General features: G+C 43.2%; 1 protein-coding gene across 4 annotated transcripts; it reads left to right on the top strand.

Annotated features, from left to right (window-relative positions):
- The first annotated feature begins 34,768 nt into the window (after positions 1-34,768).
- LOC129326071 (acetylserotonin O-methyltransferase-like) lies at positions 34,769-63,540 on the top strand. 4 transcript variants are annotated; one of them, XM_054974167.1, is made up of 9 exons: positions 34,769-34,827; positions 36,450-36,557; positions 42,775-42,949; positions 44,534-44,663; positions 47,202-47,267; positions 49,665-49,783; positions 53,301-53,375; positions 61,646-61,768; positions 63,049-63,540. In XM_054974167.1, exons 2-9 carry the CDS (start codon positions 36,486-36,488, stop codon positions 63,258-63,260), a joined length of 972 nt encoding a protein of 323 aa, XP_054830142.1. In that variant the 5' UTR covers positions 34,769-34,827; positions 36,450-36,485; the 3' UTR covers positions 63,261-63,540. The 4 variants fall into 4 exon arrangements, with proteins under 4 accessions (XP_054830142.1, XP_054830143.1, XP_054830141.1 ...); XM_054974168.1 differs by having other exon boundaries at positions 53,235-53,375; positions 63,148-63,540; XM_054974166.1 differs by having other exon boundaries at positions 53,235-53,375.
- The last annotated feature ends 8,549 nt before the right edge of the window (positions 63,541-72,089 follow it).

Genomic DNA, 72,089 nt, shown 5'->3' with positions numbered 1-72,089 from the left:
AAAGGAAAAAGTTAATGGAGCAGAAACCAATAAAAAAAATTTCAACTAACATTAACGGATTAAATTCACCAGGGAAAAGAAAGAAAACTTTCAAACAATTAAAAACACTAAATGCAGATATTACATGTGTACAAGAAACCCATATTAGAAAGAAAGACCTGCATTATCTACAATGTAAAAAATGTGGAGATGTCTTCTCTACTGCAGACTCAACTAAGAAAAGAGGTATAGTAGTATATGTTAAAAGAGAACTGAAACCCTCTTTGATATACTCAGCAGAAGAAGGTAGAATATTACTGGTTGAAATCTTCTTGGGGGGAAAGAAGACTCTATTGGCAATGATTTATGCATCAAATGATCATTAGGAAAAGTTTTATGAGAATTTGACAGAAACCTTGGCAAGATTTGATTATATAGAGATATGTCTAATTGGAGACTTTAATGCTGTATTTGATTATGACCTAGACAGAAAGACAATAAAGAAATCCCAAAACCCTAAAGGACTTCTTCCAAGATCCTTTCTTAGATTGGCAGAAGAATATAAGTTGATTGATGTGTGGAGAGCTAAGACCCCAACAGGGAAAGATTATACGTTCTATTCAGATCATCACAAATCCTGGTCCAGAATTGACATGTGTTGGATACCTACAGGTTTGATACAAGAAGTTAGAGATGTGGATATACTTCCAAGGACCTATGCTGATCATAAGCCCTTACTATTGAAAATAGCAGAAACAACAAGGAAATTTAGATGGAAATTGAACGTACAGCTTTTAAAAAATAAAAAAATTCTGAATGATGTTAAAGAAGTAATGACAAATTATTTTCAGCAAAACAAAAACTCGGAAGTGCATATGAATATTGTCTGGGATGCAAGTAAAGCATACTTTAGAGGACTGGCCATAAGATATGCAGCAAGATGAATAAGAGAGAAATAATGAGAAATTTGGAAAGAAAAGAGCAAGACTAAAAAAAGATCCTTCAAATGTAAGGTTGAGAAACACTATTAAAGCCTTACAGAACCAAATTATTTTTATTTCAATTATTAACAAAACTGTTTACAATATGAAATACAACATGGGTAATTGACTTTGTTATTGATGGCCTTTCATGTTGCTTTTCTGCAGTCAGGGACATTTGTAGACTTTTAAATTTTTTGTGGCACTTAAAGCAGTTAGATGATAACAAGTTGTCACAAAAAGCTAGTCATTTTCAGCTGCGATACCAAAGTAACATTTTAAGTGACATTCAGAGCGAAGTACTTCTTAAAAGAATTTTTAATGTGAATTTCAAACTCAATGTTGTGTCACTGAAAAAAAATTTTGGTCATATATTGAACTTGAGATTGGGCAATATTTTTTCCAAATATCATAATCACATTGCACATTTTTCTGTCATTACCAGCAACCGTGGCCTCTAATGAGAGGAACTTTAGTGTTCTAAAACCAATTAAGTCATACTTTCAGTCCACAATGGTGCAAGACAGATTGAATGGTTTAGCTATTTTGAACAATAACAGTGACAAGGCAAACTGGCTTGATTTTTCTGATGTTATTCATGAATTTTCCCAAAGAAAAGCACGTAAAACATTTCTAAATGTGAAGAAGTGATGCCCATTTCTGATCTGAAATTCCCAATACAGAATGTATTTGGTGCTTCCCATTACAGTACTGTACTTTTAGTATCGTCTTAGCATTACATACATCTTGAATAAAATTGCTTACCGTTACTTTTTTATAAATTGTTTTGTAGAAATCATTCATTTTGTCATTAATGTGACGTAGTTAAGGAGTGTTTTATCATATAGTTCTAAGAATAAATTGTTTAATTTCTTGTAAGATGTTGTATTCCTGTATAGTGAAGCCAGCCTATTTTCTATAATCCTGAACTCCATTTTTAAGTATGGAAAGTACCAGAATATTATTTTTCACTGTTTTACTGGAACCATTCCAAATGACATGTTCTCTGAACAGGGAAGAACAAGTACTGTTTGCTTTTGCCAATGTTTGCATTAGCTTCTGTTGTGGACATAGACGAAAATCAATAATTGGAAGAGAGCCAAATTCGGTCAAATATGTCATAGAGCCTAGGAGAAGAGAAGGGGGGCTGATGAATAACAAACGCAGAGGCTTATTTCAAACGGACAATCTTTCTTTTCTGACTTTTAAGATTCAAAGTCGTTAAAACACAGTAACTTTCACATCTACTCTTACGTCTGAAGAAGGAAAACACTGTGCACACACTAGCAATCATGAGAACACAATTAAAGAGAGGAAAATGAGGAAAATCCACAGCAAGAGAGATTCTTTTAAGAGTTTTTGGTTTCAAGAGGAAACTCTAACAGTCCAATACTAGTTCAAGTCACTTAGAAACACTGCCTTGACTATAACATCACGCTGACACTAACCACATGATTGTTTTGCTGGAAACACATATACATGCATACATATATCCATATATTCACAGCTCAATCAATCTCATTATCTCTCTATATGAAATAACTCAGCAATCACTATACATATATCAATCACATAGGCCTTAATCATAAGGAACTAAGGATATACTGAACCAAACAAAATGGAGTCTAAATGAACCTTTGAATGGAAACGTGGCAATAAGCTAAGATCTAGGGGATTTTTGCTGATACATGATATTCATATGAGTAATGATAACAAATATTGAGGGATCAGAATGACCTGACCGTTTTACAGATGTCACGATCTCAGCGCAAATTCTGCAAATGTTACAATTTTTAGGTGATTTCCAGTGCCAGGAATGACTGAGAAATCTCATTGGTGAATTTGAATGGGATGATGTAGGCCAAACTGTATAAAAATGAGCAAGAAAACCATGGAGTCTAAGAAGCTAGGAGGAGAGAAAGGAAGGAATACCTCCTTGCTATCTCTCTCCTTTCCCTTTCAGATTGGCAAAGCGCTCTCCCATTCTTTCCATCAACGAGAATCTCTGGGACATCTCCAGGATTGTAAGATGATTTACTATGCCTTATTCTTGTTGTATTGTTAATTAAGCTATTGTATTGCTAAGACCATGCTGTACCACGATACTTAAAGTCTATGTAACCTATGCAAAATGATTTGAATAAAACTTACTGAAATTCATGTCCAGGCCTGTGTTGTATCCTTGCTCTCTCTTCATTTGGGAAAATCTGACTCAGTTGAAGATATATTAAAGATCCCACCCCTTTCGCATAGTAAACTGTTGGCTAAAAGGCAAAGCTAACAAAGTGGTCGTGATTTTGTGCCAAACAGGCGGCTCCTTAGCTGTTACAATTCTATTTCTTTTAATCTGTTCTGTTACTTGTAAATATATCATATATACCACATATATATACCCATACATAAATCATATGTATATAGCACTGATTACAAAAGTACTTGAAAAGTACAATTTGAAATGGGGCCTATATTTCCCATCTGGCAGGGGCCTATATCCAGCTCTACACGGCCCTTCTCCCACCCACTAACACCCTCTTGTATTTGAGATTCATTGATGACGTTTTTATCATCTGAACACATGGGAAAGACGCACTGGAGAAATTTCACCAGGCTTTCCGCCACTTCCACCCCACCATCAACCTGACCCTAAATCAATCCCACAAGAAGTGCATTTTCTAGACACCACTGTACAAATTCATGATGGAAGCATAAAAACCACCTTATACCAAAAACCAACTGATTGTTAAACATGTCTACATGCCCCCAGTCATCATTTGAAATACACCAAATAATACCTTGTCTACAGCCAAGCTCTACGCTACAGCTGCATCCAATCCCTCTGACAGAGATTCTCACCTGTGTGATCTATAACAAAGATTTTTGAAATTTCAATACCCACCAGATGTAGAAAGAAAACTGATCAACCAAGCCAGAATGATCTCCAGGGATGACTTGCTATGAGATAAGCCCAAATGGAGCAATAGAACACCACTGGTAGTCACATACAGCTCCCAACTCAAACCAGTTCAACATGTCATTAATGACCTGCAACTTATGCTGAACAATGATACTGCTCTCTTATAGGAATTGGGAGGCAAACCTTTTCCTGCCTGCAGACAGCCCCCTAATCTTAAACAATTGCTCACTTACAACAATGCATTTCCCAACATGGACATGAACTCTGGGACCAGGGCCTGAAATAAACCAAGACACCAACTAGGGCTGCCAGATCTCCGACCCCCATCCTCCACCTCTCGCCACCACATACCTGGCTAGCAGGGGGGAAAGGTGGGGAAAACAGGCCTCCCAGGTGCACTCCTGGGGCGGTGTGACGTCACTCTCAGGAATGATGTCATTGCACCACCCCAGAAGTATTCCCATGCTTCACAGCAGCTCAATTTGGGCTGCCTCAGAAGCGTGCACATGCTTTGTGCATGAGCAAAGACACCAGGAAAGGAGTGCTGGGTTCCTCATCCTGCTGGGAGGATAAAGGGACCTGGTAACCCTAATGCCAACTTGGTCCCCATATTCACTCCAAAAACACAGTCACTGGACCTAGCAACGTTTGTGGGATTGTTGCCTTCATAGATTAGTATGTCTTATATTGTAATCCTTAAAACTGACTTTTTATTTTTTTAATTTTTTTTAAATAGGCCCCATAGGCTATGAGCTAGTTAATACTGAAAGAATCAGTGTTTATATTTGTTTGTTTGTTTATTTAATACCCCACCTTTCTCTTCCAATGGGCACCCAAGGTGACTTACATAATTTTCCTCTCCTTTTTTTATCCTCATAAAAACTCTGTGAGGTAGGTTAGGTTGAGGGTGTGTGATTGGTCTAAAGTCACCCAGTGGGCTTCCATGGCAGAGGATTCAAACCTGATCTCTCAGGTTTCCAACATGTTAACCATTATACCACACTGACTCTCTTTTCATTATATTTCAGTACAACTGATTGTGTTCCAGGTTTGTTAGAAAAAAGAACCATAGTAATAGCGAACAATGTCTCTAAGAAACTGATAGATTTCCAAAGATTATGAAGATCCTAATGAATCAGGTCTCTCTCTCTCTCTCTCTCTCTCTCTCTCTCTCTCTCTCTGTGTGTGTGTGTGCGAGTGCATGTGCATGTGGTGGGCCCAGCTGGTCTTGCTGGGCATAGCTCTTTTATGGATAACTAACTAGAATAACTATGTGGCAGACTCAAGGATGTTGTTAACTTCCTTCTCTGGTTTGAGGTATTGAGGAATTGATCTGTTTAGGCTTTTGAGGCTCTCCAAGTTTGCCTATCAAAGGTCTAGTAGGACTCAACCAGGCCCAGAAGTGATGGGCTGAATAGGAAGTGGAACATTTGGCAAAGGCATTACTTTTCTGTTCTCACTGAAGCATGTACTTGTCAAACCTGAGTCTCTTCATTTTACGCGGTTTTGCCTTTCTTAAAATCATTTCCCCTTAAATTCCTTCACTGCCATCAAATCTATCAAATAGCAATGCTGCCAATTAGGTTATCAGTTAATGCTTTGGTAGTGTATATCAATTTCTTTCCATTAGCAATGATATGCTAAAGGAGAGTGGCTCCCCGGAATTCTTGCAGTGGTAAAGAGAGAAAGGTCTAATGAGTCAGTTTTGCTGAGAAAAATGCTAATTATTTCAATATTAACTATTTTAGGCTTTGTATAAAGTGGTTTAAAAACACTTTAAAACTAATTATATGAATTACAGTTTCTGAAGGAGTATAAATTACTGAGAGGCTTCTAGTATGAAAAATAATTATAGGAAACTTCCAAGAATTCCAACAAACTTGTAATGCTACATGTTTCATTTCAAGGAAAACATCTGCAGGTTACTTAATAACTGTAAATAAATTACTGCCTGGTCTTCATGCTGGTTTGAAGAAGATGCCAGTTGAATCCATGGAACCTGAGATATTACATTATACATGCAAGTATAGCAATCAGCCATCATCTTTTTTTTTTTACACAATATTAAAGTCAACTATAATACAAGAAAAAACAGATAGCTTATAATATACTACCAGTTTTCAAATATAATATTAACAAAGGAAAAAGAAAATTTGCTTAGAGAATTGCAGTATACCTAAGCAGAGAAGGAGGTTCTTTACAGTTTGTATGAAACCTAACATATTGCTCAGAAACACCATGAGACAAACAATAAATGCTTTGGAGGGTGTATATCATTGGTTAATAAGTAGTCAAAGAAAGGGAGCCATTTTGTCATAAAATCAGTTTCTTTTGGAAAATGCTGAGATATATAAATAGAATCATAAACTTTCTCCTGGATATAATAATCCCAGACTCTGGAAAACCAACTGTTGATAGATGGGATCTTGGGGGACTTCCAGTTAGCTGCCAAAAGGGATTTTCCGGCCATTAGGAGGTCATTAATTAATTCTTTCCTAATGCTTGGGATATCCATGTTGTCCCATTGATTTAGAAAAATTAGCTTAATATCAAAGGGTATTTCATAACCTGTTATTTCTTTTATATTCTTTAAAATCTCTATCCAATAGTTTTTAACTAGGGGACAATTCCACCAGCAATGATTGAAAGAACCTATCAAATTACATCTTTTCCAACAATAAGGTGACTGAGTTTGTGAAAATAATGAGAGTCTCTTTGGTGTTAAATAACATCTGTGGATAATTTTATAAGCTTGAATTCTGTTGTTTATTATGCGAGAATCTCTTATATTAGAAGACCAAATTTTTTCCCATTGGTCTGGGGGAATTACAGATCCACAATCGGTTTGCCAGTCTAGCTGATATTTCTGAGGTTTTAATTCAAAGGTATTAAGAAGCAAATTATAAAGGTTGGATATCAAACCTTTTTGCGTCCAATCTGTTTGATTTAAGAGCTGTTCAAATTCTGTCATAGGGTTACTAAGGATTTGTTTAATTCCAATTTGATACATCATGTGAGAAAGTTGAAGATAAGTAAACCATTGCATTTTTTGTTGTAATTTAAGTTCTAAGTCTTGTTTACTTAAAAAACCTGTACTTGTGGATATATCAATTAAACGAGTTAAATTCTGTTGTTGCCAGAAAGACATAAAAGAATTAGATTGGCCTGGGGGAAGCCATGTTTGTCCTAAAAAGGATGAAAACCGGGATAATTTTGGCAAAATCTTTTTTTTGTATTGAGACCATATGCTCAGTATATCCACTAAAAAAGGATTATTTATCAATTTGCATAAATGATCATTTTTAACATTCCATATTAAATTCTGTATTACAAGAGGTGCATAATTAGGATGTATCGTTGTAACCCAATTCAAAGAAGTTGGGGTTCCTAAAATCTGGACTACATTTAATAACCTGGTAGCTACTTGGTATGTGTTAAGGTCTGGGTAATTAAAAACCCCTTTCCCATATTTCAGTTGGAGTGTGGTAAAAGCAATTCTCTGTTTTTTATAGTTCCATAAAAATTTATTTAACAAACTTTGCCAATTTTTTATCATTTTCTGCGGGATCTTGAGTGGAATTGCTCTCATAAGAAATAAAAGTTTTGGCAGAATAAATGTTTTAATTATATGATACCTTTCAAACCAAGAGAGGTTTAATTTGTTCCATTTGCCTAAGTTCAATTTTATTTGTTCTATAACTGCATTATGATTTAGTTTAAATAGTTGCTTCAAATCTGTAGAGATATTGATGCCCAAATATTTTATGTATTTAGAAACCCAGCGATAATTGCAGATTTTTTTTAGATGGGCAATTGAGTCTTTTTGAATATAGACCGGGAGCAATTGAGATTTCATTTGGTTAACTGTTAGCCCTGAAATATTACTGAATTTTGTTAGTGTCTCTTGTAGGGGAATAATCGATTTAATTGGATTTACCAAATAGAGCAATAGGTCATCAGCAAAGAGGCTTAATTTAAAGTTGTAAATTTTGGTGGTAATCCCTTGTATTTGGGCATCATTCCTAACAGTCTCTGCTAAGGGTTCCATAGCCAAAATAAATAAAATGGGGGAAAGTGGGCAACCTTGTCTCGTACCTCTCTGAATGGCAATTTTATTTGAAAAGAAACCATTGATTTTAATTTGAGCTGTATTTTGTGAGTAAATCGTGTCTATCATTCTTAGAAATTTATCACCAAAACACATATGTTTTAACACTGATTTAAGATATTGGATCTCAATGGAATCGAAAGCTTTTTCAATGTCGAGAGAAATAAAAGCAGACTCTATATTATTTGTTTGGCAGTATGAGATTAAGTTTAAACTTTTGTAAATATTGTTAGTCAGATCTCTAGATGGAATAAAACCAGATTGGTCCTGGTGAATATAGTGGGAAATGAATGAATTTATCCTTTTGGTTAGAACCATAGTGAAGATTTTATAATCTTGGTTTAAAAGGGATATGGGTCTATAAGACCCCGGGTTGGTGACATCTCTGTCCTGTTTTGGTATTACAGTAATTGAAGCATTTGTCCAAGAAGGAGGCATCTTACCACATTCTAAGACTTCATTACAAACTTCAGTTAAAGGTTTGCTTATAAGCATGATAAATTTTTTGTAATATTCTGACGGAAATCCATCAGGACCCGGCATTTTATTATTTGGCAATGATTTTATTGCGTCTGATATTTCCTGTTGAGTAATTGGGCTATCTAAAAGAGATTGATGCTTAGTGTCCAGTTTTTAAAAATTTGCTAGTGACTGTAAAAATTGCAAAATAGACTTCTGATTTGGTTTTTTGGATGTATATAACTGAGTATAGTAATCCTCAAAAACATTCAAAATCTCTTTTGTTGCGGTGTGAGCTACTCCCTTAGTGTCGATTATTTTCTTAATGCATCTTTGTGTCTCTTTGTCTTTGATCTTGTGGGACAAAAGTCTAGAAAATTTGGGTGAATTGAACCAGTAATTTAGTTTAACGTATTGTAGCTTTTTTTGGATTTTATTGATATCTAATGATTCAAGTAATTTACGTTGAGATAGTAATTTTTTATAATTTTTTTTACTGCATGTTCTTTTATGGGTAGCTTCTAACATTTTTATATTCTCTTGGAGTTCCTGTTTAAGGATATTTCTTTGTTTATTAATATATGCTGAAAGAGATATTAAATGTCCCCTTGTAACAACTTTCACTGTATCCCAAAGTATGCTTGGTGAAATGTTTTCTGTTTTATTATCAATGATAGCTAATTCTATAATCTTGTTAATTTCTGTGACTGTTGTTTGATTGGTAATTAAGGACTTATTGAATGACCAGAATTTTGGTTTGAAAAAATTTGGATTGATTTGTAATGAACATTTGACCCATGCATGATCTGACAAGGTAATATTACCTAATTCAGAGCTGACTATATTGTCTGTAATTGAATCAGAAACTAATAAATAATCAATTCTAGTGTAAATGTTGTACTTTGAAGAAAAATAGGTAAAATCTTTTTCATTTTTGTGTTGATACCTCCAAATATCAACCAGGTTATTGTTCTCTAAAAGGCGTGCTAGACCGGAGTAGTCATTCTTATATTTAGATACCTTCTGTTTGGGTCTAGATCTATCTAGTTTATAATTTATTATATAATTTAAATCTCCCCCTAAAATATGAATGCCTTCACTAAATTGTGTAAATTTGTCTAAAGAATTTTTTATAAATGTTAGTTGGTCCTGGTTAGGTGCATATATAGAACCAAAGGTGTATAGCTGGTTTTCAATTGTACCCTTAATGAACAGAAACCTGCCCTTAGAGTCTCTAATTAAGTCATTAAGTTGAAATGGTAAAGTTTTTGAAATAAGGATGGACACCCCTCTTGCTTCGGAAGTCCCAACTGCATGGTATTGTAAATGATAACGATTAGACTTCAAGTTTTTTGTATGTTTAGAATCAAAATGAGTTTCTTGTAGTAAAATAATGTCTGAACCTGTTTTAGATAATTCAGAAATAATTCGTTTTCTCTTAATCCGATTTCCAAGGCCACGTACATTAAAGGAAATAACTTTGAGATGGTCTGCCATATCTATTTTTGTTTGTTATAAGACAAAATAGTTCTCAAATAACTTATCAGATACTTATTAACAACTAAAAATTAAACACTTCTTCAACTTAGAAATAGCTAATCCTCTCTTTTTTCCTCCTCTTTTCTTCCCCCCCTCCTTTTTATGTTTCTTTGCCAAAATTAAAATTAAAGCAGTACTAAAAATACTAAGCTAGTAAGTTTAGATACAAAGATTGCAGTAAGCAATATTTTAATTTGTGACAGTAGAATTAAGTATTTTTGCTCTAATACATTTTATCTCAAAAAACAAACAAACAACTAAGCTCCATCAAGCGTTGTAGAAAGGAATCTATAAAAACACTATTTAAACTAATTAACTTTTATAAAAAACAAAAATCACTTTTATATAATCCGTTAATACTATTTCCCTTTTCCCTCCCCCAGTTCTTATTAGTAACAGAGCAGCAAAAAATACAAAAATATGAAGCTATAAAAACTTTAGTAAGAAAAAATAAAAAGACAATTATAAATCACGTGGACTAGTGCGTTACTTCACGCACTAGCTATTTGTTAAGAGAGGGGGGAAAAAACCCAACCCTTAAAAACTAACTCAACAGAAGCCAAAGAACACTAAGCAAGCAGCTTAGATATACAATAAGCAATATTTTAATTTGCAGCTATAAAATGAAATATTTTTACACTGGTGCACTTTAGAGGCTGGATTCTAGCAAATGTAAAAAAATAATAATTAAAAATCACTACTTAAACTAATTAACTTTTATAGTAACAAGACCCTCCACAATACAATTCCCCTTAACCCTATAACACTATACCCCTCTTCCCTCCCCCAAATCTTATTAGTAACAGCTCAAAGCTATAAAACTGTAGAAATTTTTATAAGGAAAAAAAAACAGTTATAGTTCACTTGGACTAGTGTGTTACTGCACACACTAGCTATTTGGTAAAAAACCAACCCTTTGGAACTATCAACCCAACAGGAGCCACACTGAAGAAGCCACCCTAGGCTCCCCCCACCTGGAAAAATAAGATGAACATTAACGTGCAGAGAATTTCCACCTCAACTGTTGACTAAACTCAAAAACACATTCCCACATTAAGCTTAATTCTTTTTTTGTTGTTCTTAATTAGTTGTCCAGAATAGGGATTTTACTCCCTTTTTGAGGAGAAGGTGTTGGAAATTTTCTTTTTTGACTATACTTGCTGACATCCATCGGAGTCTCCACATGCAAGTTCTGCAGCAATTGTTCAGCCTCATCTAAATTTGAAGCAATCGGTTGTTTTCCATTATGCATGACAGAGAGTTTAATAAAGTTGCTCCATCTGTAACGAATGTTAGCTCTTTGCAAGGCTAAAGTGACTGATTTTAAGTCCTTCCTTTTGGACAGCACTTCACCAGGTAAATCAGGAAAGATGTAAGTTGGCTTTTCATTGAAAAGAAGTGGGCTTTTGACTCTGGTCACATCCATTAGTTGCTTGCGTATTTTGTGGTCTGCAATTTCCACAATGATATCTCTTGGAAGATTTCTCTTTTTGGCAGCCTGTTCAGATCCCAATTGAAAAGCCTTAGTGATGGTTAGCTCTGCATCGTTAGGTAAATTGAGCAGTTCGGAGAACCATTTAGTTAGCATTGTGATTAAGTTATCATTAATAGAGTGCAACTCTTCTACGCCTCTTATCTTCAAATTGTTTCTTCGTGCAGCCACTTCAAGGTTAATTAGCCTCATTTGATGAGAGTCAGAGGTGTCTTGGAGCTCACAAATATCCCTCTGCGACATAAGTGCCAAATCCAGGGCATTTTCAACCTTTGCATTTGTTTTAGTGAGCTCTAGCTTAATGTCTGCCAACTGCATTGAAAGGGGCTGTATTAAAGCCGACATTTGTTTTAAGAGTGACTGTTCAAGCTGTGCTATTTGTTTAGGTAAGAGCAAAAGCTGTTTATTTACCTCTGCACTAGCTTCCAGCATTCCCTCGGCCATGTTTGTTTTGCTTTCCAGGCCTTGGCTTTTCTGCACTTCAAAGTCAGCTCCTTCAAAGATGTTTTGCAAGCACTTAACTGCTTTTGTTGGCGATTTTTTCTTCATCAGCCCCTGCTTTTTCATAGCCTCCTCAAACTTTAAGCTTTAAAAAGCTTTATTTACATGTTTCCAGGCGGGGGAGAGCTGGAGCTCCTTCAATATGCATCCATCTTGCACAGATGCCACGCCCCCCTCAGCCATCATCTTGAATTCTGAGAATGTTAGGTATGCTTCTTGCCCAATGCACAATTCAACTCTTACCTTGGATGCTGTACTATATGAAGATTGAGATTTTTTTTAAAAGTCAGCTGTGCTCATTTAAAACACCTGACAATTGCAAGATTCAAGGTCTCTGCACTAAGGAAGCCTTGGGCAAGGTCTTTCTAAGATACAATTGTGAACTTTTAGGCAATCTTTCTTGCAAAATTAACTTACTTTTTCAGTAATTAAATGGTGGGTTAGTGTTATACTTTTTGATAGGAAAATGTAGGTGAAACATGGACTTGCTTCAATTTTTCATTAAAGATTTCTTATTAGCATAAGTGGTGCTGTGAAGCCATGAAAGGAGAAAGCTATACAGAATAAAAGTGTTGCAAGCTTTCTGGCACGGGTGAGCCTGGTTTGAAATCCCACAGATTTCTGTTTAGAAATATGCCCTAATGCAAGTAACTAGATAATGTGAACCCTGAAGAATCTACATAAATAAATTAATTTTTCCTGTAGGACCTGTCAATAAGGTTCTGGTGAAGAAAGAAATGGTATATCTGACGGAGACAACTGGGGGATCTTCTACAAGTTTGCTGGCTTCCTTTAGGGCCATCATCAAAATGAGTGTGTGTGTGTCATCTCAACAAGTAATTATTTACATAATTATTCTTTATATAATATTCTTGGAGGATTTGTAACTTAATCCTTCCATGTTCCAACAAGCTAGTTTGTAATCCAATACACATGACTCTGTTCTGCCTTTCTCTTTGGACAGAAGAATGTTCAATTAATACCACACTAGTATCGTATCACACACTGATAATATCATGACTAAAAGAAAAATTACTTACAACTCCACTGCCAGAAGAAGAGGTCAGGTTAGTTCAACTGCAATGATACCTGCTAGTGCTTTGAATCAGTGCTGTAGCGAGGATTGCCGGCACCCGGGGGTAGCTCCAGGGCTGTTTGCGCCCCTGCGACCACTCATGCATCCAGACTGTGCAATGACATCACATTCTAAAAGTGACATCATCACGAAGGGCACGCTCCCCCTGGGAATGCACCCACAATTCTGTGCGCTCCCAGACAGCAGCTGCGAGCTGGCCACCCCATCAGCGCAGCAGGCAGCCGGGGTGGCGTGTGGGTGGCCAGCTCTTGCAGTGCTCTTGCTCAGTTGCCCTGTGCTGCTGCCACTAGCATATGCTCCCAGCCAGGCGCAGCAGCTCTGGGGCAGGCACAGCCGCAGCAGCACACGGGCAGCCTCCCAGCCATCCTGCTCAGTTGCCCCATGCTGCCATCACCAGTGCATGCTTCCAGCTAGGCGCAGCAGCTGCGGGCCAGGCGCAGCTATCGGCACAGCTGGTGACTGAGACAGCATGTGGGTGGTTTCCCAGCTCTCCTGCTCAGCTGCCAGTGCTGCCACTGCCAGCTCTGTGGCATGTGCTCCCAGCCGGCAGCTGCGCCTGGCATCCCCTCTTTGTCAGCGTCAGGGGCAAGTGACCCCTCCTGCCCCCCTAGATCCGGCCCTGCTTTGAATATTGATCAAGTAGGACCTTGGGTTTTTAAAAAATCTGAGAGTGTAGTGGAAAATGCCGGAAGACCATGGTGATAATGAGGAGATAGGTGGTGGGACACACAGCCCTTCTCCATGGGAATAGCACCCTCAGGGCAGCAGGGAGTTAACCTCTACACAACACGGTAAATTGCAAGCACCTGGTGATGGGAAGGGTGGCTAGATAAGGGTAAAAACTTCTGTGAGAGACGCCCCGGCTTTTCAGAAGATTAGCCCAGCTGCTTATTGGCCTGGCTTCTTGGAAGGACTGGTGTGGCTGCCTGGAAGACTGCCAGGCTTTTGAAGCGCACACCCTCACCCTGCTTGGAAGGACTGCTTGCTGAGACTCCTGATAAAGGTTACTGGGTGGGTGGAGGATTGTTATTATTATTTCTGCTGTACGGTTGCTGAATAAAGCTGCATCCTTTTGTTCACGAATATTGCTTGTTGGAATCCTTTTGAACTATGAATAATACAGAGAGAGACTACAATGAGTACTAAAATACAGATACCCTTCAAGTGCAATCTTAATGTCTTATTTCGCCTTTGTAATTTTTAAAAAACGTCCTGCTTGAGGAAGAATGCTAGTATAACTCCAAAATTCACAGAGCACATGGTAAATCTTCTAACAGTTTTAACTGTCTGTATTTGGTCACTATTGTCTTTTATTGGGTAGAATCTTTTCAACTTTTCCACTAAATCTCTCCTGATCCCACACCTCATTGCAGCCCCTGTCTCATTTGGTCATTGTCCATACAGCAACTACTAGTGTTGCCAGGCCAAGATGGAGGAAGTTGTTGCAAGTGTGATGACATCACTTTTGGGGGAAATCTGGAAGTGATTGCAGGTAGTGGTAGGAAACATTGAAAACTCTTTGGTAAAACCATAGAGTATCTGGTGATTCCTAGAGTTACGCACCATCACTTCTGGGTTTTCCCTGGGCATCATGCTTGCAACACCATTAGTACTTGCTCACAGAGGCCCAGGTGTCCTCTGTGGCACAGAGTACTGTTCCACACAACTTGTGGTCAGAATGTCCCTCAGCCAATCGTAAGAGACAGACGCGGAGTCCTCCAGATGAAGCAATCTATAACCATTTATTAAAAGATGGAGGAACGATGGTTACACTGAGAGTAAAAGGTCTCCTCGTGCCCAATGCTCATCAAAGCTACAATAGCGGTACAAAGCAATTAATACCTTTTGGTTAATTATAATATTTGTTATTCTATTTGCTCAGAAAATACAGTGGCCCCCATTGGCTCAAGTGGGCAACCACCTCTCATGATACAAGTGTCCAGGGTATTCTTATTGGAAGAAACAACTTAGGTCAACAGCACAATTACAATATTACCCAATTGCCATTGCTTATCTTATCTGTCCTTGTTCTGTCTCTAGAAGGAACATCTCCCTTCCTTTCCCACACATCTCTTTCATAGGCTTTTCATTCATGCTCATTCCTCTGGTCGATGTAACTTTTAATAAAGGCGCCCCACTGTCGCTTTTGGCAACCTTGTGGGTTTCAAGCGGAGAATAGTTCTCTGGGTTCCGTGGGAGGGGACCGCTCGCCCATTCCTAGGAATGTGCTCAAAGTTACATTCAGCACCCATTCCTCTGCTTTGTGATTTCCTCCCAGCCTTGAAAGGTTCTGCTAATTCAATTAGCCTGCAACTAGCTTTCTTCTCTCAGTAACACATTTTCTTTTCCCATCCTTTTCTGTATTAAGTCATAAACAGCTGCCTGGCAAGTGCAATCTTCCTGGTGGCAAGCTTCACAGTGTCTAATCTCACTTCTCACAGTGATTCACATGTATAACATACATTCTGCTTTGGTCTTTTGTTTCAAGTCTCATTTTCTTGCAAGTTGCATTACAAATACTACATAAGCTCCTGAGAATAATAAAAGTGCATAATAGTAAAAGGCACATAGAGGTACATAAAATCTCTTTCATTAAATCTACTTCCCATAGTACTTTATGTAAGCTGATGCTGATACAGCAGCTACAGCGTTCATTGAACAGCACGATCTGACCACAGTGTTCCATGCTCTGATTACCTCCATGTTCGATTATGTAAGGATCTGCCAAGCAACTCTCAAAAAACTTTACCGTAGGCAATAAAAGAACTTTATTGAAAAGCTGCTAGTATCAGGAGCTTACTCCATCTTTGCCCGGAATGACGTTCACATGCAAGTATCAAACATATATAGGTTTCCAGAGTGCGGGCAAATTCTAAAATCCTGCTCCCCCCAGCTTAATGGTCAGCTAAGCCCAGAGGGAAAACATCTAAGTAGGAAAACAACAGAATTGATGTATGGGATTTTCAAGGTCATGGCTAGACATGGGCACGAATAGCATTACGAATGGAAAAAACCAATGAACAGGCCACTCGGCTGCTTGTGAACGGGCCATTTGTGAGGCGCCACTCCAGCCGAACAGGTGGTCACTGCAAGCCTCATTTGTTGTGCTCGGCCGCTGTTTGGGAAGCCAGACACTCAGTCTCCTTCAATCAATTGCCTTGGCAATGGAGGGAGGGACTGCCTGAACTCTGTCTGCACTCCCTCTGTCGCCCTGGACACCCCAATCAAAGCCCAACTTAGCTTGATGGGCAGGTCTTCCTTCCAAGTGTGGAGCTGCAAATCGGTTACAATTGGTAACGTGGGACACCAGGGGGGAGGGAGGGAGGAGGGGGTGTTCTGTAGCCATGGGAGCTCCAATCTCATCCCTGCAAACCCTGTTAGGCAATTCTGACTGGCAACCAAAGACCTCCTGTGTTTCTCAATGAGACCTCTGCTTATAAAAGGGCTCTGCGCTCCCAGTTCTGTTTTCACTTTCAGCAAGCAGTGGAGTGGGACAGAGCTGTTGATAGCCTTTTGTGGGAGAGACAGGGAGAGTGCATTGGAGCTGGCCTTTTTTGTGTGTGTGGTGGATGGGATAGGGAGCTATCCCCTCTGGTTCCAGGGTTGCTTTTTTTTTTTAATTGTATATTTTTGTGCATTTCCTTCGAAACATCCTTATTCCCGTACATATATACCCATTGCCCAACCCCTCCCCATAAGTTCATATACAGTTTCTATATCTTCGGCAGAAGTCCCTTGTAAGAATCATTCTTCTATTTATCTTGTTTCTTCACATCCGGATAAGAGGAGTAAGTCTCTGAGTCCTCTCCTTCTTCTATTCCTCCTTGATTCTCCTTCCTCTTCCTCCTCACTTAATTCATCGCCGAAGATATTGTATCCTATAGCTGGGGAGGGTTGAGAGTTTTAGTGTATTTTGGATGACTATTTCCCATTCAAGTTATTCATCTGTATTTCCATACCCTTATCCCTCCCGCCCTCCCTTTAGCTACTCATCCTTTCTAGCCAGGGGCACAAGCTTAGGAGCTTCCACCGAACGTCCCGTTGTTGACCCTCCATGACCCATTTTAAATATAAATGCCATTTTTCCTTAATCTTTCCTATTCTTAATTCCCATGACTCATCCTGATTAATTATGGCTATAATGTCTGATTGAATGTATTCAAATAAATAATCCTGCCAGTTTAGTTCCGTCCACTTAGTTTTGTCTTTCCAACCAAATGCTATTACTGCTTTACCGGCTAGCACCATTGCTTTAAATAAGTCCTGTCCTTCTTTTCTGATATCTTTATGACCTAAGGTACTACCTAACATCAATTCTGGGTCTATCTTTGGTCTTATTGCGAAGAACTTATAAAGTTGCTCTGTTACCTTCTCCCAAAAAGCTTTAACTTCTGCACACTCCCACCACATATGGGAGTACCATCCTTTCCCGTTTCTGCAGTGCCAACAGTTTGAACTTAGTCTTGAGAACATATTAGCTAATATAGCCGGGGTTCTATACCACTTCGTGTAGAATTTCAATTCCAGCTCTCTGAATTTATGCACTTTTATCTCCTGTATACCTTTTATAATTCTGTCAACCCTTCTATCCGCTAGACTGATTTCTACGCTCCACTTCCCCTGAAGGAGGGTTCTTGTCCGATCTTTATCAGACATCATCCTTCTATATATCTTGCCTGCTAATCCTCTTTTTGTGTTTATCATCACCTTTAATAACTCCTCCATTGGTTCCCCCGCCGTCAGAGTCCTATTTTCGATTATCTTTTTAAGTCTATTATGTAAACCTATTAGCTTCAACCAATATTGCCTTCCTATTTCATCATGTAATGTTTGTAATGGTTTAAGTGACTGCCCACATAGTATATCTTGCAATCTAGTGTACCCTTTCTGTTTAAGTAATCTCCACCACTTCTCATCTTCCTCCTCCTCATCCAATGCCTCTAATAATACTTGTTTAGATACTCCCTTTAACCATTTCGGTTGCCATTTCCTCCAAATCATTAATGCTGTTTTTCTCGGTCCCGGTTCTAACATACTGTATTTAAACTTTCCTCCTGTAAATACTCCAAATCTTCCAACCCCTTTATTTGCCTCATTCTCGATTCTAACCCATTTTTGTTCACTTCTCTCCCCTATTTCCATTAATGTTTTTATTTGAAATGCTTCATAATAATTTCCCAGTTCTGGGACACCCCATCCCATGTCAGATCTATGAGCATATATGAAATATCTAGAAACCCTACTTTTTTTACTGCCAAAGACCCATTCTTTTATTCTCGCATTCCAACTGTTAATTTTTTGTCTATTGATTTCTAAAGGTATCGTTTGAAACAAATATAATAACTTTGGGGTCCAGAACATTTTCACTATATTAATCCTAGCTGTTATGCTTAATGTCTTCTTGCCCCACCTCCTCATTTCTTTCAATATTGTGTTCCACGTCCGATTATAATTCCTCTCTACCATCTTATTAACATTTTTAACTATATCTATCCCTAAATATCTGAATTTCTTGACCCCTAAACCTATTCCTGTCCATTTATGTATCGCTTTCCTTTCTTCCATCCTCACATTAATATACATTATCTCTGATTTTGCCATATTAACTTTTAATCCTGAGTTTAACTCAAAGTCTTCTAATATAATTTTTGTCTCTTTGACTCCTTCTTTCGGATTAGATATAACTATGATCAGGTCATCTGCAAATAAGTTTAATTTAATTTCTTCCTTGCCTATTTGACATCCCTCTATCCTCCCAGAGTTCCTAATGCGTTGAGCTAGTTGTTCTATAGCCATTATGAAGAGGAACGGGGAAAGCGGACATCCTTGCCTAACTCCTCTCTGAATTGAGAATTGTGAGGTATGTTCCCCATTGAGTCTAACTACCGCTGTGCCTTCTCTATATATTTCCTGGAATACTTGTATAATTGATTGACTAATTCCATATTTGGCCATAACTGTCCATAAAAATTGATATGACAGTGTATCAAAAGCTTTATAAACATCTAATTTTAATAAAGCCAGTTTCCTAAATTTACTATGACACAAGACATTGATTAAATTTCTTATTGGGTGTGCAATGTTTCTACCCTCCATAAAACCGTATTGATCCTCTTTTATCACTTTCCGAATAATATTCTTAAGTCTATTTGCCAATATTTTGGCAAAGAGTTTATAATCCTGATTCAGCAGGCTAATCGGTCTATATGAACCCACTTCTTGGGGGTCTCTCTTAGGTTTCAAAATCACCGTTATTTCTGCTTTCCTCCAGGTATCCGGGGCCTTTCCTCCTTTTAGTATATTATTAAATACTTCTTGTAATTCAGGGATCAATACCTCTTTCATTTCCTTATAAAATTCAGCTGAAAAACCATCTAACCCTGGAGATCTACCTGTCTTTAAGCTACCTATCGCCTGCTCAATCTCTTGACACTTTACATCCTCCTCAAGCCTCCTTCGTTCAGTTTCCGTTAACACTGTCCCTATCTCTTCCTCAAATTCCTTCACCTCTTTTTCCTCATATAAACTTTTATAAAATTTCTCAAATGCTCCTTTTATCTCCTCTGGATTCTGTGTCACCTTTTTATTTATCTTAATACTCCTCACCCTTTGTCTCTCCTTTTCCCTTCTCAGGTAATTTGCTAATCTCTTGGCTGAATTAAGTGTATTTCTCTGGTATTCGTTTTTTACCATAACCTGCTTTTTCCATAATGCCATGGAGTCAAGAACATCCAGTTTTTTCCGCAGTTCCCTAATTAATTTATGTCTATTGGGGCAAAATTTCTTTATTTGGTCCTCTTGCAACTTACTTAATTCCTGTAGTTTCCCTTCCCTATCGGCATGCCATTTTTTCCTTATCTCCTTTTCTTTCATAATACATTGCCCTCTAATTACCGCCTTAGCCGCATCCCATAGTGTATTTGTCTCCACTGTTCCTCTGTTCTCTTTGAAGTATAGCTTTATTTGATCCGTAATATATCGCTTGTCCTCCTCCCTAGCCATAATCATGTTGTTGTATCTCCATGGTCTTCTAACTTGTTTATGCATTAGTATTATTTCTACACTTACCGGGGCGTGGTCTGAAATCCATGTTGGATGGGTGGTTACTCTTTTTACCTCCCAGGTACTCATTCTATTTATAAGTACATAGTCTAAACATGAGGTGGTTTTATGTCTACTTGAAAAATATGTGGGTTTGGGCACTAGGTTAAGAACTTTGTGTACTTCAGTCAGATCCCATTGTTTCCAATTAATTATGTTATCTTTATTAAAATCCTTATTTAAATCTCCTGCCAAAATTACCTCTCCTTCAGAGAAGCTACGCGCTTTTTTTAATACCTTTAATAAAAAGGTTTTCTGTCCCATATTTGGAGCATATATGTTTATCAATGTTGTTAATCTATTTTCAACCAGGCATTTAACCATTATGAACCTCCCTTCAGCATCTCTTATCACTTCTATTACTCTTATATCATTCCTCTTGTGAGCCAGAATTGCCACACCTCTTGATTTTGATGATCCACGTGCCTCTGCCAAGATCCCCCAATTAGGGTCTCTGAATAAAGGTCTTTTATCTTTCTTTGATTTATGTGTTTCCTGGAGCCATGCTATATCTATATTCTGTTGTTTAAGAAATCTAAGAAGTTTATACCTTTTTAAATCCGAACCCAGACCATTGACGTTCAGTGTCAGCACCTGTAGCGTTTTATCCATTTTCAAACTCAGATTTACCTTCCCTTTGTTCCCCTGGCCCAATATTTAGTTTGATATTCCCCTTTGTATACCCAACTTCCCTTCCCTTCCCCCTCCCTCCCCCTCCCCTTCCCTTGTGTAGAGCCATGAGCTGGGGATGAGTACTCATCCCTTCTCTACACATCTGGGGTAAGCGCACCCTCCACTCCCCGAGTTATATTAATAACCATTTTAATACTATTTTAATTTTGTTTGTATACTTCCCTTAATATGGCTCAGTCTCGAGACAGTCTTGGCCTCTTGTCCTGACGGTTAGATGGACCTTCCTCAGAGTCCGGTTGCTGTGGCCGAGGTTGATGCGTTTCATCCATCGGGATTGACTCAGTATTCCTCACATTTACTCCCAAAGTTTCTAATAGGTCCCGTGCCTCTTCAGGGTTCCTCGCACAAAGCCTCCTCCCCTCTTGGTAAATAACCAGGGATGCTGGGTACGCCCAGCTGAATTTAATGTTGCTTTGGTTAAGTTTCTGTGCAAAAGGTTTCATTTGAGTCCTTTGATAAAGTGTTTCTTTGCAAAAATCTTCCTTCACATAAACCCTTCTGCCTTTAAATGTCAGCTCTTTATTTTTCTTGAGTGTTTTGAATATCCTCTGCTGTAACTTCTCCCTCACAAGCTTCATTATCACCGGGCGCGGTTCCCCCCCCCCATTCTTCTTGTTTGGAGTCTGTGGGCACGTTCAATATCTTCTTCTTCTATTTCCAGCTCCTGTTGTGATAACCATCCCACCAGGGTCCGCTCTAAATCACATGCTTTAACTTCTTCAGAAATACCAAAGAAAATAATGTTCCCCCTCCTATTACGGTCGGATAAGTCTACGTATTGTTTTTTCAATGAATCAATCTCCACTTTGTTCTGTTGCGCAAGAGCCTTGGCTTCCGATGCAATGCCTGCCACCAATTTAACCTCTGAGCCCAAATTTCTCATTTCTGCTGTTAGCTCAGTTAAAGAAGTTTGTATTTTGGTCTGGGAGTCAAGCATTAGTGCTTGAAATTGTGCCAGTTGTTCTGATAAGCCTTTCACAGTAGCCGCCATGTTATCTGTCTCGGCTCGTCCTCCCTTCCCTTTTAAAACTAAACAAGTTCTGTTATCCTCTCACCTATTCTTTTCACCAAGCTTCTTCTTGTTGTGCCAGACGTCTCATAAATCAGTTTCAGCAGTTTCAATCAGCAGTTTACATTCTTTTAAAGCTGTTAACTTGGATGTCCTCGGGAGAGTGGAGACAAGGCGTCCAAACGCTAGCGCGTGCGCATTGCCCTCCTGGTTCCAGGGTTGCTGCCAGGCGCTGGGGCCAAGCTCAGTGGGCACCTCGGCTGAGGGCTACCCTGATTATTAGTGCCTGATCTGATCAGGTATCTGGGAGTGCTGGGCTAGGGCTCTAGCCCCAGCCTCTGTTTCCAGGCCTGCTGCCAGGCCCTGGGGCCAAGCTCAGTGAGCATCTCGGCTGAGGGCTCACCCTGATTATTACTGCCTGATATGATCAGGTATCTGGGAGTGCTGGGCTAGGGCTCTAGCCCCAGCCTCTGGTTTCAGGGCTGCTGCCAGGCTCTGGGGCCAAGCTCTGTGGGCACCTTGGCTGAGGGCTCACATTGATGGTGGTGGTGATGATGATGATGATGATTATCAGTGCCTGATCTGGTGATCTGCCTTCTGGGTGTGCTGGGCTAGGGCTCTAGCCTCAGCCTCTGGTTCCAGGGCTGCTGCCAGGCTCTGGGGCTAAGCTCTATGGGCACCTTGGCTGAGGGCTCACCGTGACTATTACTATTAATATTATCAGTGCCTGATCTGGTGGTCAAGCTTCTGGGTGTGCTGGGCTAGGGCTCTAGCCCCAGGCTCTGGTTCCAGGGCTGCTGCCAGGCTCTGGGGCCAAGCTCTATGGGCACCTCGGCTGAGGGCTCACCGTGACTATTACTATTAATATTATCAGTGCCTGATCTGGTGGTCAAGCTTCTGGGTGTGCTGGGCTAGGGCTCTAGCCCCAGGCTCTGGTCCCAGGGCTGCTGCCAGGCTCTGGGGCCAAGCTCTATGGGCACCTCGGCTGAGGGCTCACCGTGACTATTACTATTAATATTATCAGTGCCTGATCTGGTGGTCAAGCTTCTGGGTGTGCTGGGCTAGGGCTCTAGCCCCAGGCTCTGGTTCCAGGGCTGCTGCCAGGCTCTGGGGCCAAGCTCTTTGGGCACCTTGGCTGAGGGCTCACAGTGTTCTCTCCTTTTCTATCCTCCTTAATTCTAGTTTGGTGGCACAATGAGCCTTCATGTTGTGGTGGCCACCATGGGTGGTCGTGGGGGGAAGTGCAAAGGCAGTCTTCCTAGTTTTCTCATGGCAAGCAGGCTCGGGGGCAGCAGAGAGTACTCCCGCTCCCCCAGATTCACCTGTGGGGGCTGTGGAGGAGGCCAAAGAGGTCTTTCTGCTGGGGGGAGAGGATCTCTCTCAACATTTTGAGGAGGAGGTGGGTGATGGATCCCTGGAGGAATAGTTTGTGTTTTATGAAACATCCCTCCCATCCCCATCCCAAACTCTTGATGATGTCCCTGCCTGCAGTCCACCCCTCACTCCATTGTCTGTGGCCAGATCTGCAGCGCAGCCTTTAACCGTTCATCCTTCTTCCCCTGGGACAGTTAGTGCTCCGCATTTCAAAGACTCTGTATGGAGGCACTTTCAGGCCCTTCCTAATGACCCCTGTTTGGTACGGTGCCGTGCCTGTGATGTCCTGGTGTGCAGAGGCAAAAATCCAAAGCACCTGGTGTGCAGAGGCAAAAATCCAAAGCACCTGACTAGGCACCTGAAGAGGCACCACCCATGCCTGTGGTCTCCATGCTCACCCAGCGAAACATCCGTTGGGGGGAGAAAGGGGGCGACCAGCTCTTCTGAGCGGGGATCAGTGGGAGCGTCACCAGAATCCACCCCAAGCAAGAATCCTTGCTCTGAGGGTGACGCTAGTGGGAGCGGAGCTCTCAGGCAGGCCGTGCTCGCAGAGGTTGTTCCCTCAGGGTCTGGGACAACGCCACTTAGAACGGCGAGGTTAAGGCCTCAGGAGGTGGGCCTTCGCATCTTGGCAAAGACAATTGCCCTACATGGCTTGCCCATATCCATCATGGAGTGAATGGGCTTCCTCAGGCTACTAAAACATCTTGCCCCTTGGTTCTCCATGCCATCGTCGTGCACCCTTGCCCGTCGAGTCTGGCGGGTATCTCGAATGAGGGCTGGCTTGTTTGGATCAGGTTTAGGCAGGCCTACTCCCACAGCTAACAGGCTTCTGAGGCCTTGCCAGGCCTTCCTAGCACAGCCAGATCATCATGACACCTCCTTTCTGCAAAGGCAGGGAAGTGGGTGATGCTGGCAGCAGCCTCCTTTGGGCACTTGTGCAACAGCTCAGGACAGGAGCTGTTTCACATTTGGTTGAGCCGTGTGGTGCCCCTATCCATTGCAAATGCTGTGCCCTCTGAGCAGTGGGGAATGTGTCCCTGAACTCCTGTCCTTTCTGCACAGGCAGGAAGGTGGCCGATGTCAGCTGCTGCCCCGTTTCTTCCTCTCCCTCTCTGGAACCACTCTGACCCGTCCAAGTGACCTCCCCTGTCCCGTCCATCCCCTCCTTTCTGCGAAGGCAGGAAGATGGGTGAGGCTGGTGGCAGCATCCTTTGGGCACTTGTGCAACAGCTCCTGAGCTGTTGTGCTGCACTGTGACCCTATGCATTGTAAATGCTGTGCCCTCTGAGCAGATGTGAATGGGTCCCTCGACTCCTGTCCTTTCCGCAAAAGCAGGAAAGGCTTTCAGTAGTGAGTAGTGCCCACTCAGGTTAGGTGTCTGAGTGGTGGGTAACTGCATTAGCCCCCCTCAGTTCTCGGGGCTGCTTCCACTCTGACCCTTCCTAGTGACCTCTCCTGTCCTTTCTCTCCCGTCCTTTCTGCGAAGGCAGGAAGGTGGTTCGTGTCTGCACATTTCATCACTCACATGGTCCCCATTTCTCCTTCTACGAACCCTTGGGAGACCTCTGCTGTCCATCCCATCCCATCCTTTCCATGAAGGCAGGAAGGTGGCTGTTGGCTGGCGGTGCCACCCAAACTGTTACGAGTAGTACCCGTACTGCCTGCTCAGGGGAGGTGTCTTGGAGCTGTGTGGAACTGCTCTGCCCCCCCCTCATTTCTTGGGGCTGCTGGTCCCTCTTTCTACCTCTCCCTCTGTGAGACCCCTCTGACCCTTCCAAACGACCTCTCCTCTCCTGTCCTGCCCATCCCCTTCTTTCTGCGAAGGCAGGACAGCAGGTCATGTCAGCTGCCGTTTCACGATGGACTATCATGTTACTGCTGCCTCCTTGGTCATGAGGGACAGCTCGGCTGCGATTGCACATCTGATTGTACAGTATAGCACGGTTGCACAGCATGGTGGCTCCCTTGTCAATGGGACTGACTGGACTACTTGCAGCAGGGGGGGCATGTGTCCCACAACTCCCATCCTTTTCGCAAAGACAGGAAGGTGGGCGATGGCAGCTGCCACCGCTGCCCTGTTTCTTCCTCTCCCTCTCTGGGACCACTCTGAACCATCCCAACTACCTCTCCTGTCCCGTCCATCCCCTCCTTTCTGCTCATGCAGGAAGGTGGGTGATGTTAGCTGCCACCGCAGAGTCCCTCTGTGGGTTCCACAGATGAGTACTCACAATGCTTGGGAGCTTTCCAGTTCCCGGTCAATACCTCTTCCTGTCAGGTACTGCCACGACCCTTCCCAACGACTCGCACCGCCCCGTCCTCTCCTTTCCATGACAGCAGGGAGGTGGTTGATGCCAGCAGCTGCTGATTCAGGGTCTTCCCGTCCCTCTCATTGGGTCTTCCAGGTCCGGTGCCTTACTGAGGCCGGATACCCTTGTTCCCCCTCTCCCTGACCACTTTGTGTTCCCTCTTTCTTTCTCTCCTTCTCAGGTACTGCCATGACCCTTCCCAACGACTCGCACTACACCTTCCCCTCCTTTCTGTGATGGCAGGGAGGTGGTTGATGCTGGCAGCCACTGACGGACTGGGATCTTCCAGGCCCTGTTGCAGGATCTTCCAGATACGGCTTGTTGCTGCAGCTGGAACCCCTTGGATCCCCCTCTCCCTGACCACTTTGCGTTCCCTCTTTCCTCCTGTCCCTCTCAGGTACTGCCATGACCCTTCCCAACCACTTGCATCGCTCCATCTACTCCTTTCCATGATGGCAGGGAGGTGGTTGACGCCAGCAGCCGCTGCTTCAAGATCTTCCCGATCCAGTCCCCCTTTCCCCCTTGACAATTTCATGGTCCCTGTTTCTCCTTCTCCCTCTGTGGAACCGCACCGACCCTTATGGGACTTCTCTTATCTGTCCCATTTATCTCATCCTTTCAGCGAATGCAGGAACATGGTTGGTTTCTGCCGGTGCTGCCTGAGCAACAGAGTCAGCTCAGCTGCTGTTGTGCATATGGTAGTGTAACACAGGGCCCCCTGCCCATGGGACCAGCTCTCCCCTCTGACTAGGGGGAATCGGTCCCACCACAACTCACGTCCTTTCCATGAAGGCAGGATGGTGGGTCATCTTGGAGGCAGCCTCTGGTTTGACACTGGAGGTGCGTCCAATGCTCCATGCATGTACAACTGGTATGGTTTGTTTGGACTCTACACCACATGAGGAGCGGACAACTCTATCGGCCCCGATGCTGTGAAGAACCCCATCTGGTGAACATACGTCGGTGTCCGACTGTCCAGGTTGTGTGTTTGTTTGTACGAGGCCTCCACATATGCCAACTTGTCTTGCTGGAGGATTTTCTTAGCAGACTGTGGCTGGGTCATTTTGGTCTGCGGTGGCCAACAACATCAGCCACCTTCTATACCTTCCAGAAGGTACCCTCTGGGAGGCCTAGCAGGCGGGCACATGGAGGGTGCCACCAGCGAGTGGCCAGATCCCCTGTCCTTGAGAGGGGAGGTGGCCGACCACCACCTCCCTGAGCCTGCTAGGCCTGGTGGCCGCAGTCATCAACCACCTTGCTGCATGAGTGGATTAGTTTCCGCCCACCCAGAAACCTGGTGGGCGGGCACATGCAGGGTGCCACCGGAGATCTTCCAGACCCCCTGCCCCTGAGAGGGGAGATGGCCTGCCACTGCCTCCCTGAGCCTGCCAGGCCTGGCAGCCGCAGGCTTCACCCACCTTGCTGTGTGAGTGGATAAGTGTTCGCCCACCTGGAGGCCTGATGGGTGGGCAAATGGGGGGGCACCAGTGAGCAGCCAGACCCCCCCCCCCCGAGAGGGGAGGCAGCCCACCAGTGCCTCCCCAAGCCCACCAGGCCTGGTGGCTGCAGTCATCAACCACCTTGTTGCATGAGAAGATAAGTGTCCTCCCACCCAGAGGCCTGGTGGGTGGGCACATGGGGGGTGCCGCCATCCAGCGGCCAGACCCCTCGCCCCCTTCAGGAGAGGCGGCCCACCTTCAGGACCACCGAACGGGGTCAAAGTGATCTGGGGAGGGTGGCTCCATCTGTATTGAATGGGAGTTTCCTGGGCACATCGAATTTGGGAATGTATAACTCTGAGATCCATACTGCAATCTTGACCAAACTTGGGTGATAGCTGGAGAAGATCCTGCTGCACATTTCCCATGAATATGGGCTCTCTAAGTGCTGAGGGGGGCACTCTGGCACCAACGAACAATGAACACCAAACACGTTCGTTTCCATTCGTTTGTTCATGTTATTCGTCAGCAACGAACAACGAACAGCCTGTTCGGGTTTTTTTCCTGTTTGTGCCCATGTCTAGTCATGGCATCTGGGCAGGTGCCCAGACTAAAGCGAGAGGTCCTGGTGCAGTTCCAGTCAGGATTCAGACCAGGGCATGGGACAGAGACAGCACTACTAGCATTAGTGAATGATCTCCATCTGAATATAGACAAAGGCCATGCCACCTTCTTGCTTATATTGATCTCCGTCTGAATATAGACAAAGGCTATGCCACCTTATTGCTTATATTGATCTCCGTCTGAATATAGACAAAGGCCTTGCCACCTTATTGCTTACATTGGATCTATCTGCAGCCATTGATACAGTAGCCCATGCCATCCTGTTGAGGCATTTAGAAACAGAAGTGGGCATCAAATGATGTGCCCTGGTTTTGTTTAAATCGTTTCTCTTGGAGTGGACTCAAAGGGTTGCCATTGAAGATCAGCTATCTCCAGAATGGGAACTAGCAGGGTTCCGCAGAGTGCAATCTTATCTCCCATGTTATTCAACCTCTACGTAAAGCCTTTAGGAGAACTCATTTGCAGCTATGGAGTTGGATCTCATCAATATGCAGATGACACCCAACTCTATATCTTCCTATCCAGGTCCCCGCAGGATGCAGTAGAAATCTTAGATCGCTGCCTGACAGCCATGGTGAAATGGTTGAAAAACAACAAATTGAAATTGAACCCAGACAAGACCAAAGTGATACTTGTTGGGAAGCCAGAGATCTTGAAGGACATTGTACTCCCCACTTTCGACAGAGTTCATCTGAACCTTGCATACTCAGTTAAGAGCCTAGGGGTTATACTGGATCCAGTTTATTACTAGAAAAACAAGTTAAGGCAATGACAAAAAATGCTTTCTACAACCTCACTCTAGCCTGGAAGATGGCTTCTTATCTTGACACAGCTAACCTGGCCACTTGGATCCATGCTATGGTAACATCAAGGCATGACTATTGTAATTCTTTATACATAGGCCTCCCATCTAAGTTAACTAGGAGGCTCTAATTAATGCAAAACACTGCAGCTCGACTGTTATCAGGAGCGAGCAGGAGCATGAACACCACTCCCATCCTACAGTCGCTCCATTGGCTACCCATACGTTACCATGCTCAGTTCAAGGTATTGGTTATTACATACAAAGTTTTTCACGGCTTTGGTCCGGCATACCTACAGGACTGCCTCCCTCCGTCCGTTCCTCCATGGTACCTTTGCTTATCTGAACAGGGTCTCCTGCAGATGCCAGGCTGCACACGGGTGAAATCAACAGCAGCCCGTACACGGGCTTTCTCTGTGGGGGCCCCTATCTGGTGGAATGACCTGCCTGAGGAAGTCAGAAGAGCCCCCACTCTCCTGTTTTTCCACAAATGATGCAAAACTGAACTATTCAAAAAGTCAATTTACTCAAATGGGAGGGCTGTATTGTAGGAATGTGGTCTCAGATGCTTTGCTAATGAGTTAGGGACCGTAGACTTCATCACGATATTGCCTTACATATTATCTGTTGCTTTAAATATGTACTCCTATGTACCACCTGTACTCCATGTTGTCTAATGTGAGTCCTAGAATTGGTTATATTGTTTCAGTATTTTTTCTACTCTGTATTGAATTCTTGCTAATACTATGTCTTTTAAACAGGTATTTATTTACCCTATGGCATTTTTTATGGAAATGCCCTTGATTCTGTATTGAAATGTACTGGATACTGGTTGTGCTAATCTCATACTGTGTAATCCGCCTTGAGTCTCAGTGAGGAACTATATAAAAAGGCTTTTTACTCAAATGGGAGGGCTGTATTGTAGGAAAGATGCTTTACTAATGAGTTAGGGACCATAGAATTCATCACTTTATTGCCTTACATATTATCTGATGCTTTAAATATGTATTCCTAAGTACTACCAGTGTGCACACCCAGACTGCTCAGTTGCCTCGCACCGCCCTGGCCACCTGATGCACCTGGCCCACAGCTGTGTGCTAGCAGCGGCGGCAGCAGCACAGGGCAACTTAGAGCTGTCCCTCATGGCCAACAGCAGCAGCAGATAGCACCCACCTTCCTGACTTCACAGAAAGGGCTGGATGTGCAGGACAGGACAGGTTGGGAAGGGTCAGAGTGATTCTGGACAGGGAGAGGTTTAAATAGGGACCACCAGCCCCAAGAACTGAGTGGTGATAGAGAAGTCCACACCAGTCAGAGACACCTTTCCTGCACTGGCAGGACAGGCACTTCAAATGAGTGGTGTAGGCTCCCACCAGCATCACCCACCTTTCTGCCTTCGTGGAAAGGACACGACTGGTCATGGCAGTACCCATTCCCATCTGAGGGTACAGCTGCTGCCATTGATAGGGGCCACTGCAACGTACAAATTTATGCGCAACAGCAGCAGAGCCATCCCTCGTGGCCAGAAGTGGATGCATCCTTCCTGCCTTCGTGGAAAGGAAGGGATGGACAGGACAAGAGAGGTCATTGGGAAGGGTTGGTCTGGTTCCAGAGAGGGATAGGTCGAAAGAGGGACCGGGAACTGGGAAGATCCCAACAGTTGTGAGGCCTCATCTGAGGAACCCACTGAGGTGCTCAGCGGTGGCAGCTAACATCACCCACCTTCCTGCTTTCGCAGAAAGGGTAGGACAGAGAGGAGATGTCATTTGGAGGGGTCAGAGCGGTTCCAGAGCGGGCAAGGTTCAAAGAGGGATGGTGAACTTGTCAGGGAGACAAGGATGGAGGGTTACCACTTCCTGTCCACCTTGCGGAGCAGGACTAGGAAACACCAAAGATTTGGGAGTTTTCATCTTTGAAACCCACTGATCTTGTCAGTGGCAGAAGCAGCCATCATCCACCCTCTGGCCTTCATGGAAAGGACAGTATGGACAGGTCAGGAGAGGTTGTTGGGGAGGGTCAGAGTGGTTCCAGAGAGGGTCGGTTTCATAGAGGGATGGGGATCTTGATGGGGAGAGGAGGATGAAGAGGACCCCAACATCCACCGTGTCGGATTGCGCAGACTGCTCCCGCAGAGGCTTGTCCACCTCTCCTGTGTCACAGTGGAGGATGTCGCTGGCATCCATCACCTTCCTGCCTTTGCGGAAAGAATGGGGTGGGCAGGAGAGGTTGGGAGGGGTCAGAGCGGTTCCAGAGAGGGAGAGGTCGAAAGAGGGAATGTCCAGGACCTTGATGGGGAGAGGAGGACAATGGGTTGTTTGTCACAGCTGCATCGCAGAGCAGGACCAGGAAGGCCAAAAGACGGCGGCCATAGCATGGTAGTTCCCCGTGCCCGAAGGCGGTGGCAGCTGACATGACCCACCTTCCTGCCTTTGTGGACAGGACGGGATGGGCAGGACAGGAGAGGTTGTTGAGAAGGGTCGGAGTGGTTCCAGAACGGGCGAGGTTCAAAGAGGGACGGATAACTTGTCAGGGAGAGAAGGACAGAGGGTGACCAGTTCCTGACCACCTTGCAGAGCAGGACCGGGAAACACCCAATCCTTTGTGAGCCTTCCTCTTTGAAAACCAATGATTTGGTCAGCAGTGGAAGCAGCCATCACCCACCCTCCTGCCTTCTTGGAAAGGATGGGATGGATAGGACAGGAGAGGTGGTTGTGGGGGGGTCGAAGCAGTTCCAGGGGGGTCAAAAGAGGGAATGTGGGAGTCGACAAGGAGAGAAGGGCAAAGGCTTCCTGGCCGCATTGCACAGCATGACCAAGATGGATGACCCCAACATCCACCCTGAAGAATTGCGCAGACTTCTGCTGGAAAGTCTTGTCTGCCCCCTCCTGTGTCTGACTGGAGGCTGCCGACAACATCACTCACCTTCCTGCCTTCATGGAATGGATGGGATGGGCAGGACAGGAGAGGTCATTGGGAGGGGTTGGAGTGTTCTGGAGAGGGATAGGTCAAAAGAGGGAATGTCTAGGACCTTGTCGGGGAGAGGAGGGTACGGGTTTCTTGTCAAGGCCACATTGCAGAGCGGGACTGGGAAGGACCAAAGACGGCGGCTGCGGCATGGTAGTCCCCCGTGCCCAAAGGTGGAGGCAGCTGACATCACGCACACTCCAGCCTTCGTGGACAGGACGGGATGGGCGGGACAAATTGTGGGGTGGGGTGGCATTGGCACCATCCAGAGAGGGCAAGGTTGAAAGAAGGAAGAGGATCTTGTCTGGGAGAGGAGTTTCCCCAACAGAGGACTGCAGTTCCACAGAATCTGCTCCAATCAGAGACAGCTTACCTGTCAAGGTAGTTCAGGCAGGCTGCTGCCAGCATCACCCACCTTCCTGCATTCAAGGAAAGGATGGGTGTTGTGGCCAGGACCCATTCCCCCCTGTTCAGAGGGGACAGCAGGTGCCCATGGAAAGGGGGCACCGAGAGGTACAACCTAATCTGCAACAGCAGCTGAGCTGTCCCTCATGGCTGAAACCAGCAGCAGTGGAAAGGATGCGATGGGCAGGATGGGAGAGGTTGTTGGGAGTGTTCCATGCGGTTCCAGAGATGGGGAGGTTGAAAGGGGGACCGGGAATTGGTCAAGTATAAAATAGGACCAAGGCTTCATGGACTCATTGTGGCGAAGGACCGGGATGGAAGACCCCAACATCCACCGTGTTTGATTATGCAGATTGCTCTTACGGCCAGTTGCTCCATCTTAAACGTAATGACACGGAACATCTAGAATATGACAGGGAATCCAAGAATACATTACAATCATTTTATAATAGGGGGTACCTGAGTAGAGCCTTATATGAAGCCCATAACCATGTGGAGGTTGTGCCTAGAAGGGATTTGTTTAAAGTGAAGAATAGAGCTGTCTGTAATTGTATCAGATGGGCAATAGACATTACGCCTAAGGCACAACAAGTGCGGAGAGTTGTCCATAAATATTGGCCCCTATTACGTGATATCAAAGGCTGTGAATTGCCTCCAGCAATAGGCTTCAAACGGACTAGAAATTTAAAGGATCTGATCATTCATTCCAATTTCAAAATAATTACTGAAGGTTCTACCTGCCCCCCGAGGGCGTTACAGATGCGGCCACTGTCACCTGTGTCCTCTGGCGATCACGGCAGATCATATTAGTGTTCCTTCATATAGCAAAACCATCTATTTAAAAACTTTGACTACCTGTCAGTCTACTGACGTAGTTAATTTAATTATTTGCAAATGCAATAAGATATATGTCGGAAGCACTACGAGGCATTTAAAAACTCGCCTATTAGAGCATATGTCCCGGATATGGTTGAAAGTTGCAGCAGCTCCATTGGTTGAGCACTTTGAGCGCTGTGGGCATAGGGTGGACAACTTTAAATTTACGGTTCTCTTTTCGGACCCCAATATCCCTAAACGAGATCTACAGAGAATGTTGCTCAGGAAAGAGAGACAGTGGATTTTCACATTAAAGAGCCTTAAAACCCAGGGTCTTAATAGCGAACTAGACCTTTCTTGCTTTCTATGAGGTTTTTTACAAGACATGAGGGAATAGGAGTGACTTCTTGGCAGGAGCATTCCCAGGGGGACGTGGCAATTATCCTATACAGATATATTTCCGCCCTGTTGTAGTGATCTGTGCGTGAGGATACCATTTGAGACTCACTGTGACTATGCTGATATTGATTGTATTGAATAATATGATTGAAGAAGTTTGATTAATGATTGGTAAGACTTTATTGTACAGCGCTTTTGGAATGGTTTATTGTTCAACAAGATGCAGTAGTTATGTATAATTGCATGTTCTTTTTAGTTGTGATGGATACATCTTGCCCCTGAGGAGGTTGTGAACACGAAACAGCGGAATCAAGCTGGCGCTGCATGTCGGGCATCGTAGGCTTTGTCATCTGCATCCCACCGGCTACAGCTCCTCCTGGAAAGAAAGAATACTGTTTATTGACTTGACTGAGTATACTTACCTGTTGGATGTCTTCCTTATTGGATCATGTAACACTCCTAAGTCTAGTTAGGAATCCAGAGATGGGTTTCCCCCCTTATAATAAACTCAGGAAGGAGGCTCTTGAATGTATCAGCAAGATCTGAGTCCAGTAGCACCATAAGGACCAAAGATTTTCATGGTATAAGCTTTCAAGAGTCAAAGCTCCGTTCCTCAGATTATTAAGTATCTGAGAAAGGGAACTTTGACTTTCAAAAGCTTATACCTGAAAAGCTTGTTGGCCTTTAAGGTGCTACTGGACTCGAATCTTGTTGCTCTAATGCAGATCAACATGGCTACTCACCTGAAAATATCTCTTGCATGTGTTAGATATTTAGCTTAAAAAAATCCCTTTATGTCTTATGTAATATTTGTCCTCAGTTGTCACAAACACTGATCATTTATTGTGGCTAGAATAAGAAATGTTCTTAGCAAGTCAGGATTGTTTGCTATTAGGATGAGCTTTCTTGCAAAAAAACTAACCCCTGCCTCATTTTGTGTTTTAACCAATTTTGGTAATTGTTTCCTCTGAGTCTAATCAAGTTGCTTCTTCCTCTTAGCCTATTGTCACATCTTCTCTGGGTATGAAAGGGGGAGGGAATTTTATCTGCCCCTTTTTCTATTTTCTGGGGTGGCCTGAAGTCCTAGATCACTATCAGGGTGCTGGTGTAACAAGTGGATGCAATGGGGAGGGAGATAGAAAGAGGAACTATATTACTCCTCTCATCCTCTAATAAGCATCATGCCTGAAGGGGAGAAGAAACAGGTGTTTGGACATTGATAACATTTCCCTCTGTCCCTTGCAGGGAAGTCTTGGAGCACTGACTGTTGCAGATTGCTGTGGTGGAGAAAATGCTTTCCCAAAACAAAAGCTGCAATCATGTAGATGGAAAAGATGAGATTCAAAAAATCCATGCTGTCAAGAAATCAGAGATCGTTCCATGGTAGAGGCCAGTACTGAGAATCATTTGAGATCTCTCTCGATCAATTTTTTGTAGAAGAAAAACAAATAAAAAGACCATGCACACTTGTGCACATCTTTTACTATTAGGCTGTTTCTAAGAAGCAGCACTAATAGGGCCGAATGGAAACAGTACCATGCAACACATGCTTCTTCTAATTCAAAAGCATAGAGGCAGCTGCCAGACACATGTCCATGAGAAAGGGTGGGTTTATGAAATAATTGGAAACATTATGGAAGGGTGAGGCAGCCATCATATTATGAAATCTTGAAGCACGTATCATGCTAATGGGATTGCAACAGCCTTGTAAATTACCCTTATCAATCTCATTAAAAAGAGCCATGCCATTTCTTTCTACAGAGTTTTTTAAAACCGTAGTTTGATGCTCTTCTCACAACAGAAGACATACTAGGTACCTCACAGGTATGTTGCTTTTGCTTGAAAGTCTGCAAAATGTCTTCTCCTGATGCTGTTTTTTAATCCCCTATTAACATTATTCTAGGTTCATGGTATAATTCATGGATGACAGAAGAATTTAAAAAATGGACATTTTTTTCTTGGACATATGGGATGTGTGTGCTTAGTTTCTTTTTCCTGGTGCCTTCTTTACTTTCTTTTAGGTGCCAGGCTAAAACACAAGTCATGTCAGACTAACCTTATCTCCTTTTTGGATAGAATTACTATTCGGTAGATGAGGGGAATGCTGTGGACATGATTTTCTTGATTTCAGTAAAGTGTTTGGTAAGATTCTGCATTATATTCTTGTTGACAAGTTGGTAAAATGTGGTTTGGATGCTATTGCTATTAGGTAGATTTGTTATTGGTTGACAGATCATACCAAAAGAGTGCTTGTAAATGGTTTCTCATCTTGGAATGAAAAGTGGAGTGCCTCAGGAATCGGATGTGGGCCCTGCATTGTTCAACAGTTCTATAAATTACTTGGATGAAGGAATGGAGGGGATGTTTATTAAATCTGTAGGCAATACTAAATTGGTGGCTGTGGAGAGCGCCCTCAAGTCATAGTCAACATGGTGAACCCTGTTGGGGTTCTCATGGCAAGAGACTAACAGAGATGGGTTGCCATTGCCTGCCTTTGCAACCCTGGTCTTCATTGGAGGTCTCCCATCCAATTACTAACCAACTCTGACCCTGATTAGCTTCTGAGATCTGATGAGATCAGGCTCACCTGGGCTATCCAGGTCAGGGACTAAATTGGTAAGGGAAGCTAATACAGTAGAAGATAGAATCAAGATTTGAGATAATCTTGACAAGCTGGAAAACTGGGATAAAACAAACAAAATGAATTTCAAGATCTGCATTTAGATAGAAAAGAATCAAATGCACAATTATAGAATAGGTGAGACTTGTCCTGGCAGCAGCACCTCTGAAAAGGATCTAGGGACCTTAGAAGACCATACACTGAACATGTAAGCAGTGTGATGCAGCAACTAAAAAGGTGAATGTGATTTTGCATCAGTAGAAGTATGGTATCCAGATCACATGAAGTAATCACTTTAGTCTGCTCTGGTTAGATCTCATCTGAAGTACTGTGTTCAGTTTTGGGCACTTCAGTTTAAGAAGAATGTGACAAGCTTGAACATATCCAGAGGAGATAAAAGGTCAGCTTTTGGATCCTTGCTAATGTTATGTCTTTAAACTTGTATATGTTTACCTTATGGTATTGTATTGAAATGTACTTACTTGATACTGGTTGTATTAACCTCATACTGTGTAATCCGCCTTGAGTCTCAGTGAGAAAGGCGGACTATAAATGATGTAAATAAAATAATGAATTAATTGGGTTCTGTTGATCTCAATGCATGGAACTTTATCCACAGAATGTAGAATGTGGACAGCTATGCTGCAGTTGTCACAAATAAAGCACCAAGTAAATTATAGCAATTTTTGCTTGCAATTGTTTTAGGGAGTCTGTTGAGTCTTCTTTGATTTCATCTTAAACACTACTGACTATAACACAGCAATCATACAAGCGCCAGTTTTTTGTTGCAGCATTGAGAAGACCAAAAGTATCTTATTCTTTTTAGGAAGATTGAGGGACTCTGACAGATAGGAGAAGAAGAATGAATTCTACTGAAGACATTGAAAATATTAACATCCTGACTCAGTACTTGAACGGATTTGTAATCTCAAAGGTAGGATATTAAAACAAGGAGTTTCAGACCTACTCATTCATGAATGGGTATGATGAAAGTGCCTCCTTTCAGGATGTGGTTCCTCCATTATGCTTTAGCAAACTGTTGACTGTGCTGGAATTAGATCTTGTTCTAATTCTCAGCATCCATGAAATAGGCAAACACAGAGAGCAATGCATCAGAACAATTTACTATAATTTCTTGGTGGAAGTTTCATAACATTGTATCACAGCTAGATCATTTATTCCTCCTCCTTGAAAGTCTTAAGGAAACATTTCTTAAAGGTACTCTGCATTCAGATTATATTTCCCAACAGCCATCATCCACAAGTAATTAAGACTTCAAAATTGTGATCCATAAAGATTGAGATTTACAATAAAACCCAGATGCTATGCCATGTTCCGATATATGCATAAATATCAGCCATAGCAGAGAATCTTATATACTTTCCAAAGTTAATTGTTTACATAAAAAAGATAAAATTGTTATATAAAACTAGATGCAAACAATTCTTTAGAATCAAATTCTTCAGGAGACATGACACAAAACAAGTCTGATTGACAAGAGAGTAAACTCTCTCTGTAATATAAACATGCTCGAAGTCTGGTGCCACAAAGGAATTTTGGGTGTCTTCCTGAGAGGATGCTGCTTATCCAAGCTAAATTCTTGAGAACAAAGTCAAAACAAGAGAGATACTGTCCTTGCAATGGGGTTTTCTGACCTTACTTAACCACAGTGTCAGAAGTAATCTGCTTATAAGGAACAAATTTTGCCTTCTGTGCAAAAGGTCAGCTCCAATAAATGCTCATACATAGGTCTTTTAGAACAGGGGTCATAGAAATTCCCTAACAGTTCCCCCCTTTGAGCAGTTATTGAGGCTCACAAAATATAAAAGTTATTATCAAGGTCCTATGGACCCTCCAGAGACAGTTGGAAGCATCTCTGTAATTTGCTACATTGCATAAATGAACAACTGATGAAACACCAAAGTTCGTAAGTAAAATCAACAAGCCTCTGCCTGCAATAACAAGACCTTTAAAGCAGGCCAGGACTAAAGGGTTGTTTATTTTTGTTTTGGCTTTTTTATTGACCATGTGAAGTGGAAACCATGTATTTGATCTAAATTTCCCTTTTTACTGACCTCATTAGTGTCATAAACATGAACACTGAACTATGTTCAGTGATTCAGATTCAGTTACAGTTCATATACCCCCCCCCCCTGTAACTGCAATAAAGTTCAGGGGAGATTGATTCTAGAACACCATTATTCTTATCTGTAACTGTTTAAGAGACATGGCTGCTTGTGCTGTAGTTGAATCTTTAGTCACAAGTTTTTAAGACAGCATTGGAGTCTTAGAATAGCTGTTTCTCAACCATTTAGTAATTTCTGCACAGGGAATAAAACTCAAAATCAATCCATATAATTTTTTTCTCTTTTAAAACTGGCAGATCTGCATCTCACCAGCATTGAGGCAATAATTGTGACAACTTAAGCATCATTTGACCAGGTAGATACAGTCAATCCAGGTTTTAGCTACAATAAGGGACAGCAGCTACTATAACTGTCATTGAGTTTCACAGCTTCTTAGTTTTGCAAATTTTTAAGGCTATTTATACTTTCTTGACCCCTACTTCCCAAAACGATTAAGCATATTATCAATAAATTGATTATCTTCTCATTCTTACTTCACCTACCCTGAGTTAAAGAACCAGTTCTCATTCCTGAAACTAGGAACAAAGGAAGCTTTCTACTTACCATGTCTGAAAGTGGAAATAAATTTCCAAGCATCTAGAAAAGATGTATTGTCGAAGGCTTTCTGTGACACTGAGAGATCTCTGTCTTTTGGTGCTACACCTCTGAAGATGCCAGCCACAGCTGCTGGCGAAACGTCAGGAACTACAATGCCAAGACCATGGCAATACAGCCTGGAAAACCCACAACAACCATCTAGAAAAGGTCACTTAATCAGGGTTGCCAGTTAAGACTAGGGTCTCTATGTGGAGATAGGCAACATTGAACCATCTCTGTTGGACTCTTGCCTTGAGAGCCCCAACAGGGAGCATCATAAGTCAGTTGTGGCTTGATGACACTTTCTTTCACCAGATTATTTACTAAGAGCAGAACTACAAGTGACAAAAGGCACAGGTTGGACACTTGTCAGCTTCCCTCAAGTTTTGATGGGAAATGTTGGCATCCTAGTCTTGCAGCTTGGCTTTCCGACTGCTGCCCAATGGACTTTTCAACTGTCACTTGTCCAACATTCTGCCAAGCTGCCTACATTTCCCATCAAATCTTGAGGGAAGCTGACAAGTGTCCAACCTGTGCCTTTTGTCACTTGTAGTTCCGCTCTGAGTTACAGCACAAGAAGTGCATAGCTATTTTCCAAATACGTGTTCAATAATAAGGGCAATGAATAAAGCCCATACATGCATACACAAAACAGGAAAGGCACATGCCCCTTATTACCCCTTTATCAGTGTATTTCAGGTTATTGTTATACCATACATTGCAGTCTTGTACTCCTACCTCACTAATCTGCCATTTCATCTACCAGCACACACTGAGATCTTTTGTTCACATAAGACTCATTTGTACCTTATTTACTGCTTATCTCTTCAATCCTCTAATATTACAAGGGAAAAGAGGAAACAAAGAAACAAATACACTAAACAATAGAATGTGGAAGGATAGAAGATTCCATCCATGGTTAGAGATTATTAATGGTATTTGCACTAAGTGATCTTAAGCTTATTACTTATATACTATTACAGCAAGGCTTAAAGAAATAACTAACATGTATTAAAGTGTATTGACAAGTCCAGACCCTGAAGGGCTTCTGTAACTTTTTTTGACTCCAATTCTGAGAACACATCTCTAAAGTTTATCATCCTGATTAATATGACTCTCTTTTAGTCATCAAAATTAAGCTTTCAAGGGTTTTATTGAAAAAGAAGTCAGATCCTTTAGATCTTGAAGGAAGTGAATATGTTACAGTTTAGTCTTATAAAGCAATACTAGTCTCTTTTGCAGAGGTGTATTTGCATTCTTGTGGTATCAGGGAACACTCTGTTCTTATGGGGCTGAGAGCTTAAATTTTGTTTTTCTCTGCTGTTTTCCCTACTTTTATCTCTAAAGTACCAGTCTTCTCAAAACATTTGTAGCTGGTCGTTTGGGCTTCTACCAATCTACACAGTTTACTCCTGTCTTCAGGTAGCAGTGAGACTTTAAGGAATTTGGAGCCTGCTTTTGTGTTAGGTACACATTTATATTTTCCTGCCTCTATTATTTTCTTTCTGGGAAAGTTTACCTTAGCTAAAGGGTTTGGTATCTCTAAATGTGGTGCTTCTGAAACTGGACTTTCTACAAGGGTTTTTGCTGGCAGCAACACATTTACTTGCAGTAACACATAACACATTGAGGCTACCACCTGGAATTTGGAACTGCTGTTACATCAGGTATTGAAAAATTTGCTTGTCAGTTCCTATATATTATTTGCCTATCTTTTCCATCTCAACTCATGTTGAGGAGAGGGTTTTGTTTTCATTTCTCCTTTGTTCCACACATTATGAGTGGAGAGTATCTCTCTCTCTGCCTCAGTCTTTCATATTGCACTAAGGGTTCTTTTATCGGCATTGCTGGCATTCACCATGGAACGTTGTTCCACCTTAAATCCACCTTAAGTTTAGCTGCCTTGCTTCATTACGCAGCTCAGTGCTAGCTTGCTCTGACCTGACTGATAAGCATTCCTTTAAGTAGTTTTTTTCTTTTTTGTCTTTGAACTTGGTATTTTGTGATTTTTCCATGGCACCCTGATTTAAATTTTCAAGAGCATTGGTTTGCCCCTATGTAGAGATGCCGTCCTGCTTACTGTATCACACCCAGCCTTTATTGGGCTATGAAAGCATGCTGGATTTAATTGACTGCCTTTTTAGAGGAGTTCCCAGCCTGCCATGCAGAAGGGAAGTGGTTGATGCTGAGGAAGGTTTTATGTGCCCTCAGCTCTCTCTTAACTCCCCTGTTCGAACAATTCCTGAGGTTTCTCATGTAGTTAAAAGTGGAGTAAGCAGTGAAATATTGAAATCCTGGAATGCATTTGGAATTTACATAATAGTAAAGGGGTAAAAATGGAAGTGTGTACCTTCTCACAAGTTTGCTTTAGTACTGTTAAGATCTAAAATCAACTACCACTGTATTTATTGAGCCCTGCTGGGGTAAAAGGTTTTGAGTGAGTGTCTTCTTTAGGGAATTACCAGCCTACCCTACCAAGGGAAATTTGGTTTTATTTCTCTCCCTTATCTGTTCAGCTCATTATGTCCCATTGAGTTTGCAACACAGGTTTAATTTCATGAGCTCCTTCTGAGTTTTACATGATGACATCACACAAGATTTTATAACTGTTTATGGCCTTTGCAATGCCTAATTGCTCTTTTTTAGCAATTATAAGTGGATCTAAGATAGATCTTGTTTGGTGATAATGGAATGTAAGACTGAGGATTTTTATTTTATATGATCACGAGTGAGTGGGATTGGTAAATAGAGAATAATCATGAATAGAAGGTAAAATAGGAATACTGAGCCAGAATTGGAATAACAAAAGGGTATGTGATTAAAATAATAATATTAGGATGGCCCAGTACCTTCCCTCTGGTCATGCACTTAAGGGATACTTTTACCATCATTTAAAATCTTCTATATGGAATACTGTTTTCAAATGAAGGGCTTGGAGAAAGTGCTGCAAGCACTCTAAAAACATTAACAACCCACCAAACACTAACAGGTGTGCAGACTATGTACTATATGCTGCTCATCCACTCAACCTTGTTGGAGTACTCCCCCGCCTGGCAGCAGCCCAACCCATCCGTTTTGGGCCCAAATTGGACTAAATTGGGTCCAAATTGACCTGGAACAGCCACTGCCATGCAGGACAGCACTCCTCCACCCAGCAGTGGCCTGATCCTGGCCATTTCAGGCCCGATCCTGGCTGCTTTGGGCCCAAATTGGGCCCAAAATGACCCAGATCAGGCCTGAATTGTCCTGGAATGGGCTGCTGCCGCATGAAAGAGCACTCCCCCACCCGGCTGCAGCACAATCCTAGCCATATTGGTTCTGATCCTGGCTGTTTCAGGCCCAATCCTAGCCATTTTGGGCCCATTTCAGCCATTTTGGGAGTGTTCCCCCACCTGGAAGAAACCCTAGCCTGGTTGTTTCGGGCCAGATCCTGGCCATTTTGGGCCCGTTTTGGCCATTTTATGCCCCAAATGGTCAGGATTGGACCCAAAATACTCAGGATCAGGCCTCTGCTGGGTTCTTGGCAAAGGGCTTATCCTGGCTGTTTCGGGCCTGATTCTGACCGTTTCGGGCCCATTTGGGGGGCAGTTTTGAGAACTGCCAGAATGCTGTTCCAGAGCTTTCCAGCAGAAAAAAAAGCCCTGCCCTTAGTAGTCCTTCAGCGGTTTGTACAGCAGTTCCAGGCTCTTAAACAGTTGTGTCCGTCACAGCTCATTATTAGATTTCTTTTAGTAGATGATGGCTTGCTGTTTATGACATGAAAACAATAATTAAGAAGAAGAAAATGCCCACTATGTTCATTGTTACACCCACAAGTTGAATGTGATAATGCAACTAGACATTAACAATTTGAGATATGCAGATGACACCATATTACTGGTAGAAAATAATAAAGACTTGAAACAACTACTGATGAAGTTTAAAGGAGATTACAGCTGAATATCAAGGAGACAAAAGGCTATTGATGAATTATTCATCTTTAAGGCTAACAGTGAAGACACTGGTTTGTTAGATTTTCTATTCCTTAGTTCAGTCATCATCCAACAGGGAGTCTGTAACCAAGAAATCATGAGATTGAGACTTGGAAAGCATCCATGAAGAACTAGAAAAGTGTAAGGAAGTCTAACCTGCACATTTGGCTACAAACTCCCTTGGTAGTTACCCTACAGCAAAAGGAGGTTCCTACCACCTTTACCCCGTCAACCAACTCTTTCTTGTTGGTTAATATCAAGTCCAATATAGCCAAGGCCCTTGTCATTTTCTCAACCATTTGAGAAAGGAAGTTGTTGGCTAAACAGGTCAGGAGGACATTGCATTGTAGAGGTTATAAATGGGATCTATCAGCACAAGGTGAAAGGGGCAGAAAATTCTTTTCTTGTTTTGTTTCCAGACTTCTTGTTTTTTATTTTCTTCTCCCCCCCCCCCCAGACTGTTTTTACTGCCTGTGAGATGGGAGTATTTGATCTGTTGCTAGGATCAAAAGAACTCTTGAGCTCAAAAATGATCTCTGATAGGTTGAATTCCAGCCTCAAAGGAATGGAGAAATTGTTGGATGCTTGTGTGGCTTTAAAGCTCCTGAAAGTGGAGAGGAAAAATACCCAAGGTAGGAACCCATGCTAGAAAGAAAAAAAAGCAACTACAATTTTTCTGTTTTGTAATTCTTCCTTAAGCAGCTTTTAGATTTCTGAAAATGAAAATCTTTAGCCATACGGACTGCAACCCTGCAACCCTGAGGGCTAGTTTGGTGTAGTGGTTACACAGGGTGTTTTGATGTGGGGATAATAATGGCATACTTTGTAAACCGCTCTGAGTGGGTATTCAGTTGTCCTGAAGGGCGGTATATAAATCGAATGTCATTGTTATTGTTGTTGTTATTTCCTCAGGAATAAGTTGAATTGAATATAATGAGGTTTTCTTCCGAGTAGACACATTTAGACATGCTCCCATGCTCTGCTAAAATGCAATGAAGAACAACAATTTATTGTGAAGTTTTCATGAGGAAAATTTTCATGAGGAAATTAAATGAGGCAGCACAGTTTGGCTCATTTTGCTTTAACTGGTCATTGTTTGTGCTCCCTTTCCATTTTTATTCTTTTGTGCAAAAGGGTATGACTCCTTCAAGATCATTTATCATTGATCCAAACAGAATTTTTTTTACACTCCTCTGCTCATCTTCCTTTCATGAAACTTTTTAAAAAACGTGTAGTTGCACTGTTGCACCCATGAGCGCATTCAGCCTGCCTATTTTGCCTACTAATTTGCCTACTAATTTGCCTACTAATTTATTTTAACTCTCTATGAACAAATCATGATCCCAGAGTACAGCCATTTTCCAACACTATGACTGTCTCGTGGTATCAGGCTCTTTTTCTTGACCCCATTATCTAGGGCCAGTTTGGTGTAGTGGTTAAGAGTGTGGGACTCTAACCTGGAGAGCCGGGTTTGATTCCCCACTCCTCCACTTGAAGCCAGCTGGGTGACCTTGGGCTAGTCACAGCTCTCTGGAGCTCTCTCAGCCCCACCCACCTCACAGGGTGTTTTGTTGTGGGGATAATAATGACATACTTTGTAAACTGCTCTGAGTGGGCATTAAGTTGTCCTGAAGGGTGGTATATAAATCGAATGCTATTATTATTATGTTATTATGTATTGGGGTGCTTCTTAACTGCTTCAATGTTTGTAGATTTTTAAAAAAGAAGGTTCATTAATGTGGGGAAATTCCCACAAATTCCCACAAATTCAGGAAAATACATGACAATTTGTGCTTCAACCCAAAAGATAAATCTGACATGATAAGAGTGCTTTATGGTCAAAGCCTAAACTCAGTTCAGCTTATTTTAACCCACTAGTGCTCAAAATAATGCCACACAGATCTCTTTTATTGATCAACAGTTAATATCTGAGAAGGATAAGCTTTTGATATCAAACATTTAAAAATTATAATGGAAATCAATTTTATCGTGGTAATACCTGATTATTATACTTTGTTCTTTTCAAAGGAATCTCTGGTTTCTAGGGAAGAAAAGACAATACTTAATATTTGGCAACAAGTGAAGTGTTGCATTTGTCCTTGTTCTTTTCATGATTGCCTTTCTATTGTTGCTTTGAGCTCTTTGTTCTTGCAGTTGGAGTTAATGGGACATTGCACAGGTATGAAAACACTAATTCTTGTTCCTTTTTTTAAAAGTTCTTTATGGAAACACGGACCTTTCCAATCTCTACCTTGCTAAATCAAGCCCAAAGTCTCAATATTATTATATGATGTTCTTCTCTGAAAGTCTCTATTCAAAGTTCCATTACTTGGCAGATGCTGTGAGGTAAGGAGGAATAGTGGTCTAAGTAATATAACATGAAAAGACCTGTGTCTTCAGGCACATGAAAATACGTGGTGGTGATGCAATGGCAGAATTTTTCAGTTGTAACTATGTTTTCCCGGCCTTTCCTTCCAAATTCTTCTGGTGGCAGTTGAGAACCAGGTTTGTTAATGGTTCTCTTCTTCCTCCTTCATTTCCCTTTGTTTCAGTCCTAATCACTACAACTGTGGTGGGTTCTGCTTCACTAATAAACTGTATAAAGAAAAATACCAGACATTACCAGGAAATTGGCATTGTGGAATAGACACCTAGAAAAAAACGACTATCCCAATTTAGAAAACCTTTTAATTTCAGATCAAGTTGTACAGAAAACTTCACCTGCACCTGTTTTGGAAGAAATTTCTTTGCATCTGAATAATCAGGGCCGGCGCCAGAGGTTTTAGCGCCTGCGGCGGCGGGCGCGCACGCGCCCCACGGGAGGCGTGATGACGTCATCGCAGACGTCATCACGCACCACAGGGGGGCTGGGCTGCACGCGGACCGCCGAGCGCAGAAGCTGCAGGCTGCTGCTGGAGCAGTGCGTGCAGGCTGCTCCGTGCGCTGCCCCAGCAGCAGCTCACAGCTTCTGCGCTCGGCTGTGGCGGAGGAGTGCGCAGCGGAGCTGAGGAGTGCGCAGCCCCGTGCCGCCGCCGCCACATGCCCCAGCCGAGCGCAGAAGCTGCGGGCTGTTGCTGGAGCAGCGTGCGGAGGTTGCTCCGTGCGCCACCCCAGCAGCAGCTCACGGCTTCTGCGCCCGGCTGGGGTGGAGGAGCGCGCAGCTGAGCTGGCGTGGCTGGCTACAGCTGCTGCTGTAGCCAGCCAGCCAGCTCCGTGCTGCTGCCGCCGCGCGCCCCAGCTGGGCGCAGAAGCTGCGAGCCGCTGCTCGAGCAGCGCACAGAGGCTGCGCCCGGCTGAGGTGTGTGGCGGCGGCGGCGGCAGCAAGGGGCTGGCTGGCTGGCTGGCTGCAGCAGTAGCTACAGGCGGCCCTGTCATGCCAGCTTCGCTGCGCGCGCCTCTGCCCCCAACACCCCCTCCAGCGCCCCTCCAGTGCCCGCGCGCCCGAGGCCACCGCCTACCTGGCCTCCATGGGCGCGCCTGTGAATAATCTTAAGAATTCCTTCAACAACTATTTCAGTCTCAGAGCTAAACTACATGAGACTAATTACACGTGGTTCGATGAATTACATGAGGACGCTCAAGTGAAGGGAGACACAATATTAGCTGGGAAGCACAGTTTGAATTTCCCCTCTCTCTATAGAGACGGCAATGGTCACTTCTCAGAAGGTTTGTTAATAATTGATAGAGCCTTTGGGGAAGCAAAGAGAAAATTAACAAATTATCTGAGGAGTGATCTTTGCCAGCTCTGTAGAGAAAGGTGAAATACAAACTATGCTTCCTGGCTAACACTGCGTCTCCCTGCACTTGAGCGTCCTCATGTAATTTGTCTCATGTAGTTTAGCTCTCAGTGAACAGCTGAAAAAAGACCAATGGATTCGAAATCCATTCACCTTTAACTTGCATTCCATTAATAATGAAAACCTAGCAAAAGATGACCTGATTGATCTGCGAAGCAAAATTATGCTGAAGCAGGATGTGTGTGTGAAAAGTGAGTGATTTGTGGTGCTCCCAAAGTGTTTCCTACTCTGTTCTCGCAAAATAGCTCTCTCTGTTTTGAATCCCTTTGCAACCACTTATTTGTGTGAATCCACTTTGATGGCCATTAAAACCAAGGCAAGGAACTGGCTGGTTGCAAGCCATGATATGTATCTTGCCTTATCAAAAACTGTCTTCTGTTTCTAGATTAAAACCCGTGTAGTCTTTTGTGGTGCTTGTGGTTAGCAATTTGAGCATTCTTTTTATTCAGTTTTTGTATCATTAAATGACATTTTTATCAAGTGGTATTTTTACTATACTCAGTTTTTGTATTATTAAATGACATTTTTATCAACTGGCATTTTTGTTTTGTACCTACCTAAAGTGTTTTAAAAAGGAAAGACTGGCTGACCAACTCCATTTTAATGTTAAAATAATAACTAATTCTTAATGTATTTTGGAACCTAAAATTCCAAAATTTTCCCCGGGGTGGGAGGTGCTGGGCTCCTACTTTACTTGGAAGCTGCTGCTCCCCCCTCTCCATCTGGTGGTCCCTCAGGGGTAATTAAAGTATAAAAAGGTTATGAACCCCTGGAGGAGATGATACTGATCTTTATGAGACGATGGTCTGACTCAGTATATGGCAGCTCATGAGTTTCATTACCTGTACCAGGAAGTTTCTGTGGTGAAAAATCCTTGTAAGGGTATGTTCTCAAATAGTTGTTTTTTTCCAGTTTCACATTAAAATCCTTGAAATAAATAGGTGTGTTCTCTTCCCATCTGCGGAGGTCTTCGGAATACATGCCATCACACAAGAAGAACTATCTGTATTACTGGGAAGAATTTGAGACATAATGTTGAAGTTAAGCTGCCTAATTCTAACTTAATTTAAAAAAAAATCTATTTCAGGGAAGGAAAATGGCAGCGTGAGAAATTTGATAATTCACCAAAAAATATATTTGAGGAATTGTACAGGTAAAAGACACCATAATGAGTGTGTGTGTGTGTGTGTGTGTGTGTGTTGGATGGAGGAGTCTTGGACAGTGTAATCCTAAACAGGGCTGCACCTTTCTAAGACCACTATCTTCATTTTCACAATATGCCAAACTGGCCCAAGTGGTTTTTATTGAAAAAAGTGCTTGGAACCAGGATTCTGATGCATGTGATTTCTGACTTGATTTCTATATTTTATTATGATTGTTATTGCAGTAATTATCTTGTGCTGTTGTCCAGTGTTAAATATACAACTGCTTCAACTAATGACAAGTAAGGACTTTTGAGCTCTTCTTACTCACAATTAGGGGTGTGTACCCGAAAAATATTCGGGTTTCCCGCTTTGGGTTTACCTAAAGCAGGAAAAAGCTTCGGACTAAACTCTGAAATCTGAAGTGGCATGCTGCTTTGGATTCGGGTTTCGAAGTCGCTTCTGTATGCTCCATAAAGATTCCAAGCATACTGAAGTGACAGGGAGGGGAGGGGGGAGGCCACCCCCACCCTTAAACTACCACTCCACCCTTTAAGCCCATCCATCCACCCCCACCCCACTTACCTGGTTAGGCTCCAGCTGGCCATCCCTGCCACTGCCACGGGCGGCACAGCTGTCTGGCAGACAGGTTCTTCCCTGCCACTGGCGCTGCACCAGCATGCCTGGCCAGCAGACAGGGCCTTCCCTGCCGCTGGCGTGGCTGCCGTGGCACCGGTGGCAGGGAAGGCCCTGTCTGCTAGACAAACATGGTTGGTGCAGCTGTCTGGCAGAGAGGGCCTTCCCTGCTGCTGGCACTGTGCCGGCCGTGGCTGGCCAGCAGACAGGGCCTTCCCTGCCGCCTCTGTGGCCAGCATGGCTGGCTGGCAGAGAAGGCCTTCCCTGCCGCCACTGCCGCCAACGTGGCAGGCCGGCAGACAGGCCTTCCTTGTCACTGGCACCGTGCTGGCATGGCTGGCCAGCAGAGAGGACTGCCACCGCGAGCGCAGGAGGGCCTCTTCCTCCAGCCGGTGCCAGGTAAGTGGGGGGTGGGGAGGAAAGAGTGGGAATGGTAAAGTTTAAAGGGTCCTTCCGCTTGCCAAAGGGCCCTTTAAACTTAAATCCCGGGACCCCCAAAGCTCCCCGAAGCATTACGAATGCTTCGGGAAGCTTCGCTTTGGGATTTCTGAATCGGGGCCAGCCTGCTGGCCCCAATTCAGAAATAATGAAGCTTTCCAAATCAGGCCCTAATTGGATATCCGAAGTGCACACCCCTACTCACAATGCATGAATCCTTTGAATTTTTTATTCTTTCAGACTTCTTTAGTGTTTGAAGAAATTTGCTTCATCCCTCCCTAGCTGGCAGAAGAATTTTCAAAGAGGAACTGGCCATAGTTTGATATTCCATGATTGCACCTATTTTTTGGTTGGATGCTATTAAAAGTTATGAGAACCATTGCAATGGCCACAGTTATGGAACGGGGCACCTTGACTTCATAGTTATAGCAATAAACAAAAACCAAGCAGCAGAATCACATGGTCTTTGGACCTTGAAATAGTTAGGATTAGACATGGGCATGAACCAGGGGGAAAATGAACCACGTGATTTGTGGTGTGTCGCATTCCACAAACCAGAAACCATGAACTTCCACAACCTTTTCCCAGGTCACAAACTGGTTTGTGGTTCATGGTTCATGGGATTTAAAACGCCCAGCATTGGCTGCTGAAACTGGTGTTGGGCGTTTGAAACAGCCCTCTTCTGCTGCTCGCAGCGGTAGGAGAATGGGGCTCTCACTATCACACACCTCAAGCCGGCTTCAGCACATCGGTCCGGGCGGCAAGAGAAGGGTGCTGTCAGCTTCACTTGCCTCGCATGGGAGGCAGGAGAATGGGGGCTGACAGCTTCACTCACCCCACACTGGATTCAGCCCATGGGTTGAAGCCGGCATGGGTCTGTCAAATTGACAGCCCCCGTTTTCCTGCCGCCCAGGGCAGCTGGACAGGGGGAGAGTTTGAAGGGAAGAAGGCTTGCAAGCAGAGCAGGGAACCTTCTTCCCTTCAAACTCTCCTCCCCTTCCTCCAGCCAGCAGGAAAGGCGGAGAGTTTGAAGGGAAGGCGGGGAAACTTCTTCCCTTCAAATTGCCTCCCCGCTTCCTCCAGCCAGCTGGAAAGGGAGAGAGTTTGAAGGGAAGGAGGTTCTTCCCTTCAGCCTTCTTCCCTTCTAACTCTCACTAGTTTGTGCATTTTTTTACTTTGTATTGGGATTCGTGCCCACCTCTAGTTAGGATATATTGAGTGTGGCAGTATCATGGCCAGTGCAGCAATGTTGTAGATCAATACTTAACTTGCAACTCATCATCATTATTGTAGTACCTTTTGTTTTTGTAATAATGTGAATTTTGAATTACTAGCTCAAAAGAAAATATTAAAAAAATCATGCTTGCCATGAATGCCAGTTGCAGTCTGTGTGGAAGAGATGTGATGACTGCATTTGATCTGTCTCATTTCCCACTCATTTGTGATGTAGGAGGTAAGTACTATAGAAATTCTCAGCTGTTTTCCTTTTTCTGGCAATTTGAAAACCTATTGTAACAGTAAAAGAGAATGAAATCACAAATTCATTTTATAATATCTGTCTTGAACTGCAAGAATTGCAGGAAAGTTCTGGCAGTCTGTCTTTAACATTTTAATGCTGTTCCTCCAAAGTGTCTAGGACAATGAACAAGGCTCTCTCACAACAACTACATGAGTTGTTGGGGATGGAGTGGGGAGAGGGGGAGAGAGACAGAGAGACTTCTAGTGCAATCCTCAACAGAGTTACTCCAGTCTAAGCCCATTGATTTCAATTGACTTGGAATGGAGGAACTCTGTTCAGGATTGCACTGTTTATAGCAGAATAGGTATTTGATCCTAGCCCACATTAAGCCACACTGGCCCCTTTCACACTCTCTTTTAATTGTCTTAGTTCCTGTTTTTAGTCCCATGTTTGCAGGGGTTTCACACTACATGGGATGCAGACCATTTTTGCCAGCAGCTTCCCCGATTCTTCTCCCTGCGGACATACCTTGACTTTTATTTTAGATCATCTGCCCAGACGCGTTTAGCCCAATTAATGTCAGTATTAACGGGTTCTTTCGCCTTTCTCCCCCCTCTCTTCTTCCTTGGTTATTGATTGGTTGGTGCAGATCTAGCCACTCCCATCCCTCTTCAGGCTGAATGCTTAGAATTCCCCTCCCTTTCTTTGGAGTAAGAAGTCACTGCAAAAAAACAAAGCAGCAAAAGCAGGAGAGTGAGGCTAATTGCTTCTCTTTGGAAGGGTTTGGTGCACAGCCCTCTTGAGTACAGCTGGAAGGACTTCGATCAGTGCTTAAACCGGGCTCAGCTTCTCAAGTGGGCGCACCTTCCTAGTGCCCCGTGGCTTAGAGCTTTTAAGTGGGAGCTGCTAAATCAATCATGCCCCCAATTTATTCTCTGGGAAACTTGCTCTCTAATTGCTCCTGTTCACATTGGTCGGGGGAAAGAGGGGCGTGGTGGGATGGAAGGAGAGGCTCTCAAGTTGTCAACTGATTTATTGAGAGCTTCAGTTCTCCTCCTCCCCTTTCACATTGCTCAGGGAGCTTCTTTCTGGCGCTATTTTCAGGCAGATGCATGTAGCTCGGCACCTGCTCACTCTGATCCGGAGAGCAGCTTTGACTCTCTGGAGTCAACATGATCCTCTGCTTGCTTAGATGGAGAGTTCTTCACCTTCGCTCCCTTCCTTTTGCTCCATGTTGTGCACTTAAGAGGGAGTGATGCTGAGCTGATTCCTCCTCCACCCACTTCTGCTTGGCTCCTTGGGCCGAGCGGAGCAGGGGGTCAGCCCGGCACCATGGCTGCGAGCTGCCGCTTAGCTGCACTGAGCATTATCTTGCTCTACAGCCCTCCTAGGGCCAAGCTGAGAGGGTGTGAGTGCCAGGGCCATCTGAGCTGTGGCTTGGACCTGTCTCAGCTGAGCCAGGGCTGGGCATATGTCTGCTCCACAGCCCCCCCTCCTCCAGGCTGTGCAGAGCAGGGGCCGGTCTGGTACAGTGCACCTTCCCCCACAACCCTCCCAGGCTGGGTGCATGAGTAGAACTGCACTCACCTTCTGCCTTCCCCCTGCCACTACGGCACAGTGTGGGGGCCAGTGCTGTGAAAGGGAGCCATGGCCCGGATGGGACGTGCGTGCACCTGTCCTGCAGGCCCCCCCACGGGCGAGGCGAGAAGTTGGCATATTGTTCTAGGAGACCGGCTGTGGCCCGGCAGGGCCAGTGGGCACCCGCCTCCCAGGCTGAGGTGACTGGCCTTCCCAACCCCCCATTATTACGCATGCACAAATTTGGTGACATGCACTGTGAAACCCTGAAAGCCCGCAACTGACCCAGGGCTTTGAATCGCATATGAAATGAAAGACAGGACAGCAATTCGAAACTGCTGCAGACAGTGTAAAACACGCGGGTACAAAGCTGCAGCCATTGCAATGGCAGCAACTGGTCAAAAATGGTGCTTTAACCTGTAAGTGTGAAAGGGGTCCCTGTCTCACTGAACGTAAGGATGAAGGGAAGATTGTACAAATAACAAGAGAACAAAATGACCAAAATCCTTTGGGTGGATAAATCTGGAAAGACTGTTTTGCAAAAATAAAAAGTGAAGGGCTCAGTGAGTAATAAAGTCCAGCTGCCTCCTATTTCCAGCTATATTCATTATTACTTACGCTTGCCATACCCGACCTGGTGCGGGGAATCCCTGCCCCCACCTGCTCGTCCCAGCCCAGCTTACTAGGCAGGCCTGAGGGTGGGAGACATGAGGGGAGGCATGCATGCACTCCCATATGCCTCCATTGTGCTGGAAAATGAAGTCATTTTCCAGTGCAATGAAGGAGCCACAGAGTGCTCTGAAGCCCAGCTCAGTAAAAATTGCATCCAAATGGGCAATTTTTACTGAACTGGGCTGCAGTATTCCCTGCAGCTCCTCATTGTGCTGGAAAATGACCTCATTTTCCAGAGCCATAGGGGAGGGTAAGAGCATGTACTCACTTCACATGTGTGTGTGAGGAAAGCACCCTGCTGCTCTACCGCCCCAGTCCCCTGCACCCCTGCTTTTATCCCTAGTATTACTTTATTTATACCCTGCCTTTCTGCTAGTGGGGACCTAAACACAATTCTCCTTTTTTTCATTTTATCCTCACAACTACCCTGTGAGTTAGGTTAGACTGAGAGCATGAGTTTCCACTGTAGAGTGGGTATTTGAACCCGGAAGAACCTGGTTGTTCGGATCGTAGTCTGCAACTCTGGCCATTACACCACACTGGCTTTCATGGAGCAGCTGGTGTTGAACAGTAGCAAACAGCTGGGCCTGAATGAGTCATGAAAGTCACTTGGTAGCAAGTCGCCAGGTGGTTGCTGCCAGGCCTTGCTCCAAGGAGTCCGTCCTTAAAGGACAAAACTGCTCTGAAAAGGTCCTTGTCCTCTACCCCTGCCCTTTCTTGACAGAAATCAAGAATTGAAAGCTGGCAATACTCTAGTAGTTGCCTAGCAACCCCCACAATGACCGCTGAAATGGCATTCATTTCTTAAAGTTACAGGTGCAGCTTCTATTATGGTTTTTTTTTTAACCCCCTAATGTTTTTTTTTTTAGTTTCAAAGGTGTCTTATTTGTTCATGGCTGCAGTCTCCAGATTTAAGTATCTACAGATGGAGCTGCAACGAGAATTAAAATATGTGATGTGTAACACATTCTCTGAATTCCCAGCTTTCATTGTTATAAAAAGTCTGTAGCCCCCTTAGTTGCAGACATATAAGGAAAAAGGCATATCTCTGAAATAGAAGGGGATAGAGACTTATTTTTAAACAAATGAAACCACATAAGCCTGTCCCCTTGTGGAAAGCACCACCTTCTAGTTTGGTACAACTGAAGCACAATATTTTTGTTACTCTTATTTTACATTTTGTTCTTCCTTGAAGGATGTGGTGGTGCCTTGGCTAAGGAGTGTATTTCATTGTACCCAAATTCTACCATCACTATCTTAGACCTACCAGAAGTGGTGAAAATTGCAAAGAAAGATTTTGTATCTGCAGAAGAGCATCGGATTAATTTCTGTGCAGGTACTAAAAATACTAATAAGTGTGTTTAGGATTGCAGCCATAGAATGCTTTATGGTGATACTCATAGGAATATTTTATGAAAAGGGAAGAGGTCAGCTTTCTCTATCAGATATTCCCTACCATATTATACAGCTTGTTGTATACTGAGTGATCTGTTTTATAATCTTGCTGTTCTTTTGTATTTCAAAGTAAAGTATCTTCTCTGTTGTTTGCTGGTGTAGTATTAAAAAGAGCATCCCTGTCAGATTTGGCTTCTAAATGCTCTTGAGTATGCTTAGTTAAAAATGAGCATGCTCAATAGCAACGACTGAAGCAAAAAGTGAACTTTTGCCCTTTCTATTTGCCCACAAGTGCTATCAGAACTTTTCAAACTGAAGAAAATGTAGTCTACATCACAAGGGGCAGCTCAAAAGAAAAGAAAATACCTTCAGTTTATGTTTTCTAGCTGCAGCTAATACCCAGCTCTCAGATTTGTATAGAGAGTGCATTCACTGTGTATTTGCAATTCTACTCTCTGCTTTTACATAAAATCATCCTCACAGAAATCTTTTGGAGAAGGATGTTCATTCCATTGAATATCTGTTGGGGTGGGAATCAGTGTTCCCGCTAATGTGAGCAACTGAGCAATTGCTCACAGATTATTTATGACTCCTCTGCTCACAGCCTCTCAGCTGTAGCTCACAAGCACTAGCTTTCAGTGGTCCCGCCCTCCGATTCAGCCGGCACCTGTGGGTGGGCCCTATAAGGATGGAGCAGGGATGCAGCCTCATCCCACTTCTCTGCTCCCTTCCCGCCTGTGGCTGGCTTGGCCCCTGGGCTGGAGCCAAAGAGTGCTTCTAGCTGCTGCCAGCTCTCTAGCTGGGGAACCGAGCAGAACCGAGCATTGGGGCCCAGCCTGACCTGTGCATCATGAACCTGCTGGGATTTCCTCAGCCCCAGAAAGAAGAGGAGGGGAGGTAGCACCTCAGTTGCCATGGTAAAGGTGTCTTTTAACTTGGCTATGGCGCAGAAGGAGGCTGGCAAGAAGGACAACGAAGAGGGAAGGAGGGTGGAGGGCTCAGCCAGGTGCTCATCTTGCCTGCCAATGCCCAGATGAGGAGGAGAGAAGGCCATTGTGGTGCTGAAGGAGACTGGTTGAGTTTGCTGTTGACAAGGCCTCCTTTTTACGGCCTCTTCCAAAGTGGCTTTTATCGCCTAAAATGCAGACTTAGCCAAGAACCAGATCTGGCCACCCTGTCTTGGCAAGTTGTGTGTCTACATCTAAAATGAAATCAGTGGATGTAGACCAGAGTAACTCTGCTTATGATCACACTGTTGGGGGTTTATTTTAGCGTGGCTGTTTTAGGCCTGGCTCCAGCTTGGCTCTTTCGTTTTCTTTAAGCAGCCTTCTCTGCAGGCTCACAGCCTCACACAGCCCCTTCTTCGCCCCACCCCCACCCCAAATCTGGATCTGAAGCTAAAGTGAGCCTTCAAGGGCAGCTGTGCCTGACTTGCATTCTCTCCTGCAGCAGAAGCCAAGTGAGGGCCTCCTTGTTCACAGGGGAGTCTGTAGGTGCAGGATTAAACAGGAAGCCTTAAAGATTTTGCAGGGTTTGAGTTTGGTGGCACCTTAGTGACCAACAAGATTTTCAGGATATGAGCTTTCTTGAGTCAAAGTTCTCTTCTTCAGAAACAAAGAAAAAGGGAACTTTGATTCTCAAAAGCTTAAACCCCGAAAATCTTGTTGGTCTTTAAGGTGCTACTGCACTTCGATCTTTTGATGCCACAAAGTCTCCTCTTTCACTTTGTCCAAATCCAGTAGTGGTTACTGGCCAATTCCAGAGCTTTAGGTTTTGATCCTGTACAAGTTAACTGGCTTCCAACATGCTGATGGGCCCAGTTTTAGGGTATCCTAAAGATGATAGATCGAAGCATTCTGGAAATGTTTCTTCCTGTCATCCTGACTTCTTAAAAATTATGTTGTTTTTCGTTTGTGAGCCACCTCAAGCAGCTCTCTGTATAGGTGGTACATAAATATTCTAAAGAAAAATCAAAGCTTACAATTCTGTATTTGCACGTTCTATCCCTCTGAACTGCAACACTGCACAGATCTTGTTTATTTGCCCCAGAAAACTGGCAAATGGACTTCAAGCTATTGAAGCTGCATGCACAAAGTTACTAAGGCACCATGTTTGCTATTCCTGAGCTTCTGTCTAAAATGAAAGGTGTAGATGAGCCACATTTTGTTTGTGACATGGAGAAGAATAGAAGTCTATGAGAGAGATACTGCATTTGGACAGCTTTTATGTGTTTTGTAGTTGTCTAAAGCACAGTTGTTCCAAATGTTGTATGGTGTTAGATTTCCTGCTGCTTGTATAGGGTAATGGCTAAAGCTGAGAAATCCACAGTCAGAATCGCACCTGAACCACAAGAAAGCCAGCCAGCATGAATGTAAAATTAAAAGTCCAGAGGTACCTTAAAGACTTTTATTTCAGTATGAGCTTTTGTGAGTCACTGCTCACTTCTCCAGATGCAGACATCAAACTTAGAATCCTTTTTATGGGGCAGGTTGGGTGGGGCAGGGGTTAAGATCAAGGATGAATTCTGTCATGAGTCCTTCAACTGCAGATTCATTATGTGGGGAAAAGAAAATGTAAGCCTGATTCTCAGGTTGATTTCCATCCATATCTGAAGAAGTCAGCACTGACTCACAAAAGCTCATCCTACTATATAAAAGGCAAACCATATTCCTGACAACTCACCTCCTACCCTGGTGCGCCTCTAGAGGGCACTGCTATGGAGGGAAGCCCAGACGAGGCAGCCTGTCTCTCCAGAGAGTGCACCATGATGGGAAGCCCAGGCAAGGATCAGGCGTGGAGCAGGCGGCAATGCCAACCCCCTGCCTTCACCCAGCTGGGATCAGTAGTGGAGCAGGTGGTGATGCCTGTGCCCGCCTTCACCCAGCTGGGATCAGGAGTGGAACAGGTGGTGATGCCTGCGCCTGCCTTCACCCAGCTGGGATCAGGAGCGGAACAGGTGGTGATGCCTGCGCCTGCCTTCACCAAGCTGGGATCAGGTGCGGAACAGGTGGCAATGCCCACCCCCTTCACCTGGCTGAGATCAGTAGCGGAACAGGTGGTGATGCCTGCGCCTACCTTCACCCAGCTGGGATCAGGAGCGGAACAGGTGGTGATGCCTGCGCCTGCCTTCACCCAGCTGGGATCAGGAGCGGAACAGGTGGTGATGCCTGCGCCTGCCTTCACCAAGCTGGGATCAGGTGCGGAACAGGTGGCAATGCCCACCCCCTTCACCTGGCTGAGATCAGTAGCGGAACAGGTGGTGATGCCTGCGCCTACCTTCACCCAGCTGGGATCAGGAGCGGAACAGGTGGTGATGCCTGCGCCTGCCTTCACCCAGCTGGGATCAGGAGCGGAACAGGTGGTGATGCCTGCGCCTGCCTTCACCAAACTGGGATCAGGTGCGGAACAGGTGGCAATGCCCACCCCCTTCACCTGGCTGAGATCAGTAGTGGAGTTGGTGGCAATGCCCACCCCCCTTTACCCGGCTGGGATCAGTAGTGGAGCTGGTGGCAATGCCCACCACCCTTTACCCGACTGGGATAAGTAGCAGAGCAGGTGGCAATGCCTGCCCGCCTGCCCTCCCCTTTCTAGAGCCTGTTGTATTTTTCCCCACAACAGGCTTTGTTACTAGTCTTGAAATAAATGTGCTAGTCTTTAAGGTGCCACTGGGTGTCTTTGCAGCAATGAACTAATATAGCTACCCCTTGGCAATCAACATGAACATATCCATTTTTATACAGAAATATACTCTGATTTTTGTGGCCCTTTCACCTAATGGAGCTAGAAGGTCTTGGACAACTGGTTTTTATTGTTAATTTGTTTTGATTGTAATAAAAATGTATTATATGGTTTTTATTTTTGAATTCTACAGAGGCTAGAAATCAATGGGCTTAGACTGGAGTTACTTTGTACAGGATTATACTGTAAATCTCTTTGCCTACCTGCTATAATCTTTTTGGAAGAGAGAAGGCTAACATGTGTCCAGGATGGGATGCAGACCCTAGCATATGTTCTTAGATATATTTATATTTGTATATCATGCAGTTGGGAAGGAGAAGTATGAATAACTTTACCTGCAGAGTAATTTAGTTTGATATTTAGAAACCATGTATCACTGACTGCTTGCATTGTTTCCAAGTGAGAAACAATACAAATTAAAGTAGTTTGTAGTTTGTTTGCATGTTTGTATGTTTTGTATGTTTGTAGATTGAAATACCTGTATGTTTGTAGACTGAAAGGAGGCACACTCAAAACTTTAATGCAAGTTGTTTCACCCCACTAAGTAGATTTTTGGCTCACAACACTGCACAGCTTAGAGGGAACATTTATTCGGAACATGCAAAGTGTCTTTTAACTGTGAGTGTGCTTACAGTCTGGGTATAAATTACCAAAAGAGACAAGGAATGAAAACGATGTTTCAGGGCATGGGAGAATAAAAAGTTAACAGGGTGGATATTTGAAATTGCACTTCCCTCCAGGAACACAGGAAACAAAATCTCTGGAGAAAAGGATGTTTTGGACTTTGAGCAGGTACAAACCATCTATCTCCACCCAAAGACAGAAGACCTCTGAACATGTGGAAACTGCGTCTGCAATATTTTTAATTGACAGTTTTTCTGGTTGCTGCTGCTGATGTTTTATGCCATCAGGAACATGTGGGGAAAAAGTCCCCTTAGCATGCACAGAAGGAGAAGGATGTCAGAGAAGGATGGTGTGGGCTTCGAATGGCTGCAACCCTTTTACAAGCACAAGGCACACTGTCAGAATAGAGCAGCTGCCATTTTCCTCCAAATTCTGCAGCCCAAGACTAATGCCTCTCCGTATGTACAGACTGCATTAGGGTGCTAATAGTCTTCTGTCAAGGAACTAGAGTACTCCTGCTTTATAAAAGGGTAACCGTGTTCCTGACAACTCATTTCCTACCCTGGTGCACCTCCAGAGGGCGCTGCCATGGAGGTAAGCCCAGACGAGGCAGCCAGTCCCTCCAGAATGCATACCGCAGGGGGAAGCTAAGGCCAGGATCAGGCATGGAGCAGGCAGCAATGCCTGCCCTTGCCTTCACCCAGCTGGGATCAAACACGGAGCAGGGGCAATGCCTGCCCTCTGCCTTCACCCAGCTAGGATCAGAGTGAAGAAGGTGGCAATACTTGCCCCTACCATCACCCAGCTGGGATCAGGAGCGGAGCAGGTGGCAGGCTCACCCCACCTTCATCCAGCCAGGATCAGGAGTGGAGCAGGTGGTGATGCCTGCCCCCCACCTTCACCCAGCTGGGATCAGGTGCGGAGCAGGGGGCAATGCCCCCCTACTTTTCTCAGCTGGGATCAGGGGCAGAGAATTTGCAGTGCCTGCCACCCATTATAATCCAGCTGGGATCAGGTGTGGAGCAGAAGGCAATGCCTGCCCTCCCTTCACCCATCTGGGATCAGGCATGGAGCAGGAGGCAATGTCCGCTTCCCCCTTCACCCCCTTCAAGGTATTGCTGCCTTCTCCACTCTGATCCTAGTTGGGTGAAGGCAGGGGGCAGGCTCTAACTGTGATCCTGCTGTCACTGTTGCTCATAAAGGCACAGGTGCCATGCTGCAACTCCACTCTTCTGACCTGCATCCCACATGCCATCACTTTCTCAGTTCAATGAAACATGTCACTGGTGACAGGGGCCATGTAAGGGTTTTTCTATTATGGGCATCCCTGACTCAGGGCTCCTTTAATAATAATGATAATGATAACAACAACTGCACTTATATACCACTCTTCTAGACAGATAGTGCCCCCCCCCAGAGCAGTGAACAAAGTCAGTGTCATTATCCCTACAACACAGCTGGGGATCTGGGGCTGAGAGGAATGGCTTACCCAAGGCCACCCGCTGAGCATATGGCAGTAGTGGGATTTGAACCAGCAGAGTGCTGATTCACAGCCAAACCACTTTACCACTATGCTATAGCAGCTTTAGCAACAAAGACATGCCCCTTCCCTTCCTGCTCCCTTCAGCCCTGAATCAGGCAAGGACCTTACTGGCTGCCATCAGTCTGCTCTGGGAAGTCAACTATGGGAGGCCAAGAGCATTCTCCTTTCCCTTTTCCAAACAGTACTCCTCTACTGGTGAGGGTGTTGCCAGGGGTCTGGTGGAGCTTGAGCCTTGAGGACCCAGACGAAGTAAGACAAACAGGTGGGCAAAGAAATGCTTCTGAACAGCACTTTAATAAGATTTATGATGCAGGGTTGTAACAAGTGGGGCAAAATTAACACACACAAAAGAGCTGACTAGAAAACAATTGAGCCTCCTAACATGGCTTCTTAACTCATCCCTGTTGTACCTGTCTAGGGTTGCCAGGGCTCTTGACTCCCCTGGAGGGAGATTGGGAGTCTGGCACTTACCTCGCTGTGCCCCTGGGTCCAGGTATTGCACTTGCACAGTGCGTGCACATTCCCAGCTCATGTGATGTGGAAGTGACATCGTGCGGGGTTAAAGGGTGGCTGGAAGCACTCTCACGGGCTGGATCAGCCTGCAGCAGGGCATGATTTGGCCTGAAACAGGCCTGCTGTGGGATGTGTTTCAGCCTGAATCAGGCCGCTGTGGGCATGGGAACGCACAGCGCTGCCTGAGGGCATGCCACACCACCCAGGGGGGTGCTCCAGGGAGCACGCTCCTCACCAGCCAAGTAAGTGGGCATGGGGAGAAGGGTGGGAGCAGGGGATCCCCCATTCCAGGCAGGGGAATGGCACCCCTATACCTGTCCTTACCTGAGTCCAACCCGCTCTCCTTGGGTAAAGGAACTTCTCCTGTAGGTAGTGACTGACCTCTCAGCTCCTCGGCTCCTGGGAGAAGAACTATGCAATGGAACTGGCCTGTCTGTCAGAAATGGTGACCTGCAAAGGAAGAGGGCAGAAGCTTGACAGGATGTGCAACAGAAATGACACAGCCATAAGAACATGTTACCGTTACACTAGTTCTTTAACAGATGGCTACCAGAGTCCTAATTCAATCTGTAGTACTCGGAAGCATTATATCTTTGAATACATAATTTGACTCTGACAATATAGAGGGTGCTCTCCAAAGCTCAAACCATCCTTTTCTCTCCCCCTTCACTCCAATGTTCTCTTGCATGCACAGGAAGACAATCCTTGAAATGCACAGGGAGAGAATTTGAACGAGAATCCTTGAAATGCCGCACTGAAATCTGAAGGGGGAGTTAAATGTCTGGAATTTGGAAAAAAAACCCTGAAGAAGTATGGGGCCCAAAGCAACAAAAATCTCCTGTGCGAAAAAGGCCACATTCACCCTGTAGAAGCCAGTTTTGACAGGAGGCTGTTCTTGTTGCTGCCAGAAGCCAAATCTGACAAGTATGCTTTTTTACACACTTCCCCAGCTATATTACATTCTACTTCAGGACCTTGTAGAAAGAGACTTACATTAAGCAACTAATAAGGTATTTTGTAAAAAGAAAGTTAAAAGTAGTATTTAAATAGGGGAAAAATCACGTCAATATTTTAACCACATAAAATATACATCAATCAGACATATATTCTCTTAGTTTCTGGTTCTGTGTTTAAAAGAATGAAATGTGTAATGATCAGAAGGTAAAAACTTAAATCTTATAAATATCTGCAGCTCTTCCTCCCTCCCCTATATTTGACAGCTTTCTAAGGAGGTAACAGATACTATGATTTTGTACACTAAGTGAATTTAATAAGCAACTCAGATTAGGATTTGCAACCTTTGCATTGATATAAGCCATTCGATGATTATTTAAACAATTTATTTCCACAGAAAAGTGACCGATTACAGTGTATGCTTTCAAGTTGCAAGTATTTATGTAAGACACGAAGCAAGTGCAAAGTTTTGCAAAACTTCTCTACAGTTCATGCCTAATGGAAGTTCCCACTTTCTGGTCCTAAAGAAATGCAATATTACAACATGCTCCAGTGGAAAGTACAGTTTACCCTTCCCACTAGCTGTGCTGCGTTCTAAATCATCCCCTGCCTACTGTATGTGGAATCATGGGGATACTGGGTGGGTTCTCCTAGTCTCATATCTAGTTGCACCCTGAGAATCGGTGGCTTACAAAAACATTTCTCTTGACAACAGATTACCATACATTATTAGCACTAGTAGAAGGCCGTGCATCATGTATAACAAGGAATTTAGGAAGGGTCATTATTCTGCTTTGTACTTCTTCTGATTAAACAGATCTTTACCTTTTCTATTACAGTGGATTTTTTTAAAGATCCTGTTCCAGAAGCCGATTTATACATTTTGGCTCGGATCCTCCTTGACTGGGATGATGAGAGTTGCATGGAGCTACTAACCAAAGTGCACAAGGCCTGCAAACCCGGTATGTGTGCACTTACAAAACAGAGGTGGCTAAAATGCCAGTTTGCAATTTATAATGGGACATTGAGGCCCAAACGAGGTGTGATGGCATCCTCATGGCCTGCATGGGGCTTCCACCGCCCATTTAAAGGGATTTAAAAATGCTGTGAGGGCTTGGTTCTGATCAGGCCTGCAGCACAGCAGCTGAGGTGCTCTTGTCCCCCACCTCCTCAACTTACTGCTTAATCAGGCACACTCCTCCTTTTTGGGGAGGCTGTATGAGTTCTGACCTAAGGATTCCCAGTGATTTGCTGCAAGCCTAATTACTTGAAGCTAACAAAAGTCTTTGATTCACGCAAAAATATTCCTTAAGAATATATGCTGTTGATAGAAATAAAAATGGGTCCTCTGGCCATGTGCTTTTCTAGGCCTTTATTATAAAAAGAATGGTATTTTTACAAGTGGCAGGCTGCCTAGTCACATCTTTATCAGGACTCTCCTGCCAGCAACGTTTGTCCTCTTTTTCAAGGAGGAAAAACATTGAAATCTTGAAGGGAATCTTCACTCTATGTAACGGTTCTCAGAACAACCAGAGTTATGACTCGTTTCACAAGGCCAGAACCTAGACTTTTCACTTTCCATGAAATCAGGAACTTCAGGCATCTTGGCTTCCTCCCAATGCAGAAGTAGACAGTTGAAGAATGAACTATTGACTGGGCTGCATGAAAAATGAAGTCCCATCCCTCTGGAGCCTTGTGCTCCATTTGAGAAGGAGGTGCAAGCAAGAACATTTTTCTCATTCATTATGAATGAAGGAATGGAGGACTCTTCAAAATACTGTTTAAGAGTTAAGATCCTTAATTTTCTACATTAGATCCGAATCCAGTAGCACCTTAAAGGCCAACCAGATTTCTAGAGTATGAGCTTTCAAAAGTCAACGTTTCCTTCATCAGATACATTTAGGAGTGGAAATAAGGTGTCTCAGTCAGAAGTTGTGAGATGTATAGGAGTGTAGCAAAGAAGGTAGTTAGGAAGCAAAGGTTCAATACGTATTTTCAGAATTTGAGTCCATTGGCACTTAGAAGAAGAGAGCTCTTGAAAGCTTATACCCTGGTAATCTTGTTGGTCTCTAAGGACTCAAATCCTGCTGTATAATATATTTTGTAATAGCTTGATAGAGCAGGAATATGAAATGCAGAAAGTTAGCAGCTGTGGTGTAATATGAATCTGGGGTGGTGGTGGGCTATTATTCTAATTTTGTGAATTTCCTAAGATAGTAGTATCTTTCCTGTTTTTAAATAGGTGGTGGAGTGTTAATCTCTGAAATAGTACTCAATGAAGACAGAAGTGGCCCAATAGAAGCCCACTTTGCGTCAATGCTCTTACTGTTTTATTTTGAAGGGAAAATACGGACCCCATCAGAGCTTAGCAGGCTCCTCTCTGCAACTGGCTTCAAGGAGATACAAATGAAGAAAACACAAAGCCAGTACAATGTCATTTTAGCAAGAAAATAATGTTGTTAGCTTTTAATTCTTTTTCAGTGCCTAAAGGGACCTACAGTATGAACATATATCATATTCTGACCATGTATTTAGCTTATTATAATCTGGACTATGGATGTGGAGTTATTTTTGACTTAAAAAACCCCCAATAACCTGGCATATGCTCCCCCCACCCCATGTTTCTGGTGGAAACAGATGGATGCATGGCCTTGCTACTGATTGTACTAATCTCACACTATGTAATCCGCCTTGAGTCTCAGTGAGAAAGGTGGACAATACATAAATAAATAAATAAATACATAAATACATAAATAATGTTCTTTGCTGTTAACAATCACATGTGCAGACGAAGAAGGAACAGCTCTTTTTCAATTCTGCCCCTCCCTACTACATGTGTAGAAGGCCCTGACTAAGCTGAATTCTGGAATCCTGATTTCAAACACAGGGCCTGTGTTTGAATCAACACTGAATAACGCAAACAGAGTACATCGGTCTCATGTTGATCTGTATTGTTTAGATAACTTAATGGTAAAGTGGCATTTGTTGGCTGTGAAGAAGCTGGGGCGAAACGAGCAGAACTGATTGCTGGCGGGCTCATTGCCAACTTCGGGAGCGCTCCGACAATTGGGGAGTGACTCCAGCCACCTGCAGCCATTTGGTTGCCAACAGTGGGAGAACCCCGGAATAGTGGGAGTATCCCAGGCATTCGACTTGCATGTAGCCATAAAGCTTGGAAACATCCTCGGGTTTTGTGGGCTCATTAATATTGAGAGTGAAGAATTGCATTCCAACGAATATTTATCATACATGGACTGAGCTCTAACACCTGTGATTTGGTTTTCTTGTAAAACAATTTGAGAACTATGTGTAAACGATTATGAGTGTATATTGTATATGAATGGTGATTCACTGGTGTATAATTGCATACTACAAATATATTGCTATTTTGTGTATTAGTTAGAGTGTATATTGTTAATGCAACACACCTGGTAGTGTGATAAGTAGGTTCTTGAGGGCTTTTTAGATTACAGTATAAATGGGGAAAAAGTCAGCACACAATTTAGGCCAGGTATGAGGAAACGCCTATCTATAGAAAACTCATAAAGATCTGTAACTGGACAATAAGGAACAGAATGGCCAGCAAGGATGTTTGTTGGATTGTAGCCTCTGATTAATTTGATTGTTACATTTATTTTGACTCATTAATGCTTTAAATACACACAAGACAGACTATTTGTAAGATGTTTCTGAGTGCATATAACAAAATAAATTTCATTACAATCATGGGTAACGGATATGATGATTTCTTGACTCAAAAGCATCACTGCTTTGGGGAGTGATGGTTTATTTAGTTGCTTACCTCAACTTTATTTGGGATTGTGGCATCATTTGGGTTGAGTACTGTCTCTTTCCTTTTTGTCTCATTGTAAAGGAATTTTTTAATGACCCCTAGCCTAAAGACCTATGTATGGGCATTTATTTGAGCTGTCCTCTCACACAGAAGGCAAAAGCTTTTCTTTGTAAGCAGATTCCTTCTGACACAGTTTAAAACACTGAACACTGTAGGTCAGGAAGCCCTATACAAGGAAAATATCTCTTATGTTTTGCTTTTTTGCACTCAAGAATTAACCTTGGATAAGCAAAACTCCTATGTGGCACCAGACAGTTAACATGTTTATATTACAGAGAGAGTTTACTGTCTTGTCAATCAGACCTGTTTTGGTGCCATGTCTCCTGAAGAATTTGATTCTGAGGAATTATTTGTATTAGCTTTGTATAACAATTTTATCTTTTATTCTGTAAACAATTGGTTTTGAAAGTATATAAGATTCTCTGCTATGGCTGATCTTTATGCTTATGTCCTAACAAGGCATAGCATCTGGGCTTTATTTATGAAATAAAGCTTATATTTCTTCATTGATCAAAGCTTGCTGTCTTAATTAATGGAGGGTGACGGCTGTTAGGGGAAATAAAATTAAAGCAGAGTATTTTTTTTAAAAAAATTCTGTTAACACTCATCTCTGTTTCTGCTTCAGGTATTTTGTTCTTGCATCTACAATTAGGAACAGCAATGAGCAATTGTGTGCAAAGGCATAGAAACCCAAATTTCTTCTCTCCTTCCTTTTCAAGCTTTGTGGAAATATAGACTTGTCAAATCTCTGTCTAGCTAAAACAGGTCCAAAATCATAGGTATTTAGACAAACACATCAAATTGGTTGAATATTTCTTTTTGGGGTGGTGGTTGTCCGGAGTCTAGGGCCCAGCCCCTGGGCTTGCCATAAGAAGGGGATGGGAAGCAGCTGGGGGACTGCTACCCAGATATACCAATGGACACCCAGGACCAGACCAGGCCGACAACAGAAGGAGAAAGAGAGACACCCCAGTCTCAAGAGGGTAGAGCAGGACCCAAGCCCCAGAGAGTCAGGCGGGGCAGGTGGAAGCCAGCTAGCCCCACCCTCCGGAGGAAGGCCCAAGGGTCAGGCCAGGACAGTGAGGCCCACCAGGGAGGGAACAGCCCCAAGGGAGAAGGCTCAGAAAGAAAGAGCAGTCAGCCAGCAAGCCAGCCATCAAGCTTACCTACAGGGGAGGAAAAGCAGCAGCAAAGACAACTCAGGACCACGCTCCAGCCTCCAGGCAAGCTAGAGAGGATTAGCCAGGACCAGGGAAAGCTGGGAGCAAAGCCATCCCAGGTGTGGCGACCTGAGACAATCAGCAGGGAAACCTTGACAGTGGTGGTTTAAACCAGATCTGGAGTTATGCAGACCTATGGTCATTCTTCCTTTCCTCCATAGTAAAATAAAACTACTTTATTCTAGTGCAGTAGGTTTAAGCTTGGCCAGTATGGCAGAGAAGCCTCTTTAAACACCACCAGCCACCACAAACCTCCCTTCACAGGTTTGGTGGCTTCCCAGGCAGTGAAGAGCAGTCCCCACATGCCACCTGTCTAAACCTCTAATTTTAAGTTGGAGAGCCCTGACCGAAATCCTCACAGCGTCCCCTCTCTTCTCTCGAAGAGGATCTGCCAGACAGGCAGCCTGTTCCCATGTTTACCTCCCCTCACCCAGCTATTGCCCAGGGCTATTAGGGAAAAGGAACTTGCTGTTTACTTTCTCTTATATATGCTGCTACCATTCACTTTAGATATATTAGCCCGTTGGTAGTGATCACAGCATTTGTGGTTTGTGTGATGTTTTTCCTCAGCCAACAACATCAAGCCAGCCAGGGTTAAAACAAAAAGAAAAAAGAACTTTTATTCACAAGATAAATACAAGTTCACTGGAGTAAATGATTTTTAAACTCATAAATAAATTGTGATTAAACAGAAAAGGTTTCAATGGAACAGACCGGGTTTGGAATCAGCCAGCAATATCTCTGCTGCCTCTCCTCAGCATAGTCAAAAGCCCCTCTCGCTGCAGTTCCAAAGAAGCACCTGTTATGACCCTTTCTTTCTCTTGGGTAGATTTGGTCTTTAAGCCTTTTATTCTTGCCCCCTCTTGGTAGATTGCTGCCACCAGGAATTAAATTCCAAAATAACTTAAATTTCTCCTTTTAGTAACGTGCCCAAGGGTCAGGCTTTTTGTGGTACTATGTGGCCCTGAAGAAAGGAATGGAATAACTTTAGGATTAAAAAAAACGTTTATTTTTATAAGAAGCCTATCAATTTCATATTATTTCTAAAACTTGATGGTTTCAAAAGAGTAGTTCTCAATTCTTAAAGTCACTTTACTTAAACCCAGTCATACAGATCTTCTCTCAGCCTTCACACACAGATCGCCTGCTTTTGATATTAATTTCTCTCAGTTACAAGACCTTTTCTCAGACGCGCACACAGTTTACGTGCTTTTCTCTCACTTAATGTTCTTTCACAAACACACAGTTCAGGCTTCCACACAGGTTAATTAAATTTCTCTCAGACAACATGAACAAGCTCAGGCTGCACACAGCTTGCCTGCTTTCTCCTGACTAAACATTTTCTCTCCGCTTTCAGTCTAAAACTGCATTCATTCTGCCCATACGCTCAGTCATCAACCGATCATCACTCACTCATCCCTCTCCTTCATCCCAACTCTTCATCGATATCACACCAAGCATTTAAAGACATGTACACACATTTACTTAAAATCATTACATCTCCCCTCAGCGACTCCAATGGGCATGAACTCCCATTGGCCCAGCATTCTGCCCCCTCTCATTGTTTGGTTTCTCAGGAAAGGAGGAGCTGGAGCCAGTCCTGTCTATCATAGCCAGTGATGGCATGTAAGTAGGTAATGGCTTGGCTGAACCTATACCCATTGTTGTCATTGCAGCTGGTCAGGAGGACCTAGCCAAGAAGCCCTGGCAGCACTCCCAGCATGGATAGGGCTTAGCTTGCTCCTAGCCACAAGTGACCCATTGGGGACTTTCCTGGTAAATTAAGCTAACTGTGGCTTCAACTGTCATGGCAACAACTCCATAATGGTCATATTTCTCCCATCATACATTCTCCACCCTATTACTCACCTACTGACAAGAAGAAGAGCTTTACAACTTAATCTCCCAACAGGTGATGTTTGTGGTTTTCGTTGTTCATAATGATGTATAATTCTGAAGTTCCATTGCACTGTGAAATAATACATCTGGTCTAACACTTGCCTATCACCTAACATTGAACTACAGGATTTTGTCCAAGGAAACCTACCTCTCACAAGATGTTTTGCAGGAAGCAATTAAATTGAACTTCTTAATAGCAAAATTAAGGTCGGTCAACTAAGATATCAAAAATAATTGTATCCATTGGCTTTAAAGGAAATGCATTTCTGGATGTAGCACCCTCCCCACAAAGGGATCCAGTTCTCAAGGATGGTACCACTCACCCAAGGAATGCTTCCTCCATCATATTTCAGGCTGATAGGAGAAATCACCTTTTTCTTTAGATAATTCAATTGTTACTTGCAGAACAGGCATGAAGAGATGTGGTGTGCGAGTGAGCTAGTCTTTCCATCCCCAAGATCCTCAAGGGTGGATTAGGGATTCCATTTAAACAAAAGCAGAGTGTGGGAAAAGGAAACTAAGTTTGGATCCCCTTGTCTTACCTCAATACACTCTTATGCTTTCAGCACTTTCTCCCAGCTTGGCTCCAGTACTGGAATCTGTAGAGTAAGGCATGATGGGATGCGGCAAGGTTTAGCTCCCATGCACTGTGTAGTTTTGTTGAAAATAGATCCCCTCCTTGTTTATAGTGTTGCCTTTTCTTTTCCTGCTACTGGGGATCCTAGCAGCAAGAGCAAAGATTTTGGATTACTGCTTTTGCATAAAATTACAGATGTGGAGAGATTTCCTTTCCTGAATCTACACTTCACTTCATATTGTGAGATGTCTAGATCGTTCCTCATCTCTGAGCTCTCAGAGCATACCTACATAATGTGATGTGAGCCAAATTGTGGAGGAGAGGGGGAGGTTGACCCATCACACAGTATTTCACATATGGGGAAACTTATTTAGCAAGGTGAAGTTCTTGTCAGGAAATATCTTATAAATCACTGCCTCGCCTTTCTGCTCCTCCTGCTCTCCAGAAAAATGAAACTACACAACAACAGCCAGAAAAATGAAACAGCCATTTCAAAATGGAGGCAGGCAGTTATGATTCTGTTTTTGTGGTGCCATGAAAATGGAATCATAACTGCCTCCCTCGTTTTGGAAATGGTGATGTCAGAAATTACGTGAAAGAGCTGCCCGTGTTCCATGAGTGGGGTGCTATTTTTAAGATGTGCGGAAACCATCAGATTAGAAGGCTTCTTTCTGACCACTAGCCATTCTGTGTTGCTCTGATCCAGAGAGGCAAAATCATGATGCAGCAGAATTAGTAAACACAAGAAATCCCTAAAGAGCCTAGCAAATTTTCAGCCATAAACCATAGAGAGAAAGTGGGTTGATAACTGTAATATTGTGAACACCAGGACATGCCAGCTTATATCAATTTAATAGGTTTTTATTTAGCTCTCTCTCTCTAGCAGCCTCTCTCTGTTGCACCCTCAGCAGCCACCAATTATCTACAGGACCAGCCTGTAGCAGGACATGCAAAGCAGAAAGCTGTCCCCTAAACAATCCCCTGATTGTGAAATCAGGAAAAGCATGTCATCACAATGGGGTTACAAGAGCTGGCTTTATGCCTTCAGTAACTCCCCACTCTGCCCCCACACACCAGTAAAAATTCCAGGCATTTTCTCATGCACAGAAAAACCCCAGTTGGGGGCCCTTCTCTCAGTGGAAGACACATCAGGCACCCAAGAGGTAAGCTGTTTAACTTGGGAAGCAGCAATGCTGCTGATGGCATTCCATCAAGGGACTCTTTCCCCCTCTTCAAAGAAGCTTGCCACAGATATAACTGGGATACCAGCACATGTGCTGATTTACGAAATATGGATATGGTAGTTCATTTATCAGATCTGTTGAGTGATTTCAGGAGATCCAGGTACTACAGTAATTTACTGTTTTATTTGCATCCAGGGCAAACAAATAAGGAAGAAAGAAACAGTGGAGTCCCATTTCCCTCAGTTTCAGGTGAATTATTCAATTATTCCTCAGAATAACCTCTTTGTGTATTATAAGGTATAAAAAGAACCACAACATTTTTTTAAAAATACATGGTTTTTAAAAAAGAGAAAAGCAGGCTTTTGCTGTGAATCTTGCATCTCTCCCCCCCACCCCCTGCTTATATTGCACTCCTGTCCCATGCACATTTAGGGAAGCATACTGTGCCACATAAAAGTTATAAGAAGTTTTGTAAGCACTAAGGGGGATAGAATAAACTCTCTCCCACTTGATCTTCTGCTTTCTTCCTGGTGTTTGTGCAGGCAGCAACCTCTGTGTTTGTTTGCAACTTACCACTATATTCAGTCTACTTTGGTCTATCTAGCACATTTATCTTGCTCTTCTTCCAAGAAACTCAAGATGGTGTCCTTGTTTATCCTCAAAACAACACTGTGGAGTAGGATAGACTGTGAGAGAGTGGAACAATATCATCCAGTGAACTCCACTTGAACCTAGGTCTCCTGTCCTGAGTGCCAGTCCATCACTATATTGCAATGACTTTACATTGCAATACTCTGGGCCTCTAGAGATAGCTATAAGGGATTATTTGTCTGAGGTTGAGAGTGAGATGGTAGCAGGCCAGACACTCCTTCCCAGTTTAAGGTTTAGATGTACAGCTGTTGGAACTATATTAAGAGCAGTTGTGCTTCTTAGATGCTTAGATCCCATTTGGAGTTGTTTTTCTAAATTATGTTCTTGGTGATGATGGTAAAAGATATTAAATTCCTGAGCCAAAAATAACACATGAAAATTGCTATTTCAAGTCATTACCACATTAGAGAAGTTTCTAATAGTTATGAGGGAATCACTTATTTTCCATTCATTTATTTAGCGACCCATCTGGAAAGACAGCCCTGTCTCTTAAGGAAAGCTTTGTAGGAAAATGTAAACTATGTAGTGGTTCCTGCTGAGATCAGTTCAGCTTAAATCCATATATAAATAACCTGTGTGCTCATTATCCAGCTACTGTAAATAAAACCACCAAGTAAACTATGAAACATTTCTGCCTTGCATACTTATTAGGACATCTAGCAGGTCTGCTTTGATTTCAACTAAAATTCAGTTGTTCCATTTGTGGAGAATATGACACAGCAAACTTACAACCACAGTCATTTTGTTTGTGGCAGTGAGAAGAACGGAAGGTGCTTACCCAGCTGAGGAAAACTTTGGACAACAGTGAGCAACAATAGATTTGACAGAAGACCTTGAGAACCTTAACACCATCATTCAGTACCAGAATGGATTTATAATCTCAAAGGAAATGCCTACAAATACTAGCAAGGGTTTAACCCAGTCCATCAATGGTGGGGTGGATCGTCCACCTCTCCTACCATTCCACTGCACAAAAGTTTTTTATTTATTTAAATATTTATATACCACCTTTGCTTTGGCTAAAGTTTGAAGCCTTCCTCTATTCTAAGGAGTCTTACTCCAAATGAAATATCTCTTACATTGGAGGAAGAATGACTTAAATTAGAAGAAGATTCCTTAATCTGAAGGCAGGCTACTTGGAGAATAGTTGGATGCATCCCAGTGTCTCTGTGTAATTAATTGTGTGTGTCATGAAAACACCTTCTTACTGGTACTGCATGAGGGCCACTCTACACATTGCTTCTTTTACAAGTTCGTCACAGAGCCAACCCGTGCACCATGCAGTCACACAGCAGCTCTGGGGAATGGCATCTGTTAAAAAAGGAGAGCTGCTTCTGGCAGAGGGAAAGCTCCTACCTTTCTTCCAAACTTGGGTTGGCTTTGTCGCAAACTCATAAAAGAAGTAACGTTTGAAGTAACCCTGAGACTTCGGAGTTTTCCATGGAGTTTCCACATAGCAGCTATCTTTCCTCCGCCAGGCCACCAGAGCTTTATATATATATATGTGAGTGTGTGTGTGTTTGTGTGTGTGTGTATACACACATATATACACACATATATGTATATATATATATCCTCCACCTCTCCTACCATTCCACTGAGCATATATATTAACAAAGATTATACAATTAAAATATAGTCATATTTAACCATACAGCAGATTGCATGCTACATAAAATTAACTCATCTGGATCCAGGACTTTATTGTTCTTTAAATTTTTAATAGTGAATACCAAAGCATCAATAGAAAAAAAACCCTCTAAATAACTAACATCTTGTTGTATTGCCTTTAGAACTTTTATTTTGTGAAGAAAATCATAAATAGCCATTTGCGTGGTTGTTCAGATACATATTTTCTCATAATGGATTTTAAATTGATTAAAATTTTAGTAGTATTTA

This window comes from Eublepharis macularius, chromosome 3, assembly GCF_028583425.1.
Source record: "Eublepharis macularius isolate TG4126 chromosome 3, MPM_Emac_v1.0, whole genome shotgun sequence".
NCBI classification, from domain to species: domain Eukaryota; kingdom Metazoa; phylum Chordata; class Lepidosauria; order Squamata; family Eublepharidae; genus Eublepharis; species Eublepharis macularius.
This window is presented reverse-complemented; position numbering and strand designations above follow the sequence as displayed.

Excerpts from the sequence above, each read along its gene's own strand:
- LOC129326071 (XM_054974166.1), top strand. The coding sequence starts at position 36,486 with ATGAATTCTACTGAAGACATTGAAAATATTAACATCCTGACTCAGTAC. Across the intron at positions 53,376-61,645 it reads TCGGATTAATTTCTGTGCAG|TGGATTTTTTTAAAGATCCT; the intron begins GTACTAAAAATA and ends TTTCTATTACAG. Across the intron at positions 61,769-63,048 it reads GCACAAGGCCTGCAAACCCG|GTGGTGGAGTGTTAATCTCT; the intron begins GTATGTGTGCAC and ends GTTTTTAAATAG.